Source organism: Phalacrocorax aristotelis, chromosome 14 (genome assembly GCF_949628215.1).
Source record: "Phalacrocorax aristotelis chromosome 14, bGulAri2.1, whole genome shotgun sequence".
NCBI lineage: Eukaryota > Metazoa > Chordata > Aves > Suliformes > Phalacrocoracidae > Phalacrocorax > Phalacrocorax aristotelis.
This window is the reverse complement of record NC_134289.1, coordinates 13,421,369-13,482,316: the sequence shown is the minus strand read 5'-3', so window position 1 is coordinate 13,482,316 and position 60,948 is coordinate 13,421,369. Positions and strand designations below refer to the sequence as shown.

The 60,948-nt window shown below is 42.9% G+C and overlaps 3 protein-coding genes across 4 annotated transcripts; 2 read left to right on the top strand and 1 right to left on the bottom strand.

The window, feature by feature from the left end:
• Positions 1–286: 286 nt before the first annotated feature.
• On the bottom strand, positions 287–7,383 carry TMEM254 (transmembrane protein 254). The gene is made up of 4 exons (XM_075109534.1): positions 7,095–7,383; positions 5,519–5,622; positions 4,216–4,275; positions 287–1,890 (listed from the first exon to the last, which is right to left on the bottom strand). Exons 1-4 carry the CDS (start codon positions 7,209–7,211, stop codon positions 1,770–1,772), a joined length of 402 nt encoding a protein of 133 aa, XP_074965635.1. The 5' UTR covers positions 7,212–7,383; the 3' UTR covers positions 287–1,769.
• An 11,368-nt stretch (positions 7,384–18,751) lies between these two features.
• Positions 18,752–23,933, top strand: LOC142064626 (uncharacterized). The gene is made up of 3 exons (XM_075109833.1): positions 18,752–18,932; positions 20,124–20,449; positions 20,539–23,933. Exons 1-3 carry the CDS (start codon positions 18,752–18,754, stop codon positions 21,460–21,462), a joined length of 1,431 nt encoding a protein of 476 aa, XP_074965934.1. The 3' UTR covers positions 21,463–23,933.
• Positions 23,934–24,525: 592 nt separating this feature from the next.
• Positions 24,526–48,097, top strand: BMS1 (BMS1 ribosome biogenesis factor). 2 transcript variants are annotated; one of them, XM_075109325.1, is made up of 23 exons: positions 24,526–24,591; positions 24,997–25,299; positions 25,716–25,906; positions 27,364–27,443; positions 28,934–29,122; positions 29,609–29,751; positions 31,066–31,187; positions 31,899–32,095; positions 32,813–32,949; positions 33,502–34,337; positions 35,178–35,279; positions 36,443–36,600; positions 37,146–37,227; positions 38,142–38,218; positions 39,232–39,414; positions 41,100–41,288; positions 41,888–42,068; positions 42,595–42,653; positions 43,642–43,764; positions 44,974–45,121; positions 46,042–46,217; positions 46,693–46,854; positions 47,569–48,097. In XM_075109325.1, the coding sequence occupies exons 2-23, from the start codon at positions 25,124–25,126 to the stop codon at positions 47,803–47,805; spliced, it is 3,948 nt and encodes a 1,315-aa protein (XP_074965426.1). In that variant the 5' UTR covers positions 24,526–24,591; positions 24,997–25,123; the 3' UTR covers positions 47,806–48,097. The 2 variants fall into 2 exon arrangements, with proteins under 2 accessions (XP_074965426.1, XP_074965427.1); XM_075109326.1 differs by having other exon boundaries at positions 24,544–24,591; positions 25,056–25,299.
• Positions 48,098–60,948: the final 12,851 nt, after the last annotated feature.

Below are 60,948 nucleotides of genomic sequence, written 5' to 3'. Positions count from 1 at the left end.
TATTAAGTGAATGCTCATCAGGCATTCAGTTAGAATTCATCTTGAAACACAAAGTGTTCTACCTATAGATGTTTTAGTGCCACGGAGCATTTTTTTTTCCTGTTGTAGAGACAAGTCACATCAATATCTTGCCCTGTGAGGGATCTGTGGGACTTGCTCTGGAAAGCAAACTGCCCGCTGACCCTGTATGTTCCAAGGGCGAACACTGATACCGGTGTAATGATGATGCCTGTGTATTTTGTGTAGATATTTAGTTCCAGGATAAATTACAAAGAAAACAAACTACTTTTTTGTTTTTTTAAATCTTTATTCCAGGGTCACAGACTAAGATAAAAGGTTACAAGGTAAAACATAGCTCAGGCTCTTGGTGCTCGTGTTGGATTTCTAGCCACTAAACATGAGTTTCTAGTTCTCTACAGAATGTTAGTGTCAGCACTTGGCCATTAAAAAAAAGAAAACCCACACCCACCATTTCAAACGCTTCAGTTCTCTGTGCTTTTAGTACCCACTGAAAAGAAAACACCTTTATGTACCTGTGCTCGAATAAGACTTCTCCATCAGAAGCATCACAGTCTGTGGGTCCTGCACAAGGCATAAGTTTTTTTGTTACTGCCTTGTGGAGCTCTTCGTTACAGGAAGAACAACTTTTTCTTGTCCTTTCTTCCGGAACAGTAGCACCACAGGTGGCATGGTAAAACTTCTCCCCACACCCTAGTTACTGTTTTAAATAGTTATTACTTTGAAAAGTGCTAAAACAAGTCAGGCTAAATTCTTGTTCAACCAGTCAAAAGTAAAAGACATACAATAAAAGGCTCATTACACATACAGGAAGTTCTCTGAGGGGTGCTCGAGATGGTCTCTCAACCATAGATGGCAGGACATCAGCATCTGGGAAACAGTGGTGTAGGCTGACTCACTACATCTACTTGCGTTCGCAAATACAAAATTTTCAGCTAGGTTTTGGAATGCTAATTGGTGTTTTCATTTCTTGTGTAATAAATTACTTTTCAAAAAAGCTGCCCTCAAAGCTACAGGATTACTAGTTTACACTACTCTAACTCAAAGATTAAAGTCTTCACTCAAAAGATGAGGTCATGCTGCATGAAATTTAAGGCACATCTGTTAAACCAAGTTGAAGCGCTGAATGTATCCAAGCTCATCGCTGCACCTCAACCTGAGCTGAGGCCTGGCCTTTTTAATGTGCCTGCATCCATAGAGTGGTCTGTCCTTTGTGGAAGACAAGAAGTTGATGAAACAAGTACAGAGACCAGGCTCTAACAACAATAACACAGCCAGTAAAACATCCTAGTAGTAAAGAAAATATAGTTAAATATACATCTTATCATAAAACAGGTGCAAGTTGCCTTGTGGCTGTAAATAACCCTCCCTGTTCTAGAAGAAAATTCTTCCACAGGAAAAGGTGATTTATCAACCACTGCTAACAGGTGTCAGGGACTTGTCAATGACGATCAGAGTATACAATCTAGGTGGAAAACTACAGAGGAGCAACTTTCGTTGTCTTGCATAATAAATGGCATTAAACTTTGGCAGTGCCAAGACCAAAGGGCTGAATTTCTACTGAACTACCCACGGAGCCCAGTGAATTATAATTGTCGTCTTTAGGAAGAGGAGAGTTACTTGGGTAGAAGGGCACTGCATCACATAGCAGGAATGTAATTCGGCTAATTACAGCACCTAGACGTTTAAGTGAGGATATTTTCCAAAAAATGAGGCTGAAGAATGTGAGAAGTGACTTCTTGGATTGTCTTCTAGTACTGCTTCTTGGCTGAAGGTTTGTAAGACACCAGAAGACCAAAGGAAGCGTACCCAAATAAAAGCGTCTGGATGAACCAGTGGAACTGAACTGCCGGGTCAGTGATTCCTTTAGATCTGCAACATTAACAAAAGCAAAAAATGTGTCAAAAAAAATTTCTGGCCTTGCAGACTGTCCTGTGATACTTAAAAAGTAAGGTTAGATATTTCTACCCACCCTTGACACGTCAGACTTCATTAGAACACTTGAACTTAGTAGTTTGAAATTAATGATGCTGACACCTAATTCCTGTACTGACTAAAAATACCAGGTTTTGTGACTTTAGTGGATTTTAAGATTTCTACAGAAACTTCTGTGGGAGATTTCATGCATACAATTTCCTCAATAACGTAAATTACAATCTCAGTCTCTGCTATTTGAAATGACTGATCCTAGACATTTATGTACAAAGAACCAAGAAATCAGAGTAGCTTAATACTAATCTTAACACACAAGTCTGTATATAACTTCTTGTTGGCTACAGTCACTGAAGGTAGATTATATGCCAGCAGGGCAAAGAGGCTGACAATTTTACTGGGCAATGCAGGGTGGAGAAGCAATGTCACCTGAATTTGTGCCTAGAAAAATGCAGGTGCAGGGGGCTGACAACACCTGACTTGATTTATGAAGCGGGGACCTTCCTATGTCAGTTAGTTTTAACTTGGCATATGTGAATTCATCTGCGTATTACAGAAGATGTCACTTTTCCCTCCGCTTCATTGTTGAGAAGTACTACTGAATTCTCAGACAAAAAATGGGTATAACATGACAGCAAACCCAATGGATTCCACATTTCCAGCAAACAATTATGTCAAGCATTAGCTGTGCTCCAACTCAGTACTTTACAAGGGAGCTCCCTCTACTGACCTTTGCTAGAACAGTTCATCTCTTAATTGTTCCATAGCCTCTACACATACAAAATAATGGTGTAGCAAGTGTTGCTTTAACACAACATTTCTTAATGCTCATTCTTAAATTTTCTTATCAGCTCGGAAAACCCTTTTTTAAAAAAATCTCAGCTGCAGTGTTTCCAAATGAGTGCAGAAACTGGAAAACTAGGGCTTAAGAAATGTCCCTGCTTATATAAAGCAAGCTTCCTTGAATAGACCATATCCAGAAATAGAAGTCGACAGCCCATGACGGTACTGATGTTGATTAACTAATTTACATCTGCTTCCTCCCTCGTTCTTCCTCATGCCTCCTATGTGATGTTCGTGAGTAGACATCACCTTTACATCAGTAGAAAGTACATGGTGCTCGGTGCTCATAGTAAAGTATAACTGCTTAGTAATCCAGGGAAGTATGCCTGAAGAGACAATGATGGGCAGGAAATCTGTGCTCTCTTTCCTATGGGCTTCAACACTACTCTGTAAAATGTCATTACAACACACCCACTTGGTACATTCACAGGTAATCAAGTTCCTTCGTGCCTAAACATCACCTTAAGTCTATACACCCACCCATCTGCAGAATCTGAGTGAGTGTTACCTTTAAATTATGTAGCTTTAAAACTGAGCCTGGTAAAAAATTTAGTACTAACTCCCATTCTGAAGGCAGAAAATGCTCATCTATATTCTGTTATCTCGAGAACCACCCTAAATAGCTTTCCATGGAACAAAATCCCTTCGCCTCCAAGAGATGGTACCTGAGAAGCCTGTGACAGACAGCTATGAAGTGAACTGGATGAAGTGGAAAACCACCATTTCTACAATAGCAAACAGACTGTTCATCTACTCTGTAGAGCATGAAAACCAGTATCCACGTTCTTCTGAATTATTACAAACAAAGTTTAAATGAACAGAAGGAGGATATTTGGACAGCATACCCTTCCAAATAATTTGTTACCCTAAGACTTAGTAGGCCTTACTTTCATAGTCTGATTAGTCAAAGTATTTTATCTCACAAACCTGCAGACACAAGTAGATCTTAAATAGTCCCAAATGGAAGTGTCCAATTGTATTTTCACAATGAGGATGCAATCATTTATGTAGGTAATTAGCAGTCTCAAAATTCTGATGAGGTAAGATCTGATGAAGTTACAACACCTGAGGTTATCAGGCTATTTCCACACCATCTATTGTTCCCTCTGCTTCCTAAAACGCAATGTTACCCAGGGAGCAGTGAGTTCAGAGGCAGACAGACAAGCTCTGGCAAACTTTGCCGCTGCCAGTTCTGCAAGTTGCCATCCCTTGCTTTTGCCACCCTGTACAACCGTAACCACTAGCAGAATCTGCAGTAACCTCTCGTGCAGGACAGCAGACTATCACTGAAGAATTGTATCAGTATCCCCTGAACTAATATTGCTGCTGAGAACCACCAAAATCACTCTGTAGCTTATGTCACTCGTATCAGAAATCCTTTTCAGAGAATCTGTGTTGGGGTGAGGGGAGGGAACAACTTACTGGCATAACTTAACACCGTAGAAGGCTTCCACTACGTGAATCAACCAGGACACCCAGAACCTAAAAAAAAGAAAACATGTTTTATTTTGTTGAAAGTAACAGGGAGATGACTCTTGTACCCAAGATGCGTTATGCACAGAGTGTAAAACTGGTAGCATAGAAGTGATGCCTCACTTAAACCTAGAAAGGCATGAGGTCTGTTTCTTATCTTGGGGTGGTGGGGGGAACCAAACCAAACAACTAAACATGCGTAGTGTCAAAAGAAACTGAAGTCCACTGACAAAGTTAGCGGAACTGTAAGTCATGCAGTATGCCTGGACCTGCCATTTCAAGTATCCACGGCACACTTCCAAGACTTCCAGCGTTTAGATTAAGCCAAAAAGGCGAACGCTTAGTGAAAGCAGTACAAGTTAATCTCAGCTAAGCAGGAAAAAAAATCTACCCTTTTACTTACACAAGTATTTTTAGTGGTCCTAATGAGCTACTGAAATTTTTATAATTTAGGTCTATGAAAACAACTGTGTGTATAGATTCAGAATATATAATATGACTTGTTAGTCAAACTTGGTCTACAAATTTTCATATAGAAGCTTTTTTAAAAAAACTTCCATTGGATATTCAGTTAGGATCAATCTAATACCTTGCTAAAGCAAAAGATGCTCTGAGCAAAGATGAAAGCATATCTTCTGTGTGATGCATGGTAAAATATACAAGAAAGTCTTGCTGTCTTCACAGGAAGTCAGACCTGGTTACAGGGAATTGTCTTCCAGCTCTCTTGTTGACTGAAGTAACAAAAACTAACTCTTGTAACCCAGCAAAACTTGGCGCTGGGCAGTTGGCTCAGCAGGTTACTTCTCACGTGGACAGGATCAGAGTAAGTTAGTAGCAGGGTAGAAAATGTCCTTTAATTGAAGCTGGAAAAAGGCTCCTAAAGAGTGAGCTAGACAACTCGAGTAACAATTTGGCCAAAGGAACCACCTTTAGGAGGTGCTACAAACGTAAGTTTACACACAGACGAAGAACTGCCTCCAAAAGTAGTATCCTAATATTTTTTTCTTTCTCACTATAACACCACAGATGCCAAATTCTATGTTGAATTTTTAAACTCTCATACTGGTCTTAGCCTGTCTAGTCTTCGACATACTTATTGCCCCACACCCTTAGCTGTAATGAGCTTGAAAGAAGAGCTCTTTAAATGTAATTAACAACTGGGTTACAGGAAAGCTTGTTAACACAGACTAAGCAGAGGAGTCAGAGGCAGCAGAAGAGATGCAAAATAATTATACAGTCAAATATAACTTACCCATAGCATACCCATTTGTGGTGGTTTTCCACTAAATACTTGAGGAAGCTACCAAATATTCCCAAATAACTATAAGGTATAGTTGAAGGCCAAAGCGTTACCCACTGGAAAAAAAAAAAAAAAATTAGTTAGCTTACTTCAAGGTAGAATTACTATAAACTTAATCTTCAAATTAGCTTTCTTTTTGCTCTCCTCCCCACCCCCCATGTCTGCCGAACATGGTTTAGGGCTCATCTGTTCGTAGTACTTCAACTCTCATTCCATTATCCTTGTCCAAGACCTGTATTCTTCAACAAGACCACTACCCTTCTAAAGCACACTTATCTGAGAAGATTCAAACCTATGAAATATCTTTTCCTCGACATACAAGATGCCAAGGTGATAAGTTTAAGGTTGCTATCTGTGTACGAAGAGTACATCTGCACATTAAGTGGCATTTAGGTTGTAAGCTCACTACCTGTTACACATGGTAGCAGCAAAAAATACACTGTCTCTGTCCCGAAGAGGTTAATCTAATGCAACTGACCCGAAGAATTCAAACAATAACTAGACTGAGAGGGAGGAATAACTACTTATCTACAACTAGGGGATCAGTCTTTCTTCTTTTGTCTCTTAAAAAAAAGAAAATGTCAGATTTTCTTCTATTTTGAACAGGGGACAGAAGATAATTGAGCACAAAGCCCAAGGCCAAAGATGCACACGGCGTTCAGGTGTCTTCCCTGTCACTCTGGTGTCTGCAGTGCTTGTCACTGCCTTGGTTTTAGCAGGCTGTGGAGAAGAAGCAGGGAGTCGGTGAGCAGCAGGGTCCACTGGGGACACAAGGTAAGCACTAAGCTAGGCCAAAGTTCACTCTGGCTTATCTTTCCTCTGGTATCAACGCCGCAGTTCCTAACTACATGTAAATTCGGGTATGCCAAGGATGTGGCAAGATGATGGATTTATATCGGCTTAAAGCTCGTTCTGTGTCTTGAAATGGTCCAAAAGCTGTTCTGTGAGCTTCTCTGGCCTGCCTCGCCTGTCGCTTTTTCCGCGGTGGTTCTTACGCACAGAAAATCCATGCAAATAGAAGGAAAAACTACACCACATGGAAGCCAAGGGATCACCTCATAAACTTGATAGATATGTCCAAATCGTCATCGATGTTCCCACTCCAGTAATCTGACCTGTCACAGCCAAAGTCCGTTTTTAGAAATTCAGACAACACAGTGACTGAACTAGTCTGTTTTCCAACCACGCTACCAGCTAATACAGCCTGTATCTGAAGCCACCGCTTGTGAATGCACCACGCTTAGGGATATAACTGACAGCTGTCCTAGAGCGAGTTTTACCGGCGCCCGACGCTCTCAGTCCTGGGAGCGCTGAAGACGCTTTCGCGGGCGACCTGCAACGCAAACCCACACAAGCCACAGCACCCGGTTGCTATCACCGTGCCCAGGGACGCCGCACGCCCTCCCTCGCACGGCCTTGCTTCACTCCGGAGTCCAGTTAAAGTATTTTGATTTGTTTTCCTCCGAACCTCCTTCATGGATGCGTTCAGGGGATCCCCCCCGCCCCGCGCCCACCCGCCGCTCCTTACGCCGAGGATGATCATGCCGAAGGTGATGGCGATCATCCAGATGAGCCGGGAGCGCTGGAAGTGGCAGCTGCCATCGCGGAGCCGCTCCGCTCCCGTCCCCATGCCCGCCGCCGCCATCCCGCCGCTCTGAGGGGCCGCGTCCAGCCGCCGCCGCTAAGGCCGCGCGCGGGGTGGGGGCGGGGCCGGCCATACCACCGCGCTCGGTGGCGGGGGGTGGCGTGGCCCGGTCCACACCTGAGCGGGGGGTGCCCGCGGGGAAAGGCGGGACGCGGTGCGGCTGGGACAGCCCGGCGGCGGGCGGGGAGTGCGGCGGGGCCTCCCGGGGCCTGCGGGCGGGGGGGGGGGGGGGGTGGGGCGGGTGTCGGAAGCGCTGGGGTGCGCTCCCCACCCTCACCTGGGTGTCATGTACCCACCCCCCGGGTATGGCGGCCATTTGGGGGGGTGGGGGGGGGGGTAGCAGCGGCCCGTCTCTTCCCGCCACCGGAGGGGCCGCGCCGCTCCCCGGGGGGGGATGCAGCCTCCCGGCCGGCAGGGAAGCAGGTCCGCACCGAGGGTGCTCTCTGGTGGCGCAGGTGCTGAACAGCCGCAAAAGGAGGGGAAATAAGGCGGAAAGGCGTGCGGCGAGGAGCGCCGCCGGCCCCGGGGGGCGGAAAGGGCTGCCTCTGCGACAGGCGCGCCCCGTGTCGCCGACACAGCCCGCCCGGGGGCTGCAAATCAGCGCTGCTTCTCGCCACCGGGCTAAAGCAAACAGCTAGTGACAGTTCTGGCGCTGAGCACTTCGGTGCTTGGGAGGACGGGGAATCCAGAGGGCCGGGGAGCCCTGGGAAGGCGTCCGGCAGGGCTCAGCTAGGCTGGGCAAGCCCAGGCTTAGGCGCATCGTGCCCTTGGGTGACCCTCAACTTAAGGCGGAGCTGAAAGAGGCGCTAGAAGGGTCTAAGTTAATTTCTCCTGGGTTTATAGAATAAAATAATAGAATCATTAAGGTTGGAAAAGATCTCTAGGATCATCAAGTCCAACCGTATGAGATTTAACTGGTTATAAAACACGTTGAGATCGGTGCTGTATATTAAATAAATTACTTAAGCTATTCCTGGTAGAAAATGCATGTAAATATGCACATACATAATGCTATATGATCTACCAATATATGAGAGACACTCCTAGAACACTACATACTGCCTTCCCTTTTGAAAACTATACAGCGTATTAAAACATTAAATCCAGCATTTTCCACTCTGTGGCATTTTGGGACTTGGGGGTCTGTGCTAAGCCTGCCCAGAGAAGTCACTAGGCCCTTGGGAAAGGCGCCCACGGACAGAAATGCTGGCGGGGGCGGGATGTCTCATGCTTGCCTTAGAGCTTTGCTACCTGTTCGCTTGACAGCGACTTTTGACGGGGCGAGAAATGTTGACCGAGCCGTTCCCTCTTCTTGCCTGAAGGCTAAATACAGCTGCTCTTTTAACTATGTGTTAATGGCATGCCTGTCGAGCTGTTTTCTTCAACAACTAATGCAGCAAGTCCCCAGGTTCTCCCAGCAGGAGCACTGTGCTGCAGAAAAGGGTGGCTGTAGAGGGCATTGGCTTTGCATGTGTTTGGGTTAGTTCTGTTCTGAGACTGTTCTGTTTCCCTCCCTCTGTATTTCATTTCCAGCTATTCCTGCCCAAAGCACTGTGCTTTTTTTGCTGAGGTGTTCCGTGGAGATTACAGGACAGTTTGCTAAGCTATTCCTGCAGTGGTAAAACTTGCTGGGAGGCCATCTATAGAACCATCGAGGTTGGCTACATGGAATACTCTCTGCATGAAACACTTGCCTGGCTTGTTTTGCTGATGCAGAGGAAACGCGTGTGTGGCTCCACCTACAACATCTTGGTATCTGGCAGAGATTTCTAAAATTCAACATATTTTTTGTCTCCTATTACTTAATTTCTTGTTCTTCAGAACATTCTACACAAATTGTTTCTGCCTGCCTGTGAATCCATGTCCAAAGGTTGTGCTGAGATCCTGAGGAGGCCTGGGCTTTGCAGTAGGAGTGCCTAGGACTGCCCCACACAAGGAGCTCTGCCCACACGCCAAGAACAAGTTCTAAGGGCATAATTAAAGCAGTTTTATTAGCACGTAAACAAAAAGCAGTGGGCTTTTTAAAAGGATGGCTGTGCTGCTGCGCAGAGTCGACTGGAGAGGGCGGTCAGCAACCAGGCGCTGCTATAGCAGCAAGGTGTTGGGAGGAGAAAGGTGTTGCCATCTCGGCCATGGGGTGTGTGACCCCCAGCTGGGGTTGGGGAGGCAAACCTGTTCCCTTCCTACTGCCCCTTGGAGGGGGACACACGCCTCGTGCATCTCTCTGGCTTTGGTGGCCAAAAGCAGCCAGGTGAGGTCTGAGGTGATGTCATGTTAGCCTTTCTGCCATGCTCCGGTGAAGACTGCCCGCGCTGTGTCGCCTTGGGCAGAGGAGGGGTAGCTGGCTTACTTTTCTTTTTCCTTCACCAACAATAATTGATTTACATTTTTATTAAGTGATATTCATCCTGGCCCGGATAGACCACGATCACAAAACCCGCTAGCCCACACGCGGCGCGCCAGAAGGGGCCAGTCTTCGTGTGTGACAGCAGCCCCCACTCGCTGCCAGCCTTGTTGACACAGGTAGCTCTACCAGCCCTGGGCGTCTCCACAGCCTCGGACTGGAAAGTGAAATAGTTAATGAAGACAGCTCCCTGCTCAGACCTTTTGTGGGGGTGGACTTCCAGCGATTCCATTTCTAATCCAAGGCAGCGTCTTTGACCTGACTTTTTAAAAAAGGCTGTTTCTCTTGGCAGAGAGAGGAGGCTTTGGAGTATTTAGGAAGGTGAATATAGTTCCAGTTTTCATAATTAAAGCCCAAAGTCCTGTAGCATTATCTAGTCTGGCCAGCACCAGCCATTAAATATTACCTTGTTTCTCCGAATCACGCTCAGTAACTTGCATTTCCTTAAAGCGTACTTTTCAAGGGGCGTTTTATCTTACTTTGAAGATGTCAAAAGACAAAGAATCCAGTGCTGTCAATGATTAGTCTTTCTTGTGTTTCTTAAGCGATGTTAGTATGTACCGAACAACTAATTTTGAGGAAGTAATTTTCCAGAGTCTAGCTGAAAAGCTTACGCTATCGTATTTTGCAAAATATTTGAATTTATGCCTTTGTGTTTTGGACCAATAGGTTACCTACCTATTTCCTACCTTCAGGTATTTGTGGCCACAACGCTCAAAACGTTATTTGTCAGTGAACTGCATTTAGTATAATCTAAATTGGAAACTACAAATCCCAAACAGTTATGTGAATTATTGAAGAAATGCAGAACCGATTTACTTTGCCAAGTTTACAGGAAATAAAACTATTTCTGCATGCTTTACTTCACCAATCGTAACTTCTGAGATTTCTACATTTTTCCTTTCCTTTTTTCTTACTCAGTGCCACAAAGTGACTGCATGAAGACCCGGCACGCTGTTACGAGTTGGCAGCTCTCGACAGCATACTACGCACCGAAATATCAGCAAGGCTGAGCGCAGCCAGCCAGCTTGGGCAGCTCTGGCCACGCTTACCAGAAGGCAGATTTAGATTTATAGTTTGGAACATGTATCTCTGTTGTGACAGGATTAACACTGCTCCGTGTTCTTACCCGGGCTTTTCCTGTGCTGGAGAACATGCAGATATTGTTAGCTAGCGATCGGCACAGCTGCAGTCACGATGACAGGGCTGTGCAAGCATTTGAAGAAGATGAGCTAATCCAGCTTTACCCTGCTTCAGGCTGCACAAATTGCTAAATTGAGTCTATTTTTATAGCAGTCAAGGCCATAGACAAGAGAGAGAAAGTAAAAACTTAAAAAACAAATTGGAAAGGAAAAAAGCGCGCTCCTTCATAAGTGCGTACAAATATTTTTCTTTCACTTGCATTACTTGGCTTAGATTTCAAATTAGGTCAGTAATTAAAGCCGCGAGTACTTTTTAAGAATCTAAGACTGAAAGAGATGTTGGTTATGAGATCAACTGGTAAGGCTACTGACCGTACAATAATGTGAAAATGGGACGTATGATCCTCTTTGAGGTTTCAAAGACAACTATGTAAGTTTTCAAAAACGTTTATCACTGAAGTTGTGTCTGTAGGGTCCTGGGGTCTCCTAGTGATGGGCTACATAAACTGAGATGGGCTGGTTCTGCTGGAAACAATAAAATGGACCAGTGCATTCTTCCTGCCTAATCCCTGAGGCATGGCTGGCTCGTTTCACACACCGTTTATATCAGTATATCACTCCCTTAGATTTTCAAATACTAAGTTTCTGTTGTACCTAGTGGTGGAGAAAACTTGTTCCTCCTTCAGTTCAGAAGCATTTGCTATCTCTAACTTAGAGATATTGACTATCTCACTTTCATCGGGAAGTACAAAGGGTATTTGCCAGGTAGTCTGCCTCTTTTGTTTGGTGTTCTTGGTAGATGCCAGAGACTAGATAGAGACATGTTAGCTCTTCTGTGTCTTTTAAAATTCTTTAGCAAAAAAAAAAAGTGGGGGGCGGAGGATTAGTCTAATTCAGACCAACCTTTATGGTGTGAGTCATCCTACTGGAGTCAGAGATGTGACTTGTGTCAACAGCAATTTTCTGTATGGGGCTTAAGGGATTGGGCTCCTTTTAGGAAGTTACTTGGAAATAAACTGCAGCCAACTTTAAACTAGATTTGAAGCTGGTATTTAAGAGATGCATTCAGTGAAATTACCTAAGGAGATGGAATTAACAATAAAACATTTTTAATCAGAGTTAAGTGACACAATGCTGTAATGAAACTACTGCAAGCAATGTCTGATTCCTAATGTAACTAGTTAACACATGACCGGTCCTCTATAATTTTTCATTTTTAATGGGGAGTTAAAAATTATGTCACTTTTATCTGTTAGTTCTTGGACTAGAGAAGCTAAGAAAAAGTACGTTCTTTAAAAATATTTCATGTTGCAATTTGACAAGCATTACAGTTTCAAGGTCAATGGTCAAGATTTTCAGCAAATTCCCATACTTACAAAAAAAAATGTCAAGAGGAGTGAGACATGCATAAGAAGCGGCAACGGGGTATAGTAATGCTGCTTGTTGTTGTAATGAATATTCTTTGTGACTTGGAAGTAAGTAAACCTTTGCACATATCTCTGCTGTGTCCTTGTCATAGGTAAATGGATTCCTTGGCTGTTTGATAAAATTAGTTTTCTTCTATCGTATTTTTAACACAATTGGGAGCATAATTCAAGTCTTGGAAATTGTCAGCTATGAAGATCCCAGCCAAATACTTTATTCTTTGCAAAGATTAAGAAGTAAGTAATACCGATGAGCTATAAAGGTATGAATTTCTCGTTGATTTTACTACAAATTCAGTTTCTGCATTTTAGAGATGAATTTATGTCAGAGTTCTGTATGTTCATCCTAACGCTATCACTGTGGGATTTTTTCTGTTATTAAAAAGGAACAGAAAGGTGAAACAGACTTTTTTATATTGTGATGCGCTTCAGCTTCATGATTAAAAATTCTCATTAAGCCCTTCTAAATAGACAGCCAAAGCTCACCAGTCTGAAGTCAGGTTGCACAGAGAGCTTCAGTTTTGATCACAGTTATGCATTTTACAGTTCTGTACTTGTTTTTACTGATACCTGATGGAAGCCAATAACTTTAGTGCTCCTAAAAATATTTTGTGAACATCTCTGGTGGCTTTGTTTTATTGTGTGAGGTAGCTTTAAAAAGTTAAACAGTAACAAGTAACATCCATTATAAAGCTCAGTTTATAAAGGTCGGATTTATGCCACAAGTATTGGGTGGAATTTTTTTAATTGGATATATATGCTACAGGTATTTGGCAGGATTTTTTTTAAAGGTATGTGGGCAAAACAATATTTTATGTCATTTGGGGAAGTTATTTAATAATACTGAACATACCTTGCAAGGATAAATTACATGTGACCAGACAGCCTTGTTCATATTGGTCATATTAGAAAAGTCTCAGTAGTTTAGACTATTCAAAACTGTATCGCATGCAGATAAGGGTCCGTGACTCTGCGTACCAGCGTCCTCCAGCATTATAGACTAAGTGGTTAAAACAGGCTGAAGGAGTAAGTCTCCAGCCAACCATCAGCATTTGGATGCTTTGTTCTGTTCTTTAACCACTTGATGACAGTGCACATGTATTTTAATACATAGTATTTGGTATCTGATACCGCTTCTGGTTTCTCTCTGAAGGAACTCCAAACTTTTTCTTTCTGCTTTCTGTTTTGAAAGACACTGCCTTAGGTTGCCAAGTTCTTCACATGCATGGTAGTGAACACAGGACTGCAGTGTTGGGGAAAAGGAAAGGTTTCCAATTAGTTCACTGTTTTTGAGGGTCTCTTGGGACCAGCTAATTCATCTTTATTGTGTTTCTCAGTTAATGAACAAGCCGTGTCAATTGACACAGTTTTCTAGCTCTGAGGTTTGTTTCTTTTTTCTACATGTCTAGCACAGATCTAGCAGAGAAATGGGGTCACTAGCAGATGGGTTAGATGGGTGTGAAGCACATTGCAGTACGACCATATGGGTGGGGATGTTATTTGGGAGATGAGAAGGAGTAGGACTGACAAGGGAGGTTAGAGCGATAGTTCTTTGAACAGGGAGGAGAAGACTCCAGACAACTTGTCTCCAGTCCCAGCAGACTAGCCTTAAGGCCAAATTCACTCATCTTTAGGTGACTAGTTATCGTAATCAAGTTCGGCAGACTATGATGTTGCGATTTGTAGTATTTCTATAGTATCACATGGGTGTGTTTGTATTCTGCCAGCACAAGAAAAAGACATAGTCCTTGTCCTAAAACATCTGCAGTTCAGAGGTCTGATCTTCTCAAGTGCTAAGAGTCCACAAGTGTTCCTGGAGCTGATCTGGCATCTGCCAGTAACACAAACAGCACCGGTGAGGACGATGACCGTCGGTCCCTCACAAAGGAAAGGAGACAACAGCAAATACGAAAGGATTGCCACAAAGTAATGCAGACTGTGAACCTGACCGTACTGGGCATGAAGTACCGCTGCGTTTAAATGGAATGATATTTATCTCAGTGGTGCTGGAGCAAGTGAGGGCTTGCCAGACTGAACCTCACTCAGTAACCCTCCGGGGACCCAGGCTGGGTTTCAGGAGGATATTTTATGCACAGTTTTTTTATGTTTCTTAAGGCAGGATTTTAGTGAACACAGGTGTGCTACCACAGGGGTTCCTGTGTGGCTTTTCTACTCAACATTCAAAGGGGTACAAGGATACTGATAATCTATGCATTAGGCTTATTACAAGTAGAAATTCTGCTCCAGCCCATTCCTGGTGCGGACTCTGCTCTGCTGATGTGCCCTTCCCTGTGGTCACCCGAACTCTTTACAGGCTCAGGCTCAGCCCATGCAAACTCTAGCTCACTGTTCTGTGCGGCTGTGTGAGGTGGGTCTGTCCCACAGGAGGGAGATTTCCCTCCAGCAGAGCAGGAGACATTGCTTTGTGTGAGAGTGGGAGCACTAATCATTACCTTCCCAGCAGGTCTGTGCTATCCCACAGTCACCTCCCAAGACTTTTGTTCTACTGCCCACAAGAAAAATGAACAGTTTTGGACACCACCAGGCTACCACTTAATGAAAGACACAGAGTTAGCAAATGTGGCTTTGGTTTTACCTGGGGTCTCATTTCCTTTAAAAGTTAAGGCAGCCTTCTCTCTGAAAGGGGCGACAATTTCTTTCAGGATTGTCACAGGACTCAAAAACTCACCAGAAGGCAGCATGATGACGGTACAGGTAAGGAACCATTCTCAGGTTCAGCCAACAGGTGACCATTATAGCTCAGAAATGGGACCCTGGAGTTCGGTAGGTAGTTCTGTGACATGGTCAAAAAAGCAAAGCAACATTAGGAAAGCAATGGAGAAAAAAATAATTATAATAATCATAATACCTAAAACACCATGGTTCATCTACATCTTAAATACTGAGAGTCATTCCAGTCTCCCTATCTCAGGAAGAATATGGTAGAATGGAAAAAAGTTCTGAAAAGAGCAACAAGAATGATGAAAGGCATGAAGCAGCTGCCATAGGGTGGGTAATTGTGGATCAGCCACTGTGAGTAAGATGGGATTTTTTCAGTCTGGAAAAGAGGTGGCTGGAGGGGGCAAGTGATGGGGTTTGATGAAATTAAAAACATGGGCAATGTGAACTGCTGGAACCAGCAATGGTCATGTCACATGCTTGTCTGGGAGGCAGCAGGAACCAAATCATTCCAGCAGGCAGCCTGTTAAGTACAAATAAAAGTGGTATTACATATAACACGCAGTTAAGCTGTGGAAGTCAGAGGATGCTTTGGAAGCTAAAATTTTGTATAGTTTCAAAAAGCGACTGGTTAATTTCACAACAGAGAAGCATGTTGTGTTTTCTGTACACTTAGAAACTCTCGTCTACCTCAGGAAGCCTCTGGGCTGAAAATAACAGAGGTCATCATCATCGTTACCAGGTAAAAGTACCACTACGGTGCTGACTGAGCTGGTTCTAGGTACCTGCCTTCCCTAGACAGGTGTCCATTTTTGGCCATTGCTGAAGAGGTAAATATCAGGCTAGACAGACATTTTGTCTTAGCAGGTATGGCCCTTTTGGTATGGTTGCCCCAAATTTCAGATGCTTACAATCAATGCCATGATTTTTTTTTAAAGGATTAAATATCAGAAAAACTTCAGTGTGAGATTATTGGAAAGGTATGTGAAACTCATCTAATGCCTTTTTCACTTTGAAATCTGGTGTTTTAATATGAACCTAGTCAGAGCAAGACTTAAGGGTTCATGTTGTTTTCAGCAATATTGTTCTCCTCCATCTTCAGGTGTTAGAAACAACATTAATTTCAGGTAGGAAAGAAGGCTAGAGCAATGCTTTGGCATAATAAAGGCGTGTAGCGTAAGGGAAAGCCCAGTGGTGCTGGTGACAGAGTTCTCCCAAGAGCCACTTCTGGACTGCGGAATGAATGCTCTTAGAAAGAAAGGATTATCGTAACATTTTTCAAGGATTATCATAAACCCTCTTTTTGCTCAAGGTGTGCAAAATATGTCTCCACCCGGCTTGCCCTGACACACCATGGAAGTGTGCATGTCTGGCCATTGAATTCTTTTCAAAACAAGACAGGCTGCTCTGAATGTTCCTTCCCCTGAAGAGCAGGTGAGAGCACAACCGTGACTTGGCTGCTCCTGTTCTTTGGAGGGTTCCTAGGTGCGGCTGGCTGTGACAGTGCTGCCCACGGAGAGGAATCTTTGTGGAAGAGAATCCACGTTGTTTTGCTGAATTCCAGAGTTTTCTGTTTGAACATGAAATCTCTTTTCAATTCTCCCGGGTTGCTTTGTAACATTTTTATTTCAGTGATGTAAGAGCTGCCTTTTACTGCCAAGCCCATAATTAAAGCAGGGTTGACTGGTAAGTAATGGGCTGCAAAAGGTGTACCAAGAGATAATTAAAGATGCACTGCAGATAAGCAGGGCATGAGCATCCTTTTTATGAGGTGTTAATGTCTGAAGACCAACTAGTGAAATTGATCTTGCCTCCTTCAGGATGAAAGTTCTGCTTAAACATCAATAGCATTGTACTGCCCGAGAAAATGTTTGATGTAGGGATTTCCAGAGGGTTGCTCTTGTCCTAAGACTCCCCAGGTGGGCGCCTGGTGCACTGGGTCGTTTGGCATCCTGTCATGCTAGCATGGTTTGGAGGTCACCTTTGCACCTCCTAATGCTAGGGCTGCTCTGGAGGGGCAGAGGAGCTCCCGATGCCCTGATCTGGACTAAGATAGATGCAAAACTTTTCTGAGAGCCATTTTAAAGAGCACTGTGGCTAGTCCTTGTCTAACAACTGTGTGGTCTCTCCTAAGTGTCCTTTACATACATATCCTTAATTTTTGTTGTATTTTCAGCATATTCCACGTGCGATTTGGATTCCTCTGTGGATGCAGTTATACCACGGCTCTGGCATAAAGGAGCACTGGCAGAGGACACAGTGGGAGGGACACTTGGACACTTGAGACATTTGGACTCTACTGAAATCTATTAGCAAAATTCCATGGATTTTGATGGGAGCCTGAAGGCAATCTATGAAGCAAAGAGATGGTTTTGTTAAGCATGTTGCTTTGGGTATTCCTGCTTCTTTCCCTGCACACTTCCCATTCCCCTATTTGCAAAATGAATGAAAAATTCCAGATACTATATTCCCAATACAATTTAGAGAAGAGATGGGGGAGCTCACAAACAGTTTGGTGTTTTGGTTTTTTTTTATTACGACTGACATGCGACAGCACGACGATGCCAAGGGAACACGGGCAGCAAGGGCTGGTCAGTGTTGTAGCCTGGATTTGGGTATGGTCAAAGTAGCTGTAGCAGAAATTAGCTCTTATGTTTGGTAAAGTCCATACGATCCAGCAGCAGAGGGGGGAAAAGGTGGGGGAGAGGCCAAGATTGCCATCTTCTTTCCTGGAATCTCACTTAAAAACAAAACTCGCAATCTAAGTCTCTATCAATTAGCATTGCAAAGAAAATCTCTGAAAATGAAGGGTGTAAAGAGGCTGCCTGGCAGAGTGCCTGAAACAATAACTCCGGGAAGTGTGAACTGCTCTCTCCATAGCCAGAGGATGTTAACAAAAGCCTGGTCTATTTGACCTAGCTAGTGGTGATGGACAGTCACTATTAGCAAGCAGTGCAAGTCGGTGCAAGCCTCTGCTGACTCCTCCTTATCTCTCTTCTGCACTGGCTGTGGCTATAAGGTGTATGTGTGTGTTGGAGGGGGCAGCTTCCCTCTCCTATTGAGATCAGTATTGCAGTCTGCCTGCAGGGTCAGCTTTGTGTTGTAGTTATTCCTACAAGATGATGTTTTCTGCCATGAAAATTGGAAATCCAGAAAGAAAAATGACAGCATTTGTTCTAGCCTTTCCTGTGGCCAGACTGAACGAGTATGCAAGCTCTCTTGGTACCCTACAGACATCCTTGATACAGTTTTCGTTATGCACCCCATGGACAGTTGTAACAGAATTGCAGAGGGATGGGAAGGTCACGTGTGATTCCATAGTTTCTTCTGCCAGCTTAAATCGGGGCTCCCCAACTCTGTTTTACCCTCTGCTCCTGTGTATCCCCATCCCACGCTGGTGCATAAGTTAAGCTCATCACAAACTAACCTGGCCAAAAAAATGTGAACGGTTTATGGAAGGAGTAGCTCTGTGAGTTGGCTCATTTTCTAGCCAAGCGTGCACTGGAGGTGGCTTGCGCAGGACTGTGTGCGAAGCCATACAGGGGCTTAAAGGCAGGTAGAATTGCACCCTGCATGCTCAGGACAAGGAGTAGCTGCAGCTGGATTTGCTGTAGACTGTCAGTGAAACTGTGCCACCAAGCTTTATATGTCTGATTACTGCATCTGAGCCTTCATCCACCCCTCCCTACGTATGTACTAAAAGTGAAGTAAAGTAAAAGAGTATTAAAATGGAACTAAAACTGAAGGGCAAGCAGCACACCTTGACTGGACCTAGAACTGATGAACCACTTGACACCTGGCTGCTTTTTTCTCCTCCCACATGTAAATTCTTGCCTAAATACAAATTTATTGTTTACATGGAAAGGAAAGACTCTGAATTATTCTGGAACTATGGGGAAGAAAACAAATCTTGTGGGATGTACCTGTGCTATGACAGTCCAGGCTTATGGGAATGATACGGTAGAGGAAAGGGGAGGAGCACCGAGAAAATGCTTCAAGCTGTTGTTTCCAGATGTTTCGGACTACACGCTGTGGTCACGGACAGCGCTGCTGAAGGAATCCAGTCTCTGGAGTACCAGACTCACAGGGCCTGACTGTTGCCCCCATCTGGGAGGGCATTCAGTTTTGTTGTGAACCACTGTGGTGGTGCGTGTAACGTTAAAACCCTGGCCCAGCTCAACCCCAAAGCGGCTGCTTGAATGGCGGACGCACCGGTCCCTGCAGAATGCAAGCAGTTTGTAACAGCTTGCAGACTGCTTTGCCCTTGTACCCTTCAGCTTCAGAACAGGGTGGAGCAGGTCGCGAGGCTGGAAAATGAATGGGGACATGTTGAGATGAAAAACACATGAAGTAATGATGCCATTGTTCTTGGACACCTTCAGTGCTAGCCATTAACGGCCTCATTTGACAAATTATCATTTGACAAATTATGCTGCTGTTCTAATCCTGTTCTAACATCTAATCCTTTTCGGCATTGCAACTGTTGCTCCCCCTAAGTCCTTATGTCACTCCTGGCTCTCTTAAATAATATTTCTGGCCTCGCTTTTGGATTAATATGTTGGCCATGATTTCACCTTAGGCTGAAAGCACAGACTTTGCTTGTTCTGTACATGACTTGGATGAGTAGAGCTGTCTGGAGGGGAAAAAAAAAGCGGCCCGAGGAGAGGGAAAGGTTGCGCTGAGCTCTTCAGGACATGTTCTGGAGGGAGATGGCTGCTTCTCCCCGAGCTGACCCGGGAGGCTTTGTCCTTTGCTGTGTTTGATGCCATGTCTAGTAAAGCCACCAGCGTTTTATTTACTGCAGTTAAGTCGATGAGAAAAGTCCCACGGATGGGAATGGGAGCAGGGCAGCTAAATGGGGAAGACAAGGACTTGTCAGGCTTCTATTACAATAGCAGCCAGGATGGTTTCCCTTCAGGAGAAGGGTAGTTTAGAGGCGTCCCCGCACCCGGTGGAGCCCCGGCTTTCCACTGGAGCCCCAGATCTGTGGTGCAGGGAGAAGGGGAGGTGGAAGATAACTTCATTGAATTATCCACCCTCCATTTGAATTAAAGAAAGGCAGATGGGTTCGTGGCGGCGGCGTGGGCTTCTCTGGGAGACGCTTTGGCTCCTTTGATGGGGCGAGACCTCATTATGTGTATTTTGGTGATGGGATGACAATGGAGGTGTGGGGGCCGGCTGTGAGTCACCCTCGGGGGGCCGGGCCGGGCGGGTGGAGGGCTCTTAAGGCGGGGTGCGGGCTGTGCCGCCCCATCGCCCGCAGCCCCCGGCCCGCATGGAGCTGGCCAGCCGGCCCCCCAGTCCCGGCCCCGCTGGTCAGCCTCCCCGGGGTGCGCCGGGGTGGGGGTGGCTGGGCCGGGTTTGGCTGGGCCGGGCCGGGCAGCCCCTGACCGCCTCTCTCCTCTCCCCTCAGGCGAGGCCCGCGCGCGCCCCAGCGCCGGGCGGGAGGGCGGCCGCAGGAAACGCACCACGTTCAGCAAAGCCCAGCTGGAGCTGCTGGTCCGCGCCTTCGAGAAGGAGCCGTACCCCGGCATCGCCCTGCGGGAGCAGCTCGCCGGCCTCACCGACATCCCCGAGTCCAGGATCCAGGTGCGAGGGGCGGGAAGGGCGGCGGGGCGGCCCTCCCCGGGCGGGCGGGCGAGGCGGGGGCCGGCGCTCACTCTCTGCTGCCTCGGCAGGTCTGGTTCCAGAACAGGAGGGCCCGGCAGCTGAACCACAAGAAGAGCGAAGCCGCCGCTTACCCCAAGCCGGCCTGTGGCAAGCAAAAGCCGCCCCGCTGCGGCGGTGGCTGCCAGGACAGGGCCCCGGGGGCGGCGCTGGGTCTCGGGCCGGACCCCAGCCTCCTCCGTCCCCAGCCCGGCCTACCGGGAGGGCACCAGAGCTTCTCGGGGCAGCCGTACTCGAGGCTCGATACTCATTTCAGGAGCCTGGATAACACTTTTGCGGGGCCGGGTCAGACCCCGGCTCATTTCGGTCTGGACTGCGTGGGAAGAGGGGTGCCGCTGGGGGCGGGAAGCGTGGGGAGCCCCCCTCAGCTCTCCCTCCCTGCGCAGCAGGTGCAGGAATACCTGAAGAAACCCTTCCCTGAAAGCTACTACTCCGACGCAGACGTGTTCCAGTCTTGTAGAGAAGATCACCAGTACTTGGCAGCTAAAGAGAACGTGTATAGGAGGCCTGTCATGAACTATGTGAATGCTAACCAGGGCCTGGGCGATGAGAACTCTTTGTATATCAAGTCAAACACTTCTCCCTTTGGGAAGGGCTCCGCTTTCAGTTATGGTGAAGGGGAATATAAGCTTGAGCTCGAGCAGATGAGGCACAGCCCGCCCCTGGTTGCGGCTAGTCACACCGCTCTGCCTTTGGTACTCCCAAAACACGAAGGGGGGTATCAGGGGACACTCGCCGCTCCAGCCCCCTCGTATGGGCAGCAGCTGCTGGAGACAGTAAGTGGCTATGACCCTCACTGGCTGGGCGGAAGAAACGAAATGTTGGGAACGGGCTTAGATTCCTTGTTTGAGCAAAACGGGGAGCAAGGTGGGCCAAAAAGTTACCTTTTTGCTTTTGGCGGCCAGAGTTCAACCTGTCATTTGGGTCACGTGTGAAAGTGACAGTGTATCTGCTTGCCCGATGGAAAGATCAATGTGGGGTTTTTTTTTTTTTTGTTCGATTGGCAGTGCTGTCCCAAGCGGCTGGAGGTTTTGCAGGTCTAAGTGTGGAGTGCTTGCTCTGAGGTGTGTGGGCTGGCTGGGAGGGGAAGGAGAAGCAAAGCTTCTCCAGGAGCATAACTTGCTGCCTCCCCGTCCCATCCGATGGGAGCTGTTGCCAAGCTGCTTGCAGTATTCCTGCACGCCTTTGGTTATCGGCGGTTAACTTCACGTTAACTTGCATGCACAGACTGACCTTCTTCACAAACACGGCAGTACTAGAGATCTACTCTTTCTGTGTTCAGACTGTGCCGGAGTAATTCTGCCGAGAGGTTTGGGACTGCGGCACTGGTTTTGTGCCCTTACCACATTGAGGGTTTTTTCCTATTCTGGTCAGAATTCACTACTTTAACTTAAGAAATCTGTAGAAAACAGACTTATAGTTTTTAGTGTAGAAAGTGTTAACGTGAGAGGGCTCCAAGCATGGGAAAAGCAGTCGTGGTGGTGGCAGGGGACGGCTCACTGGGTGTGTTTGCGTTTTAGGTGTGCTCCTGATAAAGAACACTGCCGGTCTTTTCCTACATACTTAATGTATAGTGTTTTCATTTAAAAATGACCACATGTGTAGCCTTTTAAAAGGCAAATTTTTATTATTTCCTTTTGTATAATTTTTTTCCAAATTATCTTTTTTTTTAAATTGTAATTTTCTATTTGCCAAATGAACGTTTTCTACCTGGGTGATAATGAACTTGTAGAACTGCACTCACAAAAAAAAAATTACTGTGTTCCATCTTTGCACATTGAGCCTATTTTTAGACTTCTCAGGATGCACGGCTGTCTGGAAGACAGCTGTAGGATGGAAGAGTTCTTCATGTGCTGCCGTGGCTGTGCATTAAAGCAATATTGGGCCTAGGAAGCTGAAAACTCTACATGCAAATCCTTTTTTTGCTCATTTAAAGTGTGGCTCTGGAATATTTTAAGTATGCCCAGATTTTAAGACAAATGTTATTAACTTAATGACTTTGTTTATAGAAGAAAAGATACATAGTAAAAATAAACACAGACCATTATTTTATTAATAAAGCTGCTATCTCTGTGACAAAGCTGTCTCCTGAAGGTGTGTACACAAGAAGTTCAGAAAATTAGTCCTGACTTCAGTCAGTCATTGTTAGCCGTAGCTGTGAAGAAGTCATTTAACTTTTCTGCCTTGACCCGAAGAATCAGAACACGTTCCTGCAATATGGAAGAACCGTAACTTCCGACAATAGCTGCAAGGTGCTTTGAACACAAACAGTTTGACCTGAGCGCCAAGTACAAGGTGTTGAATGTATTTATAATTGTATATATGACTACTTTGGTAAACTTTTGAAAAATGTGCATTAAGACTTATTTATTTACATATACCCTCTCCCTCATAAGACCTACTTAATGGGAAGTGAGACTTGCTCCTGGCAGGCAGCACCGGCTCTCCCCATGGTATCCTCCCTGCTGCGCTCACCAGGCATTGACCAGCACCTTCTTACCTCACAGGGGTCTGAGGTAAATAACTGGGGGGGTTGTTGTTACAGACTCTTAAAGTGAGCCTGCTCTCTGCAGCGCATCCAGCTCCTTCCCCCTCTCACTCTGTAGACATCCTCTTCTGTCAAATCTCACAAAGCCGCACCAAGGCGGCTGTGGTAGGCATTCGGTGTTGAGCTGTCACTCCTGGCTGCTCTAATAATACCAGGCTTTACAAGCCCTTCATCTGGTCTAGGGAACACGATTCCCTTATTAGCAAACCCACGTTTCCAACACTGAAGCAGAATACACTCTGAATATTCCTTGTGAGCAAGTCCAAGTAAAAATAAATCATTCTCTGGTCACAGAGCTACCAACAGTTCAGGGTAGAGCTTTTCTGTAAGTTACTGGGTTTCTTTATTTTGTTACAAGTTACTTTTAACACACCTACCCAGTATGTATTTCACAAATAAGAAAAACCTGTGCAGAGCCCTCCCATGTGACCTTTCCATAAACTTTCACTCCTTGCTAGGAGGTGGAGAACATCAGGACGGAAATTGCATGCTTATTCAACATGCAGGAGGTACTTTCACAGTGGTGGTATTAGTAGCTTCCCCTAGACTTGTGTGCCAAAAGCATCTCTGCTGTCATACCAGTAGGTGATGCTGAGGAAGAGGTGGGGCAGGAACCAAGTGTTGTCAGTATTGGTCTACTCTTCTACTGCCTTTAAAATGCTCCTGTTTCTAGAAAAAAGGAGGATTTTGTGTGGTGAATACGGAAAACTATTTTCTTCTACATAACATAGAGATAGTGAGGACCCAAATTTACCAATGTGGTTTATGGTCAGCCCAGGCCTGCCCCACTGCAGGGTGTCCCGAGTTCCTCATCTGGTGGGAGCCCGCAAAGCCCATGCCTTTCTTCTCAGCCACCTCTTCCCTGAGCGGGACCAGAGCAACAGTTGCGCTGCAGCTGAGAGTCCTGGCTGGAAGCGCCTGCCTGGGGGGGGCCGGACGTGGCCGGCATCGGAGAGACAGACAGACAGCAGTTCATGGCCTAGATGCCTTTTCAGCAGCCCAGCTCCTCACTGTTTCCTGCCATGAGGCAAATTACCCCGGAGAAGAGGGTTCTTTGCTTAATTACACAGGGCCTGTACCTGTGAATAACTTCAGGAGGACTCGCCTTAAGGCGCAGGCACAGGCCTGTGGTGAAGAACCGCTGCCTTCCCGCCCAGCGCGCCTCTCCCCGCGTGCCTCCTCACGCCCCGTGGGGCGCCCGACTCGGCAGCTGGAGAAAAGCCCCCGCCTAATTGCGTGTCGCCCCAGCTCGTAGCACTGGAAAGCCCTTCGCGGGGTTTCACCCTCCGACCTGTTCGCCCTCCCACAGCCCTTGGTAAGGGTTTATTTATTTTTTTTTAAACAAGGTTCTCGTTGTTCGCCCGGGTAGAGCCGAGGGCGCGGCCGCCCTGTGCGACGGCAATAGGCCTCCGCCGCGGCCGCTTCTCCCGGAACTCCAGGCGCGGCCGCTGTTTCCGGGAGGGCCGCTATTGCGGGCGGCCGGGTGCGGGCCCACGCGGAGCGTGCGGCGGGAGAGGTGGGTGGTGATGGTGGTGGCGGCGGCCCCCCCACGGCGCGGCGGCCCCCACGGCACAGCCCTCTCCGTTCCTTTGGGGGGCGTGGGGTCGGTCCGCGGCGTGCCCGGCACCGTCCTGCCGCAGGGGGCCTTGGAAATCAGCTCTCCCTGGGGGAAAGCAGCGGCCTTCGCTTTGGGGCCGGCCCTGCGGAGCCCGGCCTGAGCCCGACTTGGGTCCGGCCCTGCGGAGCCCGTCCTGGGCGCAGCCCTGCAGCCGGTGCACAGGGCCTGGGCTCAGCCGGGAGTGCTGCCTTACCGCTGAGTGGGCCGCGGCGCTTTCTGTGTGCGGCCAGGGAGGGTACGAACTATAAATCTGTTCTTAGAGATGGTTAATGATGTTCACGCGGCGCCGCTGCTCTCCCGCAGGTATGCTGTATACGTATCCTGTATGTGCTGACTGTGACTGCGCTTTCGTCTTGCCTCAGCTGTGCGCAGTATCAACACGGAAGTGATCTATATTATACTGATCATAAGCAATTGATGAAAGAGTGAAATGGAGGAAAAAGAGAAGAAGCAGCATCGTGCAAAGCACAGCGGGCCAAAGGCGGAGAAGAAAAGGAAGCGTTATCTCAATGACTTGGGAATAGGCGGTGAAGAGAATGCACGGAAGAGAAACCCCAAAGCCTTTACGGTCCAGTCCGCTGTGCGGATGGCCAGAACTTTCCACAGGTAAGAAGTGGGAAGTAGTTAGGGAGCGTACAAGGTCAGCTGGATGGATAAGTGTTGGCTGGGGTTTCTTTGTTACTTTATGTAGAAACACACATAGTGTAATTTTCCCTGGCATGCTCCAGGGAAAAAGCTACAGCTTTTGTCACTCACTGTGTCAATGCCATGGGTTGTAGCTGAGCCGTGTGTGGGCAGCGTGGTGCTTTCTGCGACGGCGTTAAGTGGTATGGCTGCATTAGTCTTAATGGGCGAAAATGTGTATAGCTTCTTGGACTTGGTGGGACTTCCACCTACATATTGGCATCTGGGCTTGTGGTGAACCTTTGTGTCTGAGCTTTTGCAAATATTGAAGACGTCCAAAGAATAAATGTTGCTGTTTTTTAAGTTCTTGTATTTATTTCTGACAAATTTCTTCTCAGAACTCAGGATTTGAAGACTAAGAAGCATCACATTCCTGTGGTTGACCGTACTCCTTTGGAGCCCCCTCCTGTGGTGGTGGTTGTAGTCGGCCCTCCCAAGGTTGGGAAGAGCACCTTAATAAAATGCCTCATTAAGAACTTCACAAGGCAAAAACTGGTTGAAATCCGGGGTCCTGTTACAATTGTTTCAGGTGAGAGCAAAGATACGAGAAATGAAAATGCTCACTTTGCACTCTTTATTTGTCTTGCTTTTAGAGATAGGACTTGTTCACGTTCTCATAATTCTCAGTCACTTTTAAGAAATCATTTGGATGCGTTATCAGGCATACACTTATTAACAGTGAAAGAATGTTGAGGTCTAGGCTTTAGGGGACTTGTCCCTCTAAACTTGTTTTCCACCTTGCTGGGATCCAAATTCTGTTGGTGGTTTTGTTTTTGTGGTTTTTTTTTTTTTTTTTTTCTCCTTTCTGGCTTTTTCCCTGGCTTCTTCCATCCCCCAAACTTTCCCCAAGTTTTTGTTTTCCAGTGGGTCCTTTTTTTTTTTTTCCTTTTGAACTGTTTTTCTCTGGCTTCCTCCTAACCTCTACATGCATTTCACACTCCTTCAGGCTCCCTGTCCTGTAATCCCTTTTTTGTGTTCCTTTCTTTTGTAAGCCAAGAATTAGTTTGCCCGGCCATTTCCAGTTGCGTTTCTCCACCTCACCCCCTGGTCAGTTCCCTTTTTTTTCCGTGAAGTTTTCACTTGTCTTAGCCTGTTCCCTTCATACTTTCCCCTGAATATTACCAGGAAGGATGATTGAGGTTTTAGTGGGAGCACAGCCCACAGCAGCTCAAGGAAGCAGAGAGAACAAGGGAGATCTTGCTTGGACACAGACAACTGTGTGTTTGGTACAGGTAGATTCTTCAGAGACTTTAATAAATCTCCTTTTTGCCAAGGAATGATTGACAAATATGGGTAAGATAAAACGGAAAGGGAAGTTTATGTGATAAATTGGATTTCCTGTTTGGGTTACTGGGACTCAAGGGTTGAATTTTGCAACTGATAACCTGAAGGAAAAAATAAAATCGATGATACCTGTTGTCTGTAGTTGTTGAAAGTTGTTATTCCTATTGCCTGAAGTTGTTAGCTAACTCAGGTTAGTGAAGCCAAGGAAACAGTGGGTATTTTTTTTCTCATTTGGATGCATGTTGTGAAATTTTTTGATGTGTAAATCTATTCTTTTTTTTTTTTTTAAGGCTAGAAGAGAGTGTATTTTTCCTAAGAATATCAAAAGAACAAAAATATATGGTAAAATAAAATCCTCAGTACTAACTCTGGGTCACTAAAGATAAAAAAAAGCAAAGTTAAAAAAAAAGGCAAAAGAAGTTTGGTTTATTAGCATTGTTTTTGGAAAAGACCAAACAACTGCTTTGAAAACTTGTGTTCAACCTGATAATTTTAAACTAAAATGTTAAAATTTAGCAAAAGTATAAATATTTGAAGACAACCACCTCTACAGCGGTGCGTGTTGGATGATCCATGTGCTAGACATGAATTTGAGTCCCAGATACTCTTTAGGAACTTTGGGAATGTGACCTGAAAAGGAAACAGTGGACTAATGAAATTACTTCCTCTGTTTCAGTTTTTGATTCTTACTTCTGTTTTCAGGTAAAAAGCGCAGGCTAACTATTATTGAATGTGGATGTGACATTAACACAATGATTGACCTGGCTAAAGTTGCCGATTTGGTAAGTTAAAAATGGCATGTGATTCCTACTATAATTTATATTGAAAATACTACTTCTGACTGGACTGCACCAATGTCTGATTTCTCTCCCCATTGCTGTCAAAAACAAAACTGTCCTTGATGAGCTTAGTCCTGTTCTTCCAGAAACCAATAAACCCAATATTCTGGAACAGCCCCTCGGACTTTCCTTATCCTGGGTGTAGGGGATAATAAAGCATGTGTGTGGTGGTGGGGAGGATGTGGAAGAAGGGAAATGCAACTGAACTTCATTGCGAATGCAACCGGTAAGATTTTAGTGGAAGATCTTATAACAAGCCGAGGTGATACAGTGACTTTTTGTGACTTTATGTGGTTTTGGTCAAACCACATAAAAATCTGAAAAAGTTTTTTGCTCAAGAAGTTTTCAAGTAGAAATATGTATTAGTTTCCTAGCCGGTTTGATGCAGTGCACTCTGATGTGTCCGTCTTTGAAGATCACTGCGTAGTAATACGATTGATTTCAGTGGAGTGTGGTCACCATTGTAATTTACTTGTAACCTGCGGTTCAGTGGATTACGTCAACTGATCTTGGGGGCCCAGTGCAGGATCCGTTTGTCTATTTAAAGTTTTACTGTACATGTGGATTTGGAGTATCTTATAGCTGATTAGGATTTGGGATCCTTATCTAAATATTAAATACCTAAATACATGTGTGCACTGATCCAGGTATTGTTCTGCTCGCATGTTTCCTACTTGAAGGGAAATGTATTAAAAAATACAAAGGTTTTCTGTTAGTAGACGTGATGGACATCTGAGATTCTGCATGCACATGGTGATGCTGAGAATCTCTTTGGTTTGATAGGAGGCTGAGACTACATGATTGCTTGCAGATCTGCCATCATTTCCCATGCGTTTTAAGTTCTTAATTGCTGAGGTCCTTACACAACTTTGCTTCTGTTTTCATGTGACTGTTGGGTGCTGTTTTCCTGTGACAGTGTGTTTTAGCGATGCGTAACAGCAATTGCAATGTGTGAACTAAGTTTGTCTCGTTTTACCGAAAGACTTGGCCTTAGAGGCATTAGTGCATCCAAGACACAGATATAAAAATTGTGTTAATTTTCTCAGACATTCCTGCAAATATTGGAAGATACTTAATTTTGCATATTTTAAATTCACCAAGTAAAGACCTGTTCGGACCTTATTATGATACTGTATGTCTTCGCATTCGTAGGGCAGCCTTATTCTCTATAGTTTTCTCGGAGACAATGAGCGAATCAAGGAGGTTTGTTTGACTGTAAGAAGAGACTTGATTTCCTAAACCCCACTAACTTCTAAATGAACTTTAATTAAAAAGCCAAAGTTGATATTCAGGTTATATGAAAACAAAGAATAAAACTTTTTGCAAGGTTTTGGTTCCCAAGAAGCTTATGTCTTTAAAGGTGTGGTCTTTGAAACAAGCTCCTGTGGGCACTGTGGTATTGTTACAGTGAAATGCTGATGTTGTGTTTTCAGGTTCTAATGCTTATTGATGCCAGCTTTGGATTTGAGATGGAAACATTTGAATTCCTGAACATCTGTCAGGTACATGGCTTTCCCAAAATCATGGGAGTTCTTACCCACCTGGATACATTCAAGAACAACAAACAATTAAAGAAGACTAAAAAGAAGTTAAAGCACAGGTTCTGGACTGAAGTGTATCCGGTATGACATTCAACATTCATTTTTCCATATATTTTGCATTATGGAAGCTGAATTAAAAGTGGGGCAATACTTAAGTATTTATTACGTTCTTGCATCTTTCAAATAATCCTAGAAAGGGACAGTGCTGATGTTGCACCAGACTAAGTAATCTTTCTTCTATTTGCTAACGTACTTATGTAGTTATTGTCTATCCCAGTGTGACTGGCTACTAAACATGATACTAGTGAAAAGGTCTGTTACGCAGGTGTGATGCTTGTAGGTCTGAGAGGCAAATTAACCTTTACACGAGGTTTTCTGGATGTGAATTATTTTCGCTAAGATTTAGGGGGCAATTTTCATGTTGAAGTAAACTAGTTTGATCTTCTGGAACCAATAGTAATTTGCAATTTCTGATTATAGTTTACAAATTAGAATTGTATTTTGTTTTTTAGTTTTGTAGGTATTAAATTGATGTTTCATGTTTTTATGTCTTTTTAACGTGTTCAGGGTGCTAAGCTGTTTTATCTGTCTGGGATGGTTCACGGAGAATATCAAAAGCAGGAAGTTCACAATTTGGGGCGTTTTATCTCGGTTATGAAATTCCGACCTCTCACTTGGCAAACGTCTCACCCATATGTTCTCGCAGACAGGTGTGTGCTTTTCTCTCTATTCCTCAATCTCAGCATACGTAGCACCTTGCTGTTTAAAAAAACCGCTATAATATTAGAGCCAGTCATCTCTGTGTGTGCGTGGGTATTTAGTGTTATCTAGATGGCTTTGGGGAAATGAAAGCATACTCCTCAGGTTTGTGCCAATACCTTCAGCCATTCAGTTTTCACCTGCATCAGATCATGTAGGTAGGCCTTTGGTATATTGTAAATACTTTTGAAACACAGGAGAAAAAATTAAAATAATCCTGCTTGTTGATGATTATATTGAATTTCTGTGGAAAAGAAACAGGATGCCAGCAATTTAACAGTAGCTGGTGAATTAGTCCTCTGAGTTCCCTGGAACATCCCTTCTGCTCCATCTCTATCTATAGCGTTTGATTCACAGCGTCTTTGGAATGTGAAAGTAATCTTGATGTGGCTGTGCCTACCTGAGAAATTACCTCACCTTTCATATTTTATTGTCAGAACTCTTACAGTTGGGACTAAACTCCCCCAAGAATCTAAGATGTCCACAACAAGTCGCTTTGAAAGCTCAAATTCTTTAGAAGAAATTGTCAGAGTAGAAGATAAGCATCGTGTGAAGTCCTGCAAAATAATACACAGAACAGAGAGAGGGAAAATAAGAAAAAAATATTACGTAGCCTTTCAGTAGCGTTGTTTTAGGTTGCTATCACTGTTACAGTTATTTTGGTTGTTGGGTCGGTTTTAAGCTGATCTGCAGCCAGAACGTGCGTCCCATTCTCCTCCTTGGCTGTGTCTTCATGTTGCCTCTCTTGTGAGGTGTAGAAGGGAGCTCTGGAAGGAGTTTCCCCCTCATCTGCCTGAAAAGAGCCAATCTTTCCCTCTTCCCTTTCCTGTGGTAGAAAAGAAGGTATTGTGTGGCCGCAGGAAATGCGTCTTTCAGCTGTCTTAGGATGGTTATTCTGTTTTCCCTCTAACGGCAAAATTGATTTGAGGAGGGTTGTGTGTGGAAAGTGTATAAACAGTAATCAAGATGTGCTAAGAAAGTACGTGTTTAGTGACATGTCAATAAGTCTCTGGAAATGTATTGTTAACCATGATTATACAAGTTGTAAAATACAATTTTAAGATATTTTTGAAAGATCTTTTTTTACATGGATTGTTTTCTTATTATTATTCTATTTTTGATTGTTAGTCTGCAGTGCACGCAGTGGCAGCAGTGATGCTGCAATTCTCTTCTCTTAAATGACCTTTTATCAAAAGTTAGTGTTAGTACTGCTGGCTATTCTAGCTTTTGTGTTTTTTTTTTTTTTTTTTTTAAATATTGGGTAGAATGGAAGAGTTGACAAACCCGGAAGATGTTCGAATCAATCCCAAATGCGACAGGAAGATATCACTTTATGGGTACTTGAGAGGAGCACACCTGAAAAACAAAAGTCAAATTCATATGCCAGGTAATTTATTGGATTCTTAAAACTGGTTTTGTACTGATCTATGAGTAGCCACATAACTGCTGCTATTTTTATCATGCAATGATTTGTATCTTTCAACTGTACATGGTAAAATAGATATTTTTTTTTTGCCTGTCTAAATGCATGTTATGCTTTTGGAAATTATTTTTCATAATACATGTTTGTAAAAGTAAATCCTTGTACATAGTTCTGTAGTTTTATTGCAGTGTTAAACACAATATTGGCAGCGTCTGAAGTTTTTCAAAGGTCTTTCACTTTAAAAGGTGCTTGAAGTGCAAAACATACCAGTCCTAATAGTGAAAAGTAAATTTGGCGTATGCAAAATTTCTCATGTTCACTGAATAAATTTAATATTTTACATGAATGATTGAAAAGCTTAAATTTGGAAATATTTTAATAATAAATTCAAAGACCTGCTCTGAAAAGTGAGTTGATAGTTCTCTCATTTGAAAACAAGCAAACAAACCCAAAGCTTGGCAGTAATCTGGTGAATTTAGGTATGCTTCTCTAAGTTCAGTGGTAAGGCAGAAGAATTGGATGTTCGATACAGAGCTCGCTGTTGGTGAGTCACTGAATGCTACAATGTTTGGGTTTTTTTTCTGAGAATTTTTTTTTCAATTCATTCTGAATTGTACAAATTGCAGAATCAAAACTTATTGGAAAGCTGATTGCTTCCCTTGTCTGTCACACCAGGTGTAGGAGACTTTACTGTGAGTGATGTGAGCTTCCTGCCAGACCCCTGTGCTCTACCTGAACAGCAGAAGAAACGTTCTTTAAATGAGAAAGAGAAACTAGTCTATGCCCCTCTTTCAGGAGTTGGGGGCATTGTATATGATAAAGATGCTGTTTATATTGACCTTGGTGGAAGCCATGCTCATGAAAAAGAAGAGGTAAGGGAATGCTGTTAGTGATTTGAATTCTCTTGCAAAATGTAGCTTTTATCCTTAGAGTCAAAATAAGTGTTTGAAAATAAGCTTCTTGAAAATAATCATATGTCCGTAGTGGGTAACTTTTTCTCCTCTGGTGTTTTCAGAGGAGGGATATTTTTATTATCTCTGTGTCAAATATTGTGCAAAGCATTTGATGGATCAGTTAAAAGTAAGTACCTAAAGTTAGTTTCACAAACTTCCCGAACACTGACTTAAGATTTATAAAAACTCCAGGTTCTGGGATACGATCACTCTTATTTTTGCAGGGCAGGGTGATTGTGGGAGAACACTTAAGGATTTGACTGGTCAAAGGGACAGGTGGAAAGCGTTTGCATGCAAACAGACTGAATTCAGCTGTCTTCCCTTGTATTGTGCGAAACATAACATACGTTTGGGTCTATGATAATGTGTGCTTCCTGATGTTTACTGTAGTGCTTGCATACTGCGAAGGAGGCCCTCTTTAATTTTTCTTGGGTTAATGCTGTATGTGTTCTTGAAATGTGAAGAGGGGAAGGGAGACCTTGCTGTTCTGAGAAAACGTTTGCTGAAAATGCTTTGGAATTTTTTCTTGCATGTGCATATTTCTCCCGTTTTAGGCAGGTTAATGACTCTGTTAGCTGTTCATTAGACATGTGTTTATTCATTCTAATTGCAAAGTAAAAAATCTTGGCTTTCCAGGAGGAAGTGAGACCAAATCACGAACTAGTTCAGAGCCTCATCTCCACGCATTCGGCCATTGATGTTAAGATGGCGTCAAGCAAGGTCTCTCTCTTCATGGACTCTACACCCTTAGGTTCAGAAGATGTAGGACAAGAGTAAGTTTTGAATACTGAGCAGTGTTTGAGCATGAAAGAAACCTCTAATTTCAGGTTCTAATTTAGGAAAAATTCTCAACAGAACACAGGTAGTAGAATGGCTTGTTGCCCAATTCTTCCTCTTCTGAGACTACTTGTATACCCCACGTGTGTATTGAGATAGGAATAATTGATATTAGAAAAGTTTTGCAAGCAGTATAGTCCTGCCTTCCAGGAATTCCTTGCTGATACAGCCCTAAGTAACATACTTCTGTTTTTCTTCAGAGTTTTGTAGAATGGCAGTCATAATCTTCAGTAAAATTCATTTTATAACCCATTTTTGTTCCATGGAAAATGAAAGAATTTCTTGCAATTATTCATGGCTATAACATAGGGTGTATTTTGAATTATGAGGCGTTCTGTACTTAAAGAACTCCATTGCCTTTTTAATGTTCTCAATAACCTTGCTCTGCTTAAAAAAAATATTTAAATATTAACATAAAGCTTCGTTGTTTCATTGAAATTTCCTTGTACTTTACCAGCTTACCTGAAATGTGGTATTTCACAAAACAGGTTTGTGATGCCAAAAGAAGAGAGACAGATTGATTTGAAGTCTGGAAGAGTACGTCGGAAGGCATTATTTGAAGAAGAGGAGAACGAAAATGATGGTGCAGTAAGTGATGGGGAAGATGACCAAGAAGATGATGATGATGAAGTAATGTCTGAGGACGGAAGTGATGGCCATGATGAAGATGATGCTGAGGAAGAAAGTGACAGAGAGCTATTAGGTGGAAAGATGGCTCTTGGGAGTGTCAAACGTCTGAAAACAGAGGTGGCCAAAGAAGAAGCTGTGAATGAACTGCCAGCATTTGCGGACAGTGATGATGATCTTGAGATGAGTTCTGACGGAGAAGAGGGAAAAACTGCCCTTGAAGAGGACGAGATGGAGGAAGATGATGATGACGATGAGGAGGAGGAGGAGGAGCAAAGGACTGATGAAAATGGAAGCTCAGATAGTGAATTTGAGGCTGCAAGCAAAAGGGTAGCTGAAACTAAGCAAAATGAAGTAAATAGTGAAGATCGAGAAATCAAATCACAAATCTCAGATCACAGCCTGAAAAGAAAAGCAGTGCTCACTACAGATTCAGGGAACTGCACAGCAGAAGAGGCATCAGAATCTGAGGTTGAAAACTCTTCCCTTGATGAGGGAGATCATGAAGGATCACATGATGAATCAGAAGTTCAAGAGTCAAATAGAAGGGAATTTCGGCACGCTCAAGCAAAGAAAGCTGATAGAATTAAACAGACTAAACTTAAAGCTGTAGAAGCTGAGGATGATGATGTGGAGAATCTACTGAAAGAGGAAGAGGAGTATGAAGAAAAAATAGATTTTTCTGCTGACACAACAGGTAGGCTATAAATGTTAAATTTTTATTCTCCATTTTTGATTGGGTTCATTGTTAAAGGATATTATACATAGTAAATATTATTTAACGTTGCCTCTCGTATACACATATATATATATATACACACAGTTGTTCTGTGGCAAACTTCCAGTTAGGAAACCTGGGATTATCTGCTGTAAAGCCTTTGATTTCCAATGTAGTAGGCAGGTCTCTGGTTTCCTTCCCCTAAAATGGAGGTGATTCATTTTGTAAACTTCATTAATTCCTCATACATTTCTCTCTAACTTTAATCTTTATGGCTATATGTGTAAGACAAATTATGATACTCTATTACAGTTAGAGTAAAACATTGTTAGGGGACCATTACTGAAATGTACTAACTACTCACTGAGCACTGGAGCAGGTTGCCCCGAGGAGGAGTGGAATCTCCATCCTTGGAGATACTCAGAAGCCACCTGGAGATGGTGCTGGGCAATGTGCTCTAGGTGACCCAGCTTGAGCAGTGGGGCTGGACAAGATGGCCTCCAGAAGAACCTTCCAATTTGAGCCATTCTGCGAGTTTGTGAAGAAGACATGTATCATGGTGAAAAATAATCTGGTACTATTGCTAATAAGCTCTTAAAATTTTGTCCTAGAACTGGGACTGACCAGAAAAAAAAAATCAGTGACACAATTGGTTAGCCACAACTTATGTTTCTGTGCACGTATGGAGTATAAAAAAACCAAACTCTGGGAGTACAGTTCTTATGCCTATTGTGGTCATGTCCTTCTTTAAATTATTTGTGTAGCTCCTAATTCTTGTCATTTTTTTGGAGGTAGAATGCAATTTTTTTCCCTTTTCAGGTGCACTTAAGTGGAAGGAGGACCTTACGCAGAAGGCAGCTCAGGCCTTTCTGAGACAGCAACGTTCAACCCCCAATCTTCGTAAACTCGTCTATGGAACAGGTACAAATCTGCTTGGAAACTTGTACTGTCTTAATACATGGTACCTTTTTAGCTGTCACCGAGTTTGCAAGTCTGAGTTGTTGAACGCTGTCTTTTGGTGGGAAGCTTGAGGAGAGTTAATTGACTTTTTAAACTGCTGGTACTAATTTTCACTAGTAATTGTAATAAAGGCAGTTTTTACTTTTCCAATAAAACTCATTTTGAGCTCTTTTTCCAGACTACTGGATGGTTACCCCTGTTTTTGGGTACAGCTGTTTTCTCCCCCATAGCAGTTAAAGTTCGGTCATTTATATAATTATCTGATAGATATTATGCAAATACATTGTATTAACTGATGCATTTCATAAAGGGATGTCGTATGGCTGTTTTCAGGAATTTCTCTCTCAGTGACTGAGGGCGGAATAGACATGTCTCTTAGACATGACTTAGTATTATCATGTCTCTAATAAGGATGTTTGTCAAGAAATAAAAAGCTAGCTGGCTTAGAAGGGGGAGAAAATAGCTGTTCATGTAGTTTGTCCTGTTCAGTTCACAACTTTTCCAGCAGCTGTCTGAGTGTACAAACCCCATAACGCAGAACCTCTGTAGAACATGGTGAGAATCTGACTTTTGTAAACCTCCCACAGTGCAGGAGCGGGAAAGTTTGCTGACAGATTCTCAAGTCTGGTATTCTTGATTTACTGCCTAGCTTAATCTCTCTTCTATGCACAGGTAGTTTTGGCATTGTTTCTACTTATGATATTGAATGAACATTCTGCGCTTACTTGTCAGGCAATATTTTTTTCAGATGATTACAGTTATGCAAATAGAACCAGACTTCAAAATTTTTCAAAGAAATTTGAACTATGTGCAAATTGCGAAGGAATTACATGTTTCCATATGGAAAAAGTGTAGAACTGAAGTTCACTATGATGACAGTGTACAGTATCTCCCTGGTTGCTGCTCACCCTGTTTTGTCCTTGCGAGGGTATTAATTTAAGTCTTATGCTGGATCAGTGTACCTTTTTCTTCAGTCTTTTATATTTAAAACTATTTTTAGTTTGCATCTTATTTTTCCTCAGACTACTGCAGGTATTGTGAAACGTAAGGCAGAAGAGAGGTGGTTAATGAATGCAGTCCCTGTACTGTGTTGGCAGTAATCACAGCTTGTACATTTCATTTAGCCGTCGAGGATGAAGACCATGAGAGCGAGGATGCAGGTGATGAACTTGGAGGTTTGTTTCGCGTCAGCCGTCCAGACAAAGCATCCAAACAGAAGGCTAATGCTCTTGACTGCTCCAAATTTCTGATAGAAAAGCTGCAAGACTGGGATTTAGAAGAGGTAATACCCTTGGATAATTGCTTCTGCGTATCCTATACTGGTCATGTCCTGGCTGTGTCTCATACGGTACTACTGAGCTGTCATTGAAACAGACCTATGGGGGCTATGGCCAGAGTGACCTATCTTCTGCTACTGGCTGTTGTCAGAAGTCTTTACGAGCTAACAGGTTCCAAGGTTTGTTCTTATGGGAATGGCAAGTTTTGAGTAAGTCCATTTAATGCGTGGCTCTCTTGACTATTTGATGAATCATAGTTTACTATTGATATACTGAAAAGTAAAAAGCAGGGGAATCACAAGTGAAAATATGATGTTGGGTAGAGACCTTGTTAGTGTAAAGACCTTTGGGCAAGAGTTGAGGTGGTTTCACGTTCCTGCTTTTGCTGAGGCACTGTGTAGCTTTAGTAATGCTGTGTTCATCTGGATCTGTGTGTGAGAATATCAGATTATCTCTGAGGTGCTATCTCTGATGGGGAGTGGGGAACATATTGGAGAATCCTGTTGATGAGGAGGTGTAACTGTACAAGGCAATGACACTTATTTTGCAGGTTATGAGCAGTATTCGAGACTGCTTTGTTACTGGAAAGTGGGAAGATGACAAAGATGCAGCAAAGTTGTTGGAGGAAGATGGTACGTATAAGACTTAAAAATGATTAGTGTATACAGGATTTTTGAAAAAAGTATGACTTTGTAGTTATGTATGTAGAATGTTTTGCATTAGTGATACACTTGCAAAGTTTTCAAATGGTAACATAAAATATTATACCAATATAATTAAACATTGCTGTAAATCTCTGTACAAACAGTAGGCAAGTAGTACGTTCTGAAAATATAATTTAAATTAGGGAATGTAGTCCTTAGTCACCACTTGGCCCTACCAGCTTTGAGTTATGTATCTGAGTTTAGCTATTGACCCTCTAAGTATGGTTTCTTCTTTTGGATAGTCTTGGTAGAAATAAGCAGAAATTCATTTTTAATGGGAAGGCAAACTGGTCATTCACATTGGGATGAAAAGTGAGATTTATCTTCAGATGTTTTGGAGATGTTGTTTGTTTTTTTTAAAATTAGGAAATACTAAGAAAATATTAATAATGTGGCCATATCTTACATGCAAAATGATTGTGGTTTGACAGGCTTCTATAAGCACTAGTTTTTAACATAAACATTGTCTGCTATATTCAATTTTAAAAATAATTTTATTTTTTAAAAATAAGGATAGGAGCTTGATTGCTGAGCTGGTGTCTTGTGCCATTAGAGTGCCTCCTAATGTGCTGTGTGGCCCTGTGGAAAGATCTAAACTTTATTTACATTTTTGAAATAATAAAGGTACTGAAAGGAAAAAGGAGTCACTGGATTGCAGCTGAGAAATTTCAGCTGAAACTAGAGAGAGGGCAGAAAAACTGTTGATGGGAAGAAAAATTATTTGGGCTGAAACTAATCCACAAAGCAGTACTGCGAAATGCACAACACTGCAAATATGAGAAGTGGTATGGGACGATACAGCAGAATGGTTAACTGTCAGATATCTTGGGTGCTTGTTGCAGAAGAACTGTATGGAGATTTTGAAGACCTTGAAACTGGTGTTGTGCACAAAGGACAGCCTGCTGCTGAAGGAGATGAGGTCTGACCTGTACTTTTATGTTCTTTAGCAACATACGTGTTTGAGCTTCTGATCAAGTGATAGGCGTCCTATGTGTAATACATTTAGTTTTTGTGAATCAGTGGAAAAGAAATCAAGGGGAACAAGGAAGAAAAGGTATATTTATTACAGACTTTGGAACCTATAAATATGTAGAATGACATGTCTTCAGTCTCAAATTAAATTGTTTAATTATGTAGGAGAAGTCACCTCACTTATTTAACAGTAGGTGTCAGGCTTAATCCAGGGCTGGAGGATCTGGAGGTAGGAGGGAAGTATTCTACAACCAAATGTGATGGTAACTGTTTGTATGATGTAATTTCATCTGATGCAGAAGATTATAGAGCTCTGTTTAAACACAAAAAATTGTGGAAACTGACAGAGTTTCCTAGTCTTTTCTCCTATCTGCATAAAAGCGAGCGGTGCAAGCAATTTCATGCCATGGCTTGGATATCTTCCAAGAACAGAGCTGTAGTTGTCTGTGACAATACAGATGGAAAATCAAATTTTTTTCAACTGAGCAACTTGATGATTTTGCATTTCATTGTAAAAGTGAGGGTAACGGCGTAATTTTGGCAGTTTTCAAATGGTCTGTGAACAAACTTCCTCCTCTCTGGCCTCTGGAGTGCTGCCTTTGAGTGCAGTATTACTCAATGCTATCAACAATTACTTCTTTTTCCTCTTTCATTGTGTGTGCTTATTTTAGCTGTAGAATAACAGATAGGTCAATTCTAGGGTCTGAAAATAAATGTTAGTCAAAGTTTTCTCAGTGAAAAGGGATATGATTAGACCATGGAATGTTTTGGTCATTGCTGAAGTTACATCTGCTTGTATGAATAATTTACCCTTTTCTGTCTAAAACAGAAGTGTTTTTAAAGTGTCTAATAATTTGCATTATGACAAAATATAACTTAATTTTATATATTAAACTGTTAATTGGAATGGGCTGTTTTCAATGAACCATTTTACATGTTTGATAACTTACTGTTGATTAGTCTGGAAGTGAAGAAGAGGAGGAAGATGGAAAAATGTCTAAACCAGAACCTGAGGAGGAGGAAAAGAAAAAGGAGCGCATGGACAAGAAACGAAAACTGAAGGAAATGTTTGATGCAGAGTATGATGAAGGGGATGCCACGTACTTTGATGAGCTTAAAGAAGAAATGCATAAACAAGCACAGGTACAAGCTGTTAACTTGGCAATTTATCTGGCTATATGTCTTCAGAAACACCCCACAGAGTTTGCCCAAAGGCTTTTTTTCCTGGAGACACATGTGACATTCAGGAGTTCCTTCAGAAAGCATACACAAAGAAATACATGCTTGTGATTTTTGTATGGTTGAACTTTTTGGTTGCATTAGCTGGCAAGAAAAACAAGCCAAAAGACAGAAAGCTTAATTTAAATTGACTTAAGTAGTTAACCATATGCTAAAACACTAAATAAGTCAGGATGTGTCATCTAAACTTTCTCTGCGTAAAGGTTTTTAACATTTGTCCCTTAGTGGTGGGACTTGCATGACAGGTCTCAAAAAAAAAAAAAAAAAAAAAGCCCAAAACATGAGAGAGAAGGTTCCCCTTGAGGAAGAGGAGCGGGGGCGGAAGGTGAAAATCTTTCTCATACTAATTTGTGACAAATATTTTTCTGGTATTATTTTTAGTGTGATTTTTGCAATGTTATTAATGGATAAGTAAGTTCTGCGTGGCAGTCTTTTTCATCAAATTGCAAGTTATTTTGAGGTAAAAATAACTGATGACCGTTGCTCTCTACGTTTGGTAGGAGTCTTCAGGGTAATTGTATCCAGAATCAGAGGTGTTGGTTTTGTTTCAGGCCTTGTTTTTTTACATAAAATATTGTAAGCTTAAAAGTTGCTTCTTTCTTCAGCTGACTTGGAAGAACATTGCCTTAAATGGCTAATAACTTCCCTGTCTCCTCTTCTGACAAAATCTTGCCCTAAATAGTCATTAAATTAATCGTTACCTTCTTGCATTAGCCTCTGTCATAAGTGATCATATGAGATCTGGTATGCTGATGTACTTACTAAGAGCACTTAGAGCGTAAAGAAGGACATTCCAGTAAAAGAACGTGAGACAATTTACAACTGTTTCACTTGGGGTCTGTTACAGAAATACCTATCGGCAATACTCCTACTGCAGGATGGAAGGGCAAGGATCTCAAACTGGGGATGCGTAAAGGCTTCTAGAAAAATAAACTTGGACCAGAAGATTTGTGCCATATCTCAGTACCATGAGAAAAGAAATTAATAATGTTTGCTTAAACGTGGTGTCTTTTACGTAGCTGAACATCAGGAGCTAGAACAGGAGGGTCAGGCTTCTGTTGTTCACAAGGATATCTTCTTAAATATTTACACAATATCTAGATTCATATGGTACAGAAGAGCTTTAAAAGACCCTTTTTGATATGATATACAGTGTGAGGATGCACAGAAATATTTTTAAGCTGCTGAGTAAGACAGGAGCCCAGCCTCCTCATGAAGTGACACCTTATAGGTCAGGATGTTAACTTTAAAAAGGTACTTGGGCTCCTAAATCAAAAATGTTCTTTTGACAGTTGTATCTTTAAAATCCAAAGTCACCATTATGAAAGGTGTATCAGAAGCCACTCAGTCATTTCCTTCTCTTGGGTACTGTCTTTCAAGTAGACTAACAGGCCCACTTGGGATTCCAAATTGGAAGGAATTCATGGTGGCAGAGATCTTGCTCTGAATAAAGTCAGAAAACCTATTAGATCTTTCCTGAAAGATGTATATAAATGCTAGCATGTTTTAAATAGAACTGGCACCTCATGAACAAGGTGCTAATACTTGAGTTTTGTAAAACCTGTGGTGGCTTTCTCTTTGTCACATAGCTTAATCGAGTGGAATTTGAAGATCAAGACGATGAGACCAGAGTGCAGTATGAGGGATTCCGGCCTGGGATGTATGTTCGAATAGAGATTGAGAATGTCCCATGTGAATTTGTCCTGAATTTTGACCCTCGTTATCCTATTATCCTGGGTGGTTTAGGCAACAGCGAAGGAAATGTCGGATATGTACAGGTATGTAGCCAAAGCTGGGAGTGCACGTCATACTGGTACAGGTGTGCTTCAGAGCGTCTGGAGTTGTTATTTGCTGTTTATTAAAGATACAGTGAATACAGAAACCTTTGCCTTTGTCTCTTGAATGGAGGATTTGCTTTTGACACGATTAACTCTACAGTAGCAGCTGCAGGATTTTTACAGGCTTAATGGATAACTGGAAGAAGTTTTTGTTGTTTAATGCTCATCTGCAGAGATGTCTCAGGACTAAGGACTGGTATTGTGACTGCTAAACTGCAAACATAAATTGCACTCTTGAGGTTCATGGTCTATGGACAAGTGACTATAGAAAAGTTACTAGCACACATGTGTATATATTTTAACATAATACTTGCTCGTATGCATAAAAACGTGACTTCAAAGGGAGTGAAATACTGCTTAGCTTTATGTTTCCGGTCAACCTAGTGTTAATGAGAACATTCAAAGATATAAAGCTTACTGAATAACAAATTCTAGTGTAGATGGATGTTGCTTTCAATCATTCCTGAAAATTAAGGCTCGAATTTCAGAATTGATGTTATTATCCTGTAATAGCATTGTTCATCTTTCCTTCTAATTAGTTGCGCCTGAAGAAGCACCGATGGCATAAGAAGATACTTAAGACACGCGATCCTTTAATCCTCTCGTTAGGATGGAGGCGATTTCAGACCATCCCAATGTTCTATATTGAAGATCACAATGGGCGTCACAGGCTGCTGAAGTACACGCCACAACATATGCATTGTGGAGCGACTTTTTGGGGTGAGGGTGTTCAGGAATTACTATCTTGTATCACTTAATCGTTACAAAAATCTCAAGCTTTACAGGATGTATCAGGAAATACAGCCAGTAGCTTTTGGAATGAGAAGTCTTTAAAAAGATGTGCTCCCCGTGGAATATAGAGTAACACCAAGTAGTATGGGGAAACAGGCAATTACCTATTATTTGTGAATTATGTGAATGACTTGTGAATTATTTGGTTTTTAATCAAATTCTGAGCATTCTGGTAGGTTGTATCAAAGAGGAACCTGATTGGTTGGCTGTGTGCAGAGAGGCACTTGCGCACATTATGGGCCCAGCCCTGCAAATGCTTCTGTAGATGAGTAAACTTCTTGCTAACCATTCCTATAACTTTTGTGGGGCTATATATGCGAGTGGTGGGTTGAATGCTTTATTCTTTGGTTTTATTCATACTTGGCATGTATTTCTAAGCTTTCTGAGTTTAAATAGAGGGTAGATGTTTTGTAGCAAAGCTTTTCATGAATTTTTAAATTTAATTTTCTTGTAGGGCCCATCACTCCTCAGGGGACAGGATTTTTGGCAGTTCAGTCTGTCAGTGGCACAACGGTAGGGTTGTTATCGCAAAACGTTGGTTACTGCTTTCCACGGGTCTTTGGATAAAATATATAGAAGTGGGGAAGAAGGCTTACGTATGGTAAAGCCGTGATGTAGGAACTGAGAAAGTAGGTGGACTCAAGCTTTTGAAAGGTGTGTTGTGATGAGATGGGAAACTGGATGGAGACTTTTTTAACAATTCTCATCTGCTACGCTGAAAATCTGTGGAAGGATTTATACCTGCTTGATTTTCAGGCACTAAGTATTTAGATAACTTAAAGCCTCTTTACAGGATGAGATGCTGATGTTCCTGTTGAAAAAGTTTGCCCTCGGTGGGATTTCTGTGCACCTTATTATCATGTTTATGGGTATCTGAATTAATTTAAATAGCGTAAAAGCACTGTTTATCAAATGATCTTTGTTGCATATATGTATTACCCAGGTAGACTTACATTTACGTACAACGTATAATGAAAGCTTTGCATGGCATTGTAATGAGCACGACGGTAGTCAGAGTGGTGATTGTTACTTCCTTCCTAAAATACACCTTGTTTAAGTCCTATTGCCCAGTCATCTTGTTATATATGTGTGTGTATATATGTATAAGGCTATTTTCGTCATGTTTCCCTAGCATAATACAGTGACTTACAGTCACATACAGTGCACAAAGCACTTTTCCTTTGAGACTTTCTGTCTGAGTAAGATTTGTTTGGTAAAGAGAATGCGGTGAGGTAGATAACAAGGACTCTTAGATGGCTTCCAAGGTAATTAGAATGGCAGTTCTGAAAATCTCATTAGTGAATGTTAGGAATGTTATGTCAGCGGCGCCTCAACTAGTCTGTACGAAGTCAATTTGCATTTGTCATGCTGCTGTACTCCTGTAAAGGTTATAAATTCTGAACTCAAACTCTAAAAAGCAGTGAAACAATATCAGCGAAATGGTTTCTTCACTGTTTGGTAATACACGTTCAGCAGCGTCTTTTGTCTCTGTATGTTTCAGCCTGATTTCCGGATTGCTGCGACAGGAGTTGTGCTCGATTTAGATAAATCCATAACTATTGTAAAGAAATTAAAGCTAACCGGTTTCCCATTCAAAATTTTTAAGAACACGTCTTTTATTAAGGTACGTATGTAGGTATGTGTACTGTAAAACCACAGGCACTGGTGTTAGGAAGGAATGCAACCTGGGACTCCAGCTGTCTTTCCCGAGGCAGAAGTTGCCCATAATTGTTCTGTAGCGTCCTGGATCTCAGTCGCTGCTTGGGGTTTTTTTGAGATCTCTTCAAGCTCTAAAGGTACTGATCATTAGCCAATGAATATGAATTACTGTTAACCAGACAAAAATCTGAGTGTGAGCCAGCAGACTGTTGCAATGTGTGGGGTTTTTCTTTTTTTTCTCCTCCCCGGCCTCCTTGCTCAAACCCACTGATGAGCTTCCTGCAATGGCAGACACCTCTGGAGAATGCAAACCTGTCTCGGGGGTGGTTCAGGCAGTTTGATCCCACTGAATTTCAGCTCTGGGATCAAAGATGACTTCTAGCAGTGCTTAGGACGTCACAAATTACAGTTACAAAAGTGATTGGGGCAGGAAGCGTTGCAGCCCAGAGAGGTGGGGGAGTCACCATCCCTTTAGGGGTTCAAAAAACGTGTAGCTGTGGCACTTCAGGGCATGGTTTAGGAGGCCTGGGGGTGTTGGGTTGGTGGTTGGACTTGATGATCCTAGAGGTCTTTTCCAACCCTAATGATTCTGAATTCTATGAAGTGAATTTTCAGTGACCTTCCAGCTGTCCTTAGTTGGGCTTTCAGGCTCAGGAAGAGGTTAGGTTATTCGGCATTTGGGGCAGTAAGGAGCTAAGCACTGATGCCAACAGTGAAGCACTTGAGTACTTGCTCTGAGAGTATGCTGAATTTTTCCTGACCTCCTTGTGATATATGAAAGAAGCACAAACCTTGGAGAGCTGTATTGTATCAGTCTCACAGCTGGCAGCTTAAGGGATCTTACTTGCTTTTAAGGTATATTGTGTTCTAGCAGTAAAAGAACTGGGCAGATTCTCTTAAACGTGTTCTGTTTTAGAACTTTAAATGTATATATTTCATGCTAAGAAGCCTTGCCTGTGGTATATGACTCTTAAGTTTGCTTTTAGTAGCTTACCTTTAACTCAGCTCAGTAGGTTTTTGGTATGATCAGCACTCTTAGTATACAGACAATGTTACGTTCTTCCTATTTCTTTTCAAGATATGTTTGTGGGAATTACTTACGTTTTTGTGGCCTACGTAGGTCACAGAGAGAGACTTGGCATCTTGAGTGACGGTGGGTAATTTACACTTTCAGGGGATGTTTAACTCTCCGTTGGAAGTGGCTAAGTTTGAAGGTGCAGCGATCCGTACTGTCAGTGGTATCCGAGGACAGATCAAAAAGGCCCTCCGAACTCCAGTAGGTGCTTTCAGAGCAACATTTGAAGACAAGTTGCTGATGAGTGGTAAGTTGCACTTTCCATGGAAGTTATCACACAACTTTCATCCTGCTTCACAGATTGAGAAGCTGTGTCTCAGAATCTCCAGAATCTGATAATTGAGATGTGAATTCAAAGAGCATGAAATATCTGGTGAGATGCAGAATGGAATTTTAAAAAAAGAACTTTTTATGTTGGATTTCTTTCAGTTATACTCAGAAGTCATATAGTATCCAGATGAAAAGGTTTGTCTTGGAGACCTATTCCTCCGAGGGTTTTTAAGTGGTTTATACAGCATGGTATGCTTTTCTCCTTGAACGTGCAGATGAATTGTATTCAGTGGTACAAGTGCTAGAAGGACATTTTTCTGAGAAATCCAAAGAGAGGCATTGTAACTCTAGTTAACTTTTTTACTAACCTTTTGGGGAGTTAATGCAGGGGATAGGGGTAAGTGATCTCCCGTGTTTGCTGAGCATCACTGTGATGTTGAGAACCTGAGTTTATTGCTTATTTGGGTTTATATGACTTCTGTTTTCCTAAACCCATGGAAATTATGGATAGTGCAAAATAAACGCAAGTTAGTTCTCTTTATTAAGAATAGGCAGAGGAAAAGCAAATAATTTCTGTCAGTGATAGTAGAGGCACAGATTATATATGTGAACTCTGTTGCTAGTTCTTTAGTTGCATATGCATAGGGTGGTATTCAGCTGGCTGCTTTTCAGAAATATGTACTGTTTATGATGTTATGGGATTTCGCAGAATCCAAGTGTACAAATAGTTACATTGCTTTTGCCGAACTTTGAAGAGTTTTGGGATGTCTACCAAGCACAACGCTAGCATGTGGTCTAGATGTTAGTTATCTATTCTATTCAGGCAATCCTTGCTTAGAGCGTGCATGTGATGAACTGTGGTGTTACAGAGCCAAGTAATGTTTCTTTTTCTTTCAGATATTGTCTTTGTGAGGACTTGGTATCCCGTTTCTATCCCAACGTTTTATAACCCTGTAACGTCCTTGCTGAAGCCAGCAGGTGAGAAAGATAGTTGGAGTGGAATGAAGACAACAGGCCAGCTGAGGCATGAGCGAGGCATCAAACTGAAACAAAACAAAGATTCTCTCTATCAGGTATATTTGATATGTCTCTTTCTTTTTTTCTTCTTAAAAAAACAGCCATCACAGCCAAATTTGCGCTCTGCCTCAGACCTGTGCAGGCCAAGGCTTGTGTAAATATGTGTTCATACATATGCATGTGTGACTTCATATTTTTATCTGCCAGGCAGTCTTTCCTGGCATGAGACGGGAATAAAGCAGTGGAAAGCAGATTGTTGTGGGTCAATGAGAGTTTATAATGTAATCTGCAGGATAGAAGTCTTCTGGAAAAGCTTAGTGAGACTTCTGTCATAGTAAAATAGGGGTAAAAATACCATTCACAGTTTGATTCAAGGACATCAGAGAATGTTTTTTGAGTGTTTGGTGGGTGGGGTGTGTTTTTTTTGGTGGTTGTTGCTTGTGGTGTTTTTGGTTTCTTTTCCCCTGAAAGATGGAAAATAAAAGCTTTTTAAGATCCTGAATCTCATGTGTTCTATATCATTTCTTTTAGCCTATTGTGAGGGAGAAAAGGCATTTCAATAAGCTCCACATTCCTAAAGCGCTGCAGAAGGCACTGCCTTTTAAGAACAAGCCTAAGAATCTTGAGAAGAAAGGCAAGACTCCAAAAGACCAGTGGAGACCAGCTGTTATCAGGGAGCCTCATGAAAAGAAGGTAATTATCACTTACTCTGAAACAAGGACTCCCGAAGGGTAAATGTGTTGCTTAGACCATTTCTAACTATTGTTTTAGCACTTGAATTTACTGCTAGTGCTAAAGACATACATGCTTCTAGTGAAAAACAATCACCTGCAATTTGTTTTGTTCCTGTTTGGCATGCGGTAGGTGTATGGAACTGGCTCCGAGTGGATGGTGTCTGTTTTCTTTTTTTAACTAGTAGGTCACCTGAAGCCTGAATAGGACTTTTGTCCTTGTCACAGGACTTGTGAGGTATTTCAGTTGAATGTAGTGCTCTCACATTATGGGTAGCTTAAATTGGCAGCTGCAGTCTTTTATTTGACTTGTCATTGCTATGCATTATTAACAAAGACAGGACTTGAAGCAAATACTTGCTTGAAAAAATGAGGATTATGGAGTGCTCGCAAAGGCAAGAAGATCCAAACTTCACTTTGTGTTCTATAGTAGCAATTAGGCACAGCCTTTTAAATGTTACCTAACCAAAAATCAGAGTTCACAAAAATTTTTTTTATGAACTTCCAGACAAGATAAATGATTAAACCATTTTAGAAATTGGTTAACAGGTGCAAAATTAGTTAGGAACTTGCCCTGAATCTTTGATTCATTATATGGCTCTCTGCTGAGGTTAAACTGTGTTTTGCTCACCAAAACTGAACTGTTGGTATACTGATTCTCTATTTTCTATTTTAGATATCAGCCCTACTCAATGCTTTGAGTACAGTGAATAATTACAAGATAAGGAAAGCCAAAGTAAAGCACCGGGAACAGCTTAAAGAGTATCTCAAAGTGAAGCAGAAGGAGGATGAACAGAAATTCAAGAGGCAAAAGGAGGCTAAGAAAAAAGTCTATCGGATATTGGGACAAAGGGAGAAAAAGAGGCAGAAGTCAAGCTTGAAAGGATCTGGCAAGGGAGAGAAGAATATGTAAAAATTTCGTCAGATTTTAGGCCAAATGAGGAAATAGGGTAGCAGTGCAATTTTCTGTTGAAGAAACAAAAAGGCTTTGGACTACACTAGACATGCTTTCAAGAGAAGAAGAAATGCAAATATGACCTTACTTAATCTCTTGAATACATTTGGCAGTGTATATAAATAAGATGTAGAAGTGTGGATTGTGGTTTTTCTACATGATTGTCTGGAGGACTTTGTATTTCAGTATATTTCTATCTATGCTGCACATTCTATCTAGCCAATAAAGTATTTTAATGTTAATTACAGAATATTGTTTGTAAGTGTTTTGTCTTAGTACTGGTGGATTTCTGTGGGAGAGTGAACCCCTGTGGATGTCTCTGAACGTGCTTCTGTGTTGGTAGTGCTTTGAGCCACTGCCTAAATTTTACCCTTGGCAAGTCTTCTGTTAAAAGGGGTGAAGATCAGATGTTACTGGGCAGGAGTTCTGGACTCTCTCTCTTTGATGTGCTGGCAGATGCCCCCAGAGTAGCTCACTCCTGTGCATGAAAGCATCTCAGTTTTTTCCACTTCTCACTAGATATTAGGCAGATCTTCAAAATAGTGTTCCATCCAGATCCTCTGTCACTTGACCAGTTTTGGTACACTGAGACTGGCAGTAGATCCCTCAATGACTGTAACTTTGGGGCAAGCAGTATCAGACCCTTCCTAAATGCGTGTAACTGCTTGGTGGTTTTCCGAGAGGTAAGCACAGACGGGATAACTTGCTTCCTTTGGGAATGTCTTATGTCCAGCCAGCTTGGTTTGATGATTTGGTGTTAGACTTTCTTAAGATAAATGGAGAGGAGAGGTAGTAGATTGTTTCAGTCCTGTTGAATTAACTGAGAATTGAAATCTTTCTTGTCACGACAAGAGGCTTTGAACAATTATTCTGTTGGAAGAGCAGTGGAGTTTCTGTTATGCCATATATGGCATCAAATAGTTACTGTGATATATATATTTTTAATAATTCATCTTCGAACAGGCAGTGGATCAGATAACATCACTAATTTCTTGGTCTCCTTCCTGAATGAGTTCACTCCTTATCATCAAGCCAAAACTCATTATTCTTATTACACTGTAGTAATATTTGCTATCTTACATGGGAGATCCTGTGTGGGATCAGGCTGCCTCACACAAAAGCTTTCTGCTGAATGGGTTTGTAGACTTTTTTGTGAACATTTAGCATTTCAGGATTTTCATAATGTTCTGTGTACTGATATTGAAATTCTAATGCATCTCTCTTTGCCTATATGATATTAGGCTAAAGCCTGACTCTAACTAATTTGTCAGTAGTTTTTTTTCCCCGTGAGATTCAGTTGAGGTCACGTGAATATGAAAACATGATTTATGCTTAAATAATTGAAGATTCTCTGCTGAAAAAACAACCGCTGCCTTCAGAGATTTCCAATAAAGCTGTTGGCTTTTTTGCCCCACAGAGTGGTGCAGGGTGGCCCACCATGACTTCATTCTGCAGGGTTCTTTCTTTTCTGTCATACTGTGCTAGGCCTGGTCTGATCTAAACCGACAAGGAAGTGTTTCCTATTAATTCTCTTTTTATGCTGTGGTGAGCAAACTTCCATTTTTCTGTGCTGTTGTTTGCATCTTCCATCTAGTCACACGTGACAAGTAGTTGGAGTTTTTTTGAGCACCTGAGGAGTTAGTTACCACCGCAACGCTTGACTTAAGCTTTCACGTCTGCTGTTAATATGTAATGAAAACTAGTTTTGATCTAGTTTTTTCATGATAGCTCTGCCAAAGATGAAAATGGGGAAATGGTGGACTTCAGTCTTGTTTACGTTGTGGAGAGAACCACTCAGAGAGCCAATTGAGCATGAAAATGTTTCATCTGCAAAGACTATACGACGCACTTGTTTGTTCTGAATTATATTTCATTTTTTTAACTCTTTAGGTAGCCCTCTTCAAAGGGAGAGAGAATTTTGTAAATTTAACTGATTTTATTAAAAACAAAGTTTAATATGCAGCGGGCAGTGGGTAGGAGCCAGTGTGAGCCCTGCTAAAAAGAAGGCAGAGGTTTTGCAGTCTTTTGCAGTGATGACTTTATTTTGCAAACTGATGAAAAGAGAACCAGTGTAGTGACTGTCCCAGCAGAGCCCCTAATAGTGCTTTTGTCCTGTTTTTAACACTGAATGTCTTAGTTTTGCCCCTGGCATAAGACAGGGCGGTGGTTAGTGCTGAGGTGGTGGAGCTGGGCCGAGCGCTCAGCACCTCCCTGGTCTGGCACCGGCACCCATGAAGGGCAGCTGAGGGCGGTTTGCTCTGGTGAAAGATGCTGCCCTTGCAGAAAATGTCTTAAGTAACCCCCAAAGTTACTCAAACCCCCAAATGCATCCCCCGTCCTCAGAAACCTGTTTCCCGCCACTGGGCCAGGCCTGCGCCTTGTGCTCCCCCTTGCCTGGGCCTTCGGTAGCGAGGAGGCCAAAGCCTGCCCTGCAGCCACCAAGTAAAACCTCCTGCTAGGAAAACAAAACCAATATTTACTCCTCATCAGCTGCAAAAAAAAAAAAAAGCCTGAGTTATCAGGGGGAATCTTTGGCAACAGTCTTGCACTGGCAGGTGGCGGAACAAGGGCCTGAACTGTTCTTATAGTGGATAAACCTAGTCAGCACTGCAGGAGGTACAAATAATTATCAGTCTTGTTTGTGATTAAGCCCTAGGCAAACATGAAAACCTGTAACAAAAGCAAAGTATTTCGTACAATGATTTCCATGTTAAAGGAGAGGGAAAAAAATAAAAGAGTAATCGGCTGGTGGAAGGCAGGGCAATGCAAAATGATCCCAAAATATTTCACCTAGGAGAGGATGCTAATTGCCTGCGTGCAAGGGGATTTCAACAGCAGCAGTTTAACCTATGAGGCTGCACAAATGTATAACTTGGGAGAGAAAGTGATATTGCAAAGAGACAGGCCACATGTGGTTTGGAATTAGAATTATAAAAGAGATGTGATGTGATGGGGCGACAGGGTACAATCAAGAGGTGAGTCATGTTGCTGACAGGAGTCTGTTACCCACAGTGCTATCTGTGCAAATGGCTAGCAAAGGCTAATGCCAGGTGAAGAACAGCTAGGAGCTGGCTTTTTAAATAAAACCTGTCCTAGGAAGCACAAAGGTAGATGAAGAATATACTCTATTTTGGGTTAACTACCTCAATTAATTTTATAAGGATTTAGAACCCATTCCTCCCAACTCTTAGTGTTGTTCCAGTGTGATTTCAAGCTGGACTTGGTGTTACACATACTGGAGCAGATGAGGTCTCATGCCCTCTCCTAGACGCTGGGCTGTGGGGTGGGTATCTGGCAAATACCTGCTTCAGTGGTTTGCAAAGTGTCTGTCTGGGTGTCCCCATCCCCTGGCACCGGTTGCTCATCGTGTATTCAAGACTTCACCCCACACGTTGTCAAGTCACCTTGTTCTTTACTTGTGGTGGAAAACTCCTCTCTGACTGACTTAAGAGGTGATAATATAATACATGTGAAGGCTGTGTAGCTATGGGGGAGCTGTAGGAATCATACCAGGGCTAAGCAGAGCTGAGAGAATTATTTTATGCTGTTTGCTATTTTAAAATGAATTACATCTTTGTAATAGTTTGTAAATAAAACCTCCATTCACATTTGTATTTCAAAATAAATGAATGTGATACTGAGGCATAGTTATTGGGTTTGATTGATATAATTAAAATAACTACGTTATACTGTCAAAATATTTTTGTGCTGTGTGTGATGCTCGTTGTTGCTTGCATATACAAAGCTAGGGCCAGTCTTGACTTCATCACTCAAACTAGGCTCTGTCTGTGCTAGGTGATGCAGCTGAACACAGAGGTCCTGTTTATTTCACAACTGCTATGGACCCACAGCTCTAAATGAATTCATTGATGTCTGCACGTGTCCATTGCTGCTTCACATCAGGACTGTAATTTGTTCCTGGCCACCAACAAACTGTTTGCAAAGAGTCTCAGAGTGTTATAGCATTGACACAAGCTAATGCAATTAGATATATTAGACACTGATTTCTCTGCAACCAATTTTAAACAGCATCCTTGCTGTAGCTTTAAAGGTCACTGTTGATGGAACCTCGCATTCACAAACACCAAGCTTAATTTGTTGCCTATTTTAATGTATTGTCCTGAAGTTATTGGGTTTTGAGAACATAGAATCTATTAAGAAGCTTACTAGAGCAGCTCATTCCAATTATAAGAAATGTATTGGTAGAGAAAATGGAAATGCGTGGAAATAGATTAAAAATGAATTCTCTTTAGTACATGAAAGATATTTGCTTCTAAATAGTACTAAAAATGTTGGGTTGCTTATATTGTAGGGGATGATAAAGCATTTCTATGCTGATTGTATAAAATCTGATAAAGAGCTATCCACAACTTTTTCCTTCATCCATTTCTTTTTCCCCCAAGATATTGCTGGATATATTCAGATTTATCTTGTCGTGTCCTTTTTTTTTTTCCCCTCTGGGTTATGTTTTCCTATTTTGGAGGTTCTTAAATTCCTACACCAGAAGACTGTTATACTGAAAACTTGGCAGCAAGATAACTTAGCAGCAAACCCGAGGCGGGTCATCTGTGAAGCTGCGGTCTGGAGCAACTGGCTCTTTGGCTTGGAATTTTGGTTGCTGAACGCCAGGTTTCTGAGGTGAAAAAGCAGGGTTGCAGACTATGGCCTAAGGACATGGGCGCTTGGATAGCAATGCCAAGTGAATGCTGCTGGTGCCCTTCATCAGTGGTGTCTAAAGGGAAAAACAGGGGGGGTACTTTTGACTCAGATCAATTCTCTGCTCTGGTTTGCTGCGTGGCACAGCTCAGGGTGTCATCTGCTGTGGCAAAAACTCACGGGGAGGCGGAGGAGGGGGCAAATTCATTGAGCCATCTTTCAGTTTTCCCACCTCACTGAACTGTGGCTGCAGCTCCCAATGCTCAGTGCAGTCACCATTCACACACAGATGTTTGAAAAATGCTACTGTAATTATTTTTAATTACTATTAAGGGCAGGTTTCATAGGAACTATGAAACAAACTTTTGATCCATGGAAATTAAATATTAAAAGCTAGTTGAATTATTCACAGTATAATCCACTTACTAATTTCACCTTTTGTGGTATAAACAGGTTGCCATTTAAGCCTCATTTTAAATTATCGGTGGATAATATCTGTGAAGGAGTTCCTAAGATTTTTTTTATGTAGGAGAGAACTATATGTAAGCAAAACAAGGTAAAGACTGGCTAACTCAAAAGGTAACTCACAGATTGTATGTTTGCAGAAGGTTTTTACTTTGAATAATCTGAACAAATATTTTTCTTGTTTCCCTGTGAGAAGAGCAGTTGTAGGACCTCGAGACAGAAGTCTCACCACTATGTTGTGGGAAAGAGCTAAAATGGTGATCAGGAACCCGTTACTCTGTCTTGCTGGAGCTCCTGTCATGTGAACGGGGGAAGGGGTAAAAGCACCGTGCCAGAGACGAAGCAGGCTAGTAAGCTGGATATATCATAGTTGGGACTGCACTGAAACGTGCTCGTGTTTTCCCTCTGGGATTTGCACCAAACCTGGAGTTTCAGTGCATAAGGAAGAACATGGCTTTTGTGCCACAACAGGCTTACATGATACAAAGATAGGTTAAAATAATGTTATCCTTAGCTGAAAGTCACTTCAGTCTCATCAGGCCTGCTAAGATTGTCTCTTAGGTTGTCTCGTTCTCTGGTTTGGCTTTAAGATCATAAATTCCTTGCTTTTGTTTTGCTATTTGTAATTTTTTTTTAATAATATATACCCGATGCCAAAGGAAAACAACTATGTCATAGGAATTCTCCTTTATGCTCAAGTTTTCAGGCTGTATTCGTAGTGTTGTATGGCCTTTCAAAAATTGTCAAGAGAGGCTGCAAACCTTACGGGACTACAGACTGCTCAAGGTTCAGAGGTCTTCATAGTTCATTACAGCCAGTGATCAATGCAGGGTAAGAGATGGATTATTGAGGATCTTGCTAGATGAATCTGTGATCTGACACTAGTCATAGCTTGAATAGAAAGATTGAGATCTTTATTCCTGAAAATATTAAAGCCTTGACTTTGCTGGGATTGCTTGTATGATTTAAATTAAAACCACTTTTTTTTGGAAAAGAATTAATTTCCAGCCTACTGGAATGTGTGTATTTTAAAATAATTTTATCCAAATTTTCTTGCCTCCTCACCTGTTTCAAGATTCATCATTTAAATAATTTTTTTAAAATATAATTGTCAATGAGTTGTTTATCCCAGTGCTATATAAAAGCAATTTAATTCACTTGGATTTACAAAAAGGCTTTTACAAAGTTCGTTACAAGAGGCTTTTCGGGAAACAAACAGATCGTGACTTCAGTCCTCCTCCCCCCATGATGTTCCATCTGTCTAGACTACATCTATTCTAGACACAAAATAACCTTTGCTTACATCCAGGAAGGAACAGACTTTCAAAAATTACTCCCAGAGTTGAGCTGCATATGTTTTTGGGTAGTTTTATATTGTATAAGGTGTCCTTTTTGGCAATAATGCAGTGAAAACATATGTAGATGTGTCAGGAAGATTCCCATAACAATTTTGCTTTGCAGAATCCATTTACAAATGTTGGACGTTGTGCTACTCTTGACCTTACTTGTATTGTAGCTTTTGGTTAATGGGGGCTGGTCCCCAAGGACAGGGTACAGCATGTGGTTTCAGAGCATTAATGCCTGCTAGGTCTCTTCTGTGTCTGGAGATGTGGTCTCTGCAAACTCCACAAAAATCAGAGCTTGGTTTAAAAGGCATCTTTCCAGAATGCAAAACTGATTTGTACAGCTTTAGAATTAGTGTTTAGGGAGGAAGAGCAAACTGCTGAGACCTCCAGCAACGAGTTTTGTCCTGCCCAGACTGGGAGAGAGTAAAAGCGTTTCCACCTGTTGGCTATTTGGCTGCCTGGTAGATGAGGAAGGGGGCTGGGTCTAGCATCCTTCTTGCAGGAGCAAGGTCTGGTGAGGCCATAACAGACCTGCCACCTCCAAAGCCTCGGCCCTGCTTACAGTTCTCCACCTTGTCTTGTACTTGGGCAGTTAGGAACAGGTTATAACCTGAGGGCTATAAAGCAGATGCTGCAACAGCCCTGGGTGTGCCAGAGGCTTTACCACGTGCAGCCAGCGTTTGGCTGCCAGTCTCATAGGGCCGGGACTCAGAGATGAAAAAATATGGGGTGTTCTTATTGTGCTGTATATAAAGGTCAGGTGGGTTTGTTATAAATCTTTCTATCGGAGAACTGAGGTTTTGCTCTTGCTGTTTATACTAGTGGCATGATTTCTGTGCAATTCTAGCAGTTCCCAAAATACTGGAGGTAACTCCATGAAGTCTTCAGCAGCAAATTAGTTGCTTCCCCACCCATACAAGCAGAGTTCTGCAGGTGCCTGTCTCAGGCCAGTGCTCCTGATCCTTTTTAATAGTTCTGCCTGTGATAACTATGTTATAAAGTATTATTTTGCTGAGACAGTAGTGGGTCCTGTAGGCTTTTTCTACTGCAGGAAACTGCAGCATTGCACAAGGGAAAGCCTTGATTTAGGACAGATGCCTCTCTGTGTGTGGAGGGGAAGTGAGGAGAGCTAAAGGCTAGACCTCAGAGGACTATTGAGGCTTTGGGAAAGAAAGCCAAAGGACCCGCTCTTCTCCTGATAGTCAGGTTTTAATTCTGCCTTTCTCATCTTTGCTGGTGGTTCACTTTTCCTTTCTGGAAACCTGGTGTTGGTGTGTACCCCCACACACACAAATCTGCATTGCTACAGCCCTGCCTTGCCTCCCTTAGACTCCCACAGTGTGGGGCTGCACGGCAGGAGGTGCCATTCAGCTCTGTCACTGCAGGCAGATGGTTATGAGGATGAGGCACCGACACGCGCTGTGGCACTTGCCTGCCTCCACATCCGTTGCGAAGCTTCACGCAAAGTGCGTTAGGAGCTGCGGATGAGAGCCAGTCACTGTTGGAGGGACAGCGTGGATTAAGGCCATCATTGACCCACAAGTGGCATTGCCAAACTGTAACAGCAGATGTTGGAAGCATAGATCCTCGGGCAGTGCAGGCGAGCCTCGTCCTAAGCTGAAGCAATTCTAAGTTCAGATATGTGGAAGGTCCCACAGTGCTTTATAAACGCTGTACAGCACTCTCCAAAATCTGGAAGCTCTGTCTCCTCTTGCTTTGAAGCCAAGAACACTTAGAGCTAATTCTCTCTTCTTTGCCCTTGCCATTGACCTCATTTACGGAGATGAAAGAAGTAAAAACAATTAGCTCACCGGGAAATTCTATTATGTGGAAGGGAGGTGGACATTTGATCAATACTCGTGGGTTATGGTCTCAGCTGGAAGGGCAGATTTTTGTCTCCCATATGGAGCGATGCCTGTTAGTCCCAGAGGCTTTGCAAGTGGGAAAGATAGTGATCCAGCCTTTCACTTCTGGAAAACCGAAAGATGCCATTTTAATCCTCTCAAGTAATGAACTGGAATAGATATTGGGCATAATTAATCCTGTTGTTATAGGGGTAAAAGGGCTTGTTAGGGAAATGTGTCCTTCATTTAACTATGCCTAATTGTGGGAAGCAGAACCCATCTCAGCCTCTTGCTCCCCCAGTTCAGAAGTGATTTCTCTTTGACTGTTTCACAGTATCAAGTAACTTACTCCATTCAAACCCATAACAGATTCTCTGAGAGGCTTCCTTGCTCCTTCACCCTGCTGATACGAGCAGGGCCCCTGAAGACACATCCGTGCCATGGGCTGGAGCGCGCGCGGGCCACGCGCGGACAGCGTGTCCTGCTGAGGGCAGCCTGTGCCACTGGGGTGTCAGCTGTGCCTCCAAAGCAGCCTCTGGTGCACTGGAGCAGGTGAAACAGACCTGGCTGCTCTTGAATGTTAACGTTCTTGTTGAAGCAACTAGGCATACATTAGGAGGAGCAGGGGTAAGTGGGCTTTTGCCTTTGAAGCTACTGTTGCATTATTTGATATGGTGGGTTTTTTCCTAACCACTACAGAAAAGTGTTATTTTGTCTTGTTTAAGGTTTGTTATTATGAAAAGGCAGAGGTGCCAATATTTTAGGGTTCAAGGTTTAATTTCTAGTGAGAGAAGTGTTGATAAGATTTAGAAAAGTATGGCTAATTTGCTGTAAACTTAAAAGCATAAACTAACATTGTTAATGGTAGCGAATTCTTGCACCTCTGTTAATGCCCTCTAACACTCGCTTATTATTTTCATGCCACTAGTTGCCTTTTGGAATGGATAATTTGCCATACTGAGTAAAGCAATTAGTCTGATGAGCCTCCTATTTTCCTTCCAGCCATAGCTAATGTGGACGGTTAATATATTTTGCATTTTTATTCTACCTCCACTTCAAGAGTCTTGACGGCTTTTACTCACGTTAGTGTAAGAAGCCTCTAAGCTACTCTGCTAGCAGGGAGATCATAAATTATCTCCTTTTGCCAAGGTGGAGAACAGAGCAATGGCATGACATTGCGCTTTACTGTTCCTGGTACTGGATTTAGAACATCATAGCTGTGAGTCACAAAGCAGTAATTCTGTATATCTTTATCCTATCGGTTAAAATGCCTTTTTTTTTTTTTTTTAAATCATAATGATTTAACTTCATTTTGGCAGGTTTTGTTTCAGTTCATGTGTCCTTTTTGTTTTCCTATATACAACCAGACTGTCCACCTATCTTTTCACAGTTCAGTTCTAGCTCTCTTGTGCTTGTTTTGCCCAAGGAGCTCAGCTGGTGTGCCAGCACCACACCTGACATAGGCAGGCTCCATAGTCCCTTGGCTCCCCTCCCCACTGTTAGGCTAGATAGACCCCAGAAAATTTGCTAGAGCTCTATGGTCTAACAGATGAGACACAGGCTTTTCTGATTAAGGTAAGTGATAACTCATCTGCTACACCTTGTTTTGCAGGTGTTTCAGCATCACAGCTGTTCAGTGTTGGGTGGCTGAAGTTGGTCCATATAAAGGTTGAGCATGGTCACAAAAGTTGCTGCACTTGGAGGCTGGTGGTGAAACTGGGTGAGTAAGATGGATCTTTTTTTTACTGTAGAATCCCTAGTGTTCCTGGAAGCTTCCTTAGGGACTATTGGCTAATGTAAGAAATAGGCTTTCTAAGCCAAATATGTTGCTGCTGTTATGAATGTTGCATCAGCCCTGGTACTTGCCCCATGCAGTGCTAGGGGGTGGATGGGTTGGGCTGATTTTGTAGGTGGTGCTGCTTGCTGAGCCTTGTGTTCCAGTGTGGGGTCCAGCTGGCTGTGGGTCCCTGTGGTGTGCCAAGGGCTGGAGCACCAGGTACTGTGTGCTGTGTCCCTGTGAGCACGCTTGGAGGGGCCCTGGCCAAGGCTTGCAGTCTCTGTCCATTTTTCTTCAGCCCTCTGAAGAACCCCTGGAGCTTTTTGTTGTCAGTTTTTAAGAAGATAAATAGTAATGCAGAGCTGCCTATGTACAACAGCAGTGCCTTGTTTCTGCTAAAAGTGTGAGGCTTCTGTGGGGAAGCTGGGCTGGACCCTTGCATGATTGCCCTCTGCTCATCAATGCAGATCAGGCAACTGACCTCTTCTGCTAAACAGTTGATTATTTCATTATTGTTTGAACTTACAAAATTACCTGTAGCTAAATATAGCCACAGACCTTCCCCTGGGTAGTTTCTGGAGTAGCAAATTTGTCTGCCTGTATTTAAGAAGTTACGTTTCTTGGTCAGATGATACAGTAGAAGATGCCCTCAACTTGGCAAACAGCAGGGCTTGCTAAGGCATGTGCTGGATGTGTCTGGGTATGCTTTAGGTGGTGGTCTGGCCCCAGCTGTGACCAGAGAACAGAGAGGAGCTGTTGTGCAAACTGGCTCAACAGGGGAGAAGAGGAGAGGGGCCATAAAGGTTATTTATCTGTTGAGCTGTGAAGGCACAGTGACCACCTTCTCTTCTCATGGAGAATTGATGCTTGATGCTGTATGCAGTGTAGTTATGGTACCACTGAAGCAGCAAGGAGAAGGTGATTTGGGCAGAAGCACACACACTGTTTCCGAGTGGGGGTGCTTGCTGTGGATTGTGTCCAGGAGAAGTGGAGCTGCTCTCAATGAGCAGAACGGGCATGAGGATGAGCGCAGTGTCAGGAGCACCGCTCAGCCAGCAGGCTAAAATGGTGTACAGTTCTTGCGGTGCTGAGGTGCAAATAAAGGTCTGATCCAGCTGAGCAGCCTTTCTTCAAGGCTGTTTCTTGGAAATGTGGGTGACCTTGGAAACAGAAGGGCCCTCCCTCCAAGAGGGCTGCTCAGAAAGCCTTGCAGTATTGCAGAGGAGGCATTTTGCAATGCACCAGGTGGTGGGGATCAGCACAGGCTGGGATCAGTGCAATCTGGAATACCAGGTGGCATGCTGAAGCCTGGTGCCAGCACAGACTTGCTATCGTTCTCATCATATAATTCACTGGTGATCTTGCTAATTTGAAATCCGATCTGTGTTTTGTATTGGCTTAAATATGTTCTGCCAAATGAGTGGTAGTGTGAAAATCAAGCATTAATTGTTTGTCAAGGCACAGTTGAAGCCCCAGTCAAAGCGAGTATGACTCACTTTAAAGATGTGTTTTTTACCTTTGTCTCCCCTCCTCTGCCCCCCTGCTCACCCCATCACCCTTATCTTTGTAGAGTGATGCTTTAGGTAAGCACTAAGGCTTTGGTGCTGAGAACTGTGCTAAGGTAGTGTTGGGGCTGCTGGAGCTCCCGAAATGCTCTGAGTAGCAGATGACAGGTTTTCCATGGCCACTGTGTTTCTGGTGCTCTGGATCTTTTCCTGGTATTTCACAGTGGAGTCAGGTTTGGTGACCTTTTGATGGGTCACCAGCGTGTAGTTTATTCTCACTTTTCGCACAGTTGAGAAGCAAATGCTGCTGGCATAGTTTGCAGGTAAGACTGCGCTGCAGATGAATCTGATGTGATGGGGCTGCTGCAGGCTGGAGGGATGAATGTATGGCAGTGTCTAAAGCCAGGTAACTTCTCGAGTCTGGCTCGTGACATGGCAAAACAAGGTGAGGTATCTTTGGCTGCTCAGTTTAAATAGGTGGAGTATTGTGCCTTCTCCTTGCTACAGATTTTGCACCTATTTCGGTGGAAAATAAATAGCTTTTAAAATGTGGGTGTATCTATGGCAGAAGTAGCACTGAATAGGAACAGTGTGAAGAAAACAGTAGTGTTTGCAAGCTGTCGGAGAGGCTTGCCTCCTTATTGATCCTCCGGGTTAACAGAATGTGACAACCGATAGCAACAAAAGTGAACAAGCATGGAAGAATATACAAGGTCTGATTAAAAATTTATTAAGTTGAACTCTAAAAACCTCTGAAGGATATTTGTGTTAGGATTTTTTTTTTTTTGTCCCCCTTAGTAGTGTTTCTAAATAATCTAGAGTGAATTAGGCTCCTACAATTAGAAATTTAATTTGGGGTCATCTTTAAATGAAGTCTAAAAGCATTAGTCTTAGTTTGGCCACGATCTCTGCTTTGGGCCTAAGCCCAGCATGTCATCTCCAAATCAATTCCGAGGTCCCTTTCCAGCCCAAGCTACTATTGATTATTTCTTTTTTCCTTTTAACAAAGTCATCTCTGTGGCGATCATGTTATATATCTTCATCAGTAAATCAGTAAAGCCAATTTCAGACCAAAGGAAGCGGCTGCATGAGGAAGCGCTGTGGCTTGTGGTTGGCAGCCGTGTGGCTGCTGGCGTGTGTGCCCAGGTTGAGCGGTGTCATCCGGGCAAGGCCAGGTCTTGGGCTCGCAAGGCTGCAGCTGCTCTGAAGTAATGCAAAAAGGAGCATGTACGCATATATTGGGCACCTGCCCTTCCCAGTCTTGAGTGTTGGAGGCAGGTTGTTTTATTGTTCGATTCACTTTGGAGCTGGAGTACCGAAGTGAAAGGGCACTTCACTTCATCCCAGAGAAAGGGCACTGTGGTTTGGTGGGTTTTGCTTCTGATGACCTGCTGTGTATCAGAGGCGCTGGGGTGCGTGCCGTGTCACCTCTGCAGTGACGGGCGGTGACGCACACAGTGGGAGGTTTCATTCTTGACCCAGCTGTGATTATTCCTCTGTTGTATTTT

What these genes read in the sequence shown, in the direction of transcription:
- TMEM254 (XM_075109534.1), bottom strand. Translation starts at nt 7,211, where the DNA reads ATGGCGGCGGCGGGCATGGGGACGGGAGCGGAGCGGCTCCGCGATGGC. An exon ending in TCGGCATGATCATCCTCGGC is followed by an intron (nt 5,623 to 7,094) that starts GTAAGGAGCGGC and finishes TTTTTTTTCCAG; the next exon opens with TGGGTAACGCTTTGGCCTTC. An exon ending in CACAAATGGGTATGCTATGG is followed by an intron (nt 4,276 to 5,518) that starts GTAAGTTATATT and finishes TCTTTTTTTTAG; the next exon opens with GTTCTGGGTGTCCTGGTTGA.
- BMS1 (XM_075109325.1), top strand. Translation starts at nt 25,124, where the DNA reads ATGGAGGAAAAAGAGAAGAAGCAGCATCGTGCAAAGCACAGCGGGCCA. An exon ending in TCCTGTTACAATTGTTTCAG is followed by an intron (nt 25,907 to 27,363) that starts GTGAGAGCAAAG and finishes TTCTGTTTTCAG; the next exon opens with GTAAAAAGCGCAGGCTAACT. An exon ending in AAGTCAAATTCATATGCCAG is followed by an intron (nt 31,188 to 31,898) that starts GTAATTTATTGG and finishes CTGTCACACCAG; the next exon opens with GTGTAGGAGACTTTACTGTG.
- LOC142064626 (XM_075109833.1), top strand. Translation starts at nt 18,752, where the DNA reads ATGGGGAAGAAAACAAATCTTGTGGGATGTACCTGTGCTATGACAGTC. An exon ending in GAAGGAATCCAGTCTCTGGA is followed by an intron (nt 18,933 to 20,123) that starts GTACCAGACTCA and finishes CATCGCCCGCAG; the next exon opens with CCCCCGGCCCGCATGGAGCT. An exon ending in TCCCCGAGTCCAGGATCCAG is followed by an intron (nt 20,450 to 20,538) that starts GTGCGAGGGGCG and finishes CTGCCTCGGCAG; the next exon opens with GTCTGGTTCCAGAACAGGAG.